General features: G+C 39.5%; 1 protein-coding gene across 1 annotated transcript; it reads right to left on the minus strand.

The window, feature by feature from the left end:
• Nucleotides 1–20,497: 20,497 nt before the first annotated feature.
• On the minus strand, nt 20,498–45,956 carry GPRC5A (G protein-coupled receptor class C group 5 member A). Its single transcript, XM_036761809.1, has 4 exons — nt 45,832–45,956; nt 24,700–25,637; nt 22,068–22,129; nt 20,498–21,560 (listed from the first exon to the last, which is right to left on the minus strand). Exons 2-4 carry the CDS (start codon nt 25,616–25,618, stop codon nt 21,468–21,470), a joined length of 1,074 nt encoding a protein of 357 aa, XP_036617704.1. The 5' UTR covers nt 25,619–25,637; nt 45,832–45,956; the 3' UTR covers nt 20,498–21,467.
• Between the last annotated feature and the right edge of the window lie 26,133 nt (nt 45,957–72,089).

Genomic DNA, 72,089 nt, shown 5'->3' on the forward strand with positions numbered 1-72,089 from the left:
TTCCCTCCTCCTCCCTCTTCTCTTTCAACTTGGGCCCTTCTTCTTCTGCTCCTCTTTCTTTTTCTTCTCCAGTCTTCCTCTCTCAATCTTTCAGGCAGCTAGATGGCACAATGAATAGAGTCCTGGAACTCGAAATCAGGAAAACCCAAGTTTGAAATCTGCCTTGCACACTTACTAGCTGTGTGACCCTGGGTAAGTCATTTAACCTCTATTTGCCTCCATTTCCTCATCTGTAAAATGGGTCATTGTGGAGATCAAATGGAATAATATTCATTAAGCACTTTGTAAACCTTTAGTCCCTACATAAATGCTAGGTGTTGTTAGTTTCCCTTCTTTTTTGAGGCATCTTTGAATCCTTTTCCTTTCCTTCAGTTTGAGGCCTTCTCCTTCTTTGATTTCTTCACCTCTCTCATAATTATAAAACCCTATAAATCTCATTCTCTACTCTTCTTTCTCCCCATTCTTCTTCTTCTTCTTCTTCAAGTCCTTGTCCAATCCAACTCTATTTCACTAAAAATGGAAAACATTACTTTCTAACATTATTTTCTAACAACAGTAGTAGCAATTGGGAAATTCAGAACAATACATCCATTCTGAGCCCCATCTCAAGCACTGGAGACTCATTGAAATTTGTTTTCTCTAATCTGAACTGACTCTGTTAGCCCATTTACTTTAAAACAATCTCTGGAAAATAATACATACTTCAAAATTCTTTTTTTCAACATGATCTCTTGGAGGAAAGGCCCAGAGGTGGCTATTTGGTTTCCATGGTTGAAATTTGTTTTTATTTAATTTTCCAGAGGAGAAATATTTTCTCAAGTTGGAAAAAAAAAGCTTTTGGCAAATAACAGTTTAGATATGATGAAATATGTTCCTCCTGCAATGCAAGGATTGCCTTTCATTCCACCTTGCCTTTATATAACTTTCATCGTATTGAGATATAAATGCTCTTCAATATGAAAACAAGTTCTGCTATTTGACCAGCCAAAAATAGTTGAAATTCTTTGAGGACAAATTGAAATTGGAGATTCCAGAACGGGTGAGTAGGAAATCAAATAGTGGTTTCTAGAAATAAAGGATTAAGTACAGCAATTGCTCTCTTAAAGATCTCCCATGGCCTCTTAATTACAAAAACTAGTGGCTTTTTTCCATCCCTCACCTTCCCTGACCTTCCTATAGCACTTGACATGGTTGATCATCCACTCCTTCTGAATACTCTTTGTGCCTTGGGTTTCTGTGAGAAACATGGCCCCTGGTTCTTTTTCTCTGTCCATTTCACACCTTTTCATTATCATCATTCTCTGGTCCTTTCAGTGTAGACAGTCAAAGTAAATACTAAGTACCTAATATGTACCTGTGCTAAGTGTTGGGGATAGAAATAAGAAAAAAAAGATGGTCCCTGTCCTCAAAGAGCTTACAATGTAATGAAGGAAAATAACACACAAAAGGAAGCTGGGGGTTGGCAGGTACCCCAAGAGATGACAGGCCTAGGAGCCTTCTTTAAATGGAGGTTGTGGGAGGAACTCCTTGCTCCACAATCTGATCAGAAAAGAGTTTATTAAGAATACTGATGAGTGCCAAGACTGATACAATCTGGCAGAATGCAGAGTTCCCTAATGATGAGGGTCCTGGGGGCATTGTGGCATCCAAAGAAGTGCAACTGGGTGGGAAATGAAGACTCTTCCCTAGATACTTTTCTCTCTGTCCTCTATGCTCTTTTTCTTGGGGACTTCACTCATCCTCGTTGGTTTAATTAACAAATCTACGAAAGTGACTCCCAAATTTAGTCATCTAGCCCCAAATTAGGTGGCACAGTGGATAGAATGCTGAGCCTGGAGTCAGAAAGACCTGAGTTCAAATCCAGCCTCTGACTCTTACTAGCTGTGGGACCCTGGGCAAGTCACTAAATCCATTTGCCTCAACTCGTCATCCAGAAAATGGGGATAATAACAACAGCACTTGCCTCACAAAGTTATAGTGGGGATCAAATGAGATGATAATTGTAAAGCACTTGGCATAGTGTTTGGCACATAGTAAGCATGATATAAATGTTAGTTACTATTATTATCACTGTTCTCTCCTTCGAAGTCCAAAAACTCACGTGGTTGTCCCACCAGCCTCTCAAATTTAACACGCGCAAATTCAAATTCAGTAGCTTCCCCAACCCGAGACCTGCTTTTCCTACTAATATCCCCTATCTCTGTTAATGGTATCAGGATTCTCCAAGTCCCTCAAGCTCAAAGTTCTGGCTCTTCCCTCTACCTCACCTCCATATTGAATCACTTAACAAATCCAGTTGATTCCACTTCTATGATATACCTTGCATTCCAATCCCCCTAGGAATGAGTGTCATTCATTAGTCCTTGCCTGACTATTTTATTAGCCTCCAAAGTGACTCATTGGTCTCACTAAATCCAGTCTTTGCTCCCTAATTATGTTTCATACTGCTGAGGAAAGGAGGAAGGAAGGAAGGAAGGAAGGAAGGAAGGAAGGAAGGAAGGAAGGAAGGAAGGAAGGAAGGAAGGAAGGAAGGAAAAAAAAATGGAAAAATGGGAAAATGGGAAAAGGACCCATATGTATAAAAATATTTATAGCAGCTCTTTTGATGGTGGCAAAGAATTGGAAATTGAGGGAATGACCACCAATTGTGGAATGGCTGAACAAATTGTGGTATATGAATGTTATGGAATATTATTGTGCTATAAGAAATAATGAGCAGGCAAACTTCAGAAAAACCTGGAAAGACTTAAATGAACTGATGCTGAGTGAAGTGAGCAGAACCAGGGGAACATTGTACGCAATAACAGCAACATTGTGTGATGACTAACTTTGATAGACTTACCTCTTCTTAGCAGTGCAAGGATCTAATACAACTCCAAAAGACTCATGATGGAAAATGCTGTCCAATCCAGAAAAAGAACTTTGGAGTCTGAATGCAGATGGAAGCAGTATCTGTGCTCTCTCTCTCTCTCTCTCTCTCTCTCTCTCTCTCTCTCTCTGTGGTGTGTTTCTTCCTTCTTGTAGTTCCTCCCATTGGTTCTAATTCTTCTTTACAACATAACTAATGTGAAAATATCTTTAATATGAATGTATATGTAGAGCCTATTATCAGATTGCATGCCATCTTGGGATGGGGGAGGGGAGATAGGGGAAAAAATTTGGAGCTCAAAATCTTATGGAAGTGAATGTTGAAAACTAAAAATTAATGAATATTTTTAAAGAAAGAAATTCTCATTTCTTACAGTATAACAATATTCTGTCTGTCATATTTATACATCATAACTGCCTTAGCCATTCCCCAACTGATGGACACCACTTTAGTTTCTAGTTCTCTACCAATAAAAAAAGAGTTGCTTTCAATATTCTTGTACCTATCGACCTTTTCCTAATAAGCTCATTACTTTTTGACTCCTTGCAACCGTCCTTTGTATTAGGCATCTCTGCTAGAACACTCAGTGTAGTTGAGCCCATGCTGTCATAGAAATTTTACGTTTTCTGACTGTGTCACTTTACTGTGAGTTTTTTTTTCCTCTTTGATTCTATGCCACACTTCTGCCTTCTTTGCAACTACTCCTTACCCTCTCCCTCTCTCATCACCAGCCCTCACACTTTTAACTCAGCTTTAATCTCCTCCCCTGGCTGTCTCTTTACAATTAGTTGTTAGATTACTAAGGTTTTAAAAATTCTACAGAGAAGTTGATGACTCAAATGTTTAAACTTTTACTATGCAGATTTGACCCAACTGTCTTTTCTATTTTGCTGAATGATACAAATCACAGGGTAGTTTTATTATAACCCACAGCAAATCACTTTCAAAGTATAGCATGTCCTATATTATTTCCTTTCATAAAAGGTAGCTTTCCAATAAAGAATTGACTTAGGTAGTATAATCCTTATGTTACAAGTCTGCCTTCTGACATGAAGGGCCCAGGTACATACCTTGGAGGCCTCTTACTTCTCCGGCATGTTCTCTAACTAGGCATCTGGAAACTCCCTCAGAGGAGTCATTGGTCAGCACACAAGTAAGTTCCTAAATTCAAAGCCAACACTTACTAGCTGTGTGACCGTGGGCAAGTCACTTAGCCCTATCTGCCTTAGTTTCCTCATCTGTAAAATGAGCTGGAGAAGGAAATGAGAAACCACTCTAGTATCTCTGCCAAGAAAACCCCAAATGGGGTCATGAAGAGTCAGACATGACTGAAACAACTGAACAATAACAAAGTACACAAGCTCAAAAACCTTCTTTTTATATTGCAAATATATAAATATATTATAAATAACATATTTATATTATAAATAACACGTCCTCTGGGGTTTTGCACCCCAATTTGTGGGTTCTGATGTCCAAAAGTGAGTTTATTATTCCTTCAGGGTCCTTGGGGTAACTCAAAGGGGTTGGATTTCTGGTATTATCTCCCACCCCTTCTCCAGTATGTTTCCCATTGACATTGGTCAGTCAGACTTTAGCTTTTGGGGAAAGGTATTTACTAAGATGGTTTAGTAAGAATAGTTGGTCCAAAACACTTTCCCCCAAAAGCCTGGGGCACACTCTCCCACAAATACACATAGAGACAACAGGAGTCCCTCCGGGTGCTTTTTCCTTCAGGTAGCTATCTTTCTGTTTAAATTTGTCCTCAGTGTGTGTCTCCCTGCCCCTGGGTACATAACCTCTCTTTTCTCAGGTGACCATTTGTTTGCCTTTGGTATGTTTCTCTGCTCCCAACTGATGCCTTGTCTCTAATTGGCCCCTTCTTTCTGGTGACATGGTTAATGGAGAGAGACAGAGATAAAGAGACAGACACATAGAAACAAAGACAGAGACTCTCTCCGCTCCTCCAAGAGGGATTTCCTCTCAGGTGCCTGGACCTGAGGCTATTTGCTGTAGAACTGGTTCACTGATTGACTGCATTCACCACTGACACTGACTACTACTCTAAGTAGCCGAAAAGAAGTGCAGGAACCAGTGACTCAGTGGGAGAAGGGAAACACTCAATCTTCTCAATTAATCACAAAATGTTTCCAATATGGCATCATCTGCCTTCCATTCAGTGGCCAAAAGTCCTATGATCCTTTCAATCTGATTGAGGGCTTATCCGCACATTGTGATGAGGTTATAGAGAAATTCCTTAAATATTGAATTTACTCTGTTGATTGATAGATGAATGGGCTGAATCATGGTTTCTATTCCTTCTGTAATTACATTAATTAGGGTGAAGATAGAAACTCCCGCCCTTACAAATAAAAATTTTATTTACACAGTAAAGAACTCATATCTGAGACCATTAAACATCCCTGCCTCCATTGGGCTGGCCTCCCCTCAAGATGCAGCGCCTTTCTGTTCTACTAAAGATAAGTCAGAACCTGTCAAAGCAGGTAGCCAGCCTTCACTCCCCCACGTCAGAGCTCCGCACCATGTCACTCTCACCAACAGTGCTCTCTCCCTCTGTTGCTTCTCCCTGTCCAAGGTCTACCACGTTACTACTATTTTAACTCTCAATATCTGAAAGGAGGCATGGATCCTTCTCATTGCTGTTACTGCCCTTAGCTCTGCTTCACTGCTCCCCACTGCTCTGCTCTTCTCCAACAGAAGGTCCTAGTTACCTGCTCTCCAAGGACTCCTCCTCAGTATTCAGGTTAACCTGTGGCCACCAGTGGCTCAGTAGATAGTGTGTCAGTTCTTTTAGACCTCCAGGAGCCAGAATGCCTCCAGTCTATTTAGGTCTTCTGTTTTCTATATGCAGGTCCCACAGCCCTGACTCCCACACCAAAGGTACCTGGGGCAACACTTCATTCACTGGGATCACCCAAATGATTCTGTTCTTCAGTACATGGAAGTCAATTCCACCTACTTTCTCCTCACCAGTGCCTCAGTGATTAAAAACTCTTGTTTCTATCATCATTAATCTTTTGGTGTTCAGAGAGGCATACTTATTCCTTTTTTACTTTTGTCTTTCCATCTCCTATTTTTGCCCAGAGAAGTTGGGCTAAATAACATAAATTGCTTCTGGCTTTTCTTAATGATCTATCTAAAAGGGAAGGGGGAAGGTTGGGGCAGTTTTTGTAGGCATCAGTGACTCAGTGGGAGAAGGGAATTCAGGAATCATTCAGACATTAGACATTGCATGAAAAGGGTTAGCCCTGTAAGATTCAACACATTGATTAAAAAAATATTTTGATGCCTTTTGTTTTTATGTCACATTCATTTCTGAGGAAGGAAGGAAAGAAGCAAGGAAGGGAGGGAGGGAGGAAAGAGGGAAGGGAGGAAGGAAAGAAGGAAGGAAAGAAGGAAGGAAGGAAGGAAGGAAAGAGGGAAGGATAGAAGGAAGGAAGGAAAGAGGGAAGGAAGGAAGGAACAAAGGAAGGAAGGAAGGAAAGAGGGAAGGAAGGAAGGAAGGAAGGAAGGAAGGAAGGAAGGAAGGAAGGAAAGGAAGGAAGGAAAGAAGGAAGAAAGGAAAGAAGGAAGGAAGGGATGGAGGAAGAAAGGAAGGTAAGAAGGAAGGAAGGGAGGAGGGAAGGAAGGAAGGAAGGAAAGGAAGGAAGGAAGGAAGGAAATGAAGGAAGGAAGGAAAAGAAGGAAGGAAGGAAGGAAAGGAAAGGAAGGAAGAAAGGAAAGGAGGAAGGAAGGGACGGAGGAAGGAAGGGACGGAGGAAGGAAGGGACAGAGGAAGGAAGGAAGGAAGGAAGGAAGGAAGGAAGGAAGGAAGGAAGGAAGGAAGGAAGGAAGGAAGGGAGGGAGGAGGGAAGGAAGGAAGGAAAGAGAGAAGGGAGGGAGGGAGGAAGGGAGGGAGGGAGGAAGGAAGGAAGGAAGGACATTCAGCAAAACCAACACTTCAACATCTGACAACATTCTCAGTGTTCCATATCCACAGTTCCTCACCTCTCCTATGAAGGCGAGAAGGTGCATTTTCTCATCTTTTCTCCTATGCCAAGCTTGGTCAATATAATTATATAGCATTCAGATTTGTTTTATTGTTTGCTCCATTTATATTCTGATAGTCATTAGCTTGCAATCCATTGATTTTTATGGTTTAAAAATATTGCTTCAAATCAAAGTTAAGAGAAGATCCCAATCTTTGAAATCATTTAATGAAAAGAGCCTACTCCTAGCACCTGAGTCAGCATATTCCTTAGAGAGCTCTAATTCTTTGGAAATTTTTCTTACACATTCCCAGTTCTACCTTCTGGTCCAAGCATAACAATTTGAAATCTTATTCCATATAATGGCTCTTTAAATACCTGAAGGTACATATCATGCCATCTTTTTACCATGTTTTTGGGGTGTGCTGAAGCTGGCTCTCACCAGTTTCTGACAGGTAGTTGTTGAATTTTCAGTGTGTTTATGCCACAGAAATTAGCAAACATCACAAATCAGGGATTGATTTATTGTTTTGTTGATTTCTAGATTTAAGAAAGTGATGGAGAAATGTTAATATTGAAGATTAAACTTGAATGTTGTGTAGATTTTTTTAGCAAGCTGGTTGTGAAATATTTACCAGCACACCTCTGAATAACCTATCTCCATCTCCCAGGTTAACTTTTTGTTGTAAATATGGAGGTGTCCTTGACAGGAATAGACAACTTTGGATGGGTTTGTGGGAAAAGAAAATGTACTCATATCTAAGATCCAGATCATAAGCCACCAATGCCTGCTCATCCTATGTGACTTATTCTGTACCCCCCCATAAAAAATGGAAAGCTGATCAAAAATGATCAGCTGATCACTGATCATTGCCCCCAAGCATGGAGTCCCTCTTTCACCTGCTACAGCCATGATGTGATGTGGTAGAAGGGAAGAAATGGAACTTCAAAGTTGTTTTAATTTGTGTTTCTCTCATTTTTAGTGTTTTAGAGCATTTTAATATGATTATGGATAGCTTGGATTTCTTCTTTTCATAACTGCCTGTTCATACATTGACAATTTATTAATTGAAGTAAACACCATGTCATTGGGGGAGGGAGGGAAGAAGGAAGGAAGGAAGGAAGGAAGGAAGGGAAGGATGGAGGGAGGGAGGAGGGGAGGAAGAAAGCAGTGTCATTGTTTATTGTTCATTGCTGAAATGACATTGAATATTGTGCCAAAGTAACTATGATGAAATAAAATATGACTTTTGTCATCATATTATTATGTAGTAGTGTGTGTTGAAGATCCTTCTTTTGGAGCTGTCATTGTACAATTTTTGGAGAATGAATGTTTGTGTAGTGGGACTTAGTTCTCATCAAAGACTAGCGATTTTGAAGAGTACCATTTGACTGTAATAATGATGTTGAAAGAACTTCATGCTATTATGCAGACATTTTGAAATAACCTCAAGTACTAAATAATATATATAGAATAGAAAACAAAGCAGTGGGTTTACTTTTGAGCTCCCTGACATAGGACTGTGTTCAGAAGAATTCAGAGATGGGCAAGCAATGATATAATTGTTTTGAGTCCTCTCAGCTGGACTATTGCAATAACCTTCCCAATGGTCTTCCTTCCTCAAATCTCTTCCCACTCTAATTCATCCTCCATTCAGCTGCCATACAATTCCTCTAAGGTACAGGTTCAACCATGTGGCCCCTCTACTCAGCAAATCCCAATGGCTCCCTATCATCTCCACAATCATGAGGGTAGGAAAGAGTGGGATATGCTTGGGAATAGCCTAAGTAGTACAGTTTGACTGGAGTGTACAAGAAGGTTGGAATGGATGGTTGAAGCCTGTGGTAGGTGCTATTGTGGGGCAACCACTGGAGATGGGGCTGAGGAGGGCGGTTGGCTCAGTTCATCCAAACACGTCCATGCTCCTGGCATTGCTGTGTCTGTGGTCAAGACTTCTTCCTCCCTCCTTTGCCTTTCATCCCTTTCCCCTGCTCTCCATTCCCCTGCCTTGCCATTGCAGACAACTCCCCCACATGAGTCCAGGATGGTCTTTTTTTTGAGGAGGGGATAAGGGAGATGACTTGGGTTGCCTTGCCACTGGGGTCTTTGAAAAGACCCATACAAATAAGATGTGTCTGAATACCCCTGAGCTTCTATAGCCTATGAAGGACATTTTCTTAACCCAGTAATTGTGGAGCTGGAGAATATGTTTTCTATCCTTTTAACTATGAAATGGATTTTTTGGATCTTTTAAGTAATAAAGTGATTTTTATTGCATTTTAGGGTCAGGCCATAAATGATTCATTGAATGTTAACCCTTGATCCTGAATCATTAGAATGACCTAGTTTAGGCCTGGCCAGGAATACAGTTGGATTTCAGGGAGCCTTGAATACAAAGCTAAAGAATTTGAACTCTTTTTTTTAAAGACAGTGGAAGCAGTATGCTTAAGTTGTAGCTGTCATACTGAGTCTTTCAGTCAACCATTCTACCAAACAACTCAACTCAAATTGACCATACCCTTATTAGTAATGGAAATCTCACAGGATTTGAAGCCAGGAAACCTGGGTTCTAGCCAGGGCATCACTACTAGCCAGTTGTGTGACTTTGAGTTTCATTTTCCTCATCTGTAAAAAAGAAGAGGTTGGGCTAGATGCCTCCTAAGTTCCTCTCCTAGCTCTAGCATTCTGTAATTATGTGATATTTTGGACAGAAGAGTTAGCAAAGATGTTTAAGTTTGCAGAAATCAACACCAGCTACATCCATTTATGCAACAGGAGCCTGTTTTGATAGCTCTGAAAGGACTGGAATATTCTTGAGCCCATTGGCCAGAATAAAGCAAATTACTTTTTGAGGGCAGGAACTGCTTTTTGTCTTTCTTTGCATCCTGAGTGCTTAGCACAGTGCCTGATGCATAATAAATGCTTATTAAACACTTGTTGGCTGACTTGCAGAACAGCCCAGAGGACTACTGTGCTGAAACCATATAAAACTCATCAAGGAGTTTCTGAAAAACAGTCACTTCCCAGAAGGGCAGCTGCTCAGACAGTTGAAAATGTCTCAGAGAACAGCATTTATGTAACTTAAATTTCTATGTAAACAGCAACGTGTGTCTCTGAGGCAATCTCTTTTTCTTTCCCCCATGTTTCAAATCAGTTCATAGATCAATGACTGACCCACTAAATAGGGGTAGAAGCAACAGGAAATAAAAGTCTAGTCAAGCACAGTCCAGTAATGGGGATGGATGTATAGTACCAACCTTTTTTGAGCAAGCTTGGTACTATCTGCTTGGGCCCCCGTAGCAATGTACTTCAGCTGTATCCCATGGATACTAATCAACATTCAGTAACAGCAGAGACAGCTGACATCAATAAAGACATTATATGGGCAGCCAGCTGGGCTTGGAATATCTCTGGGTGTTGCCCAGAATTGCTTTTGCTAAAGGGCATCGAAAGTAAGAAAGGAGGAGAAAAAGAGGAGAAGAGAGAGAGAGGACATGAAACAATCCAGAAGCCTTTTAGCAAGGACAGAATTAAAATTCAGAGTATGAGTAACGCAGTAGATTCTGTCCTTAGCTTTTCAGAGACGAGGTCACAGTCATTTTACATTCCAGTGCCATGCTGTGACTCCTGTGAGTATGACAGTCTTGCAACAATCTCTCAGCCTAAAGGCATGAGACATGATCTGTTTCTCATATGAGAGTACGAAGTGGGAAATAGACTAAAAAAAGTTATTTTCCAATTGTCCATTTAATTCAAAGGGGTTGCCATTTTAATTACCATCTGTCAATCCATTGCTAATACCCCTAAGACCAGCAGATTGCATTCATTCATTTGATTGCAGTCCAGGTTGAGACAGAAATTGATAGAAACGATTTTAATGCCCTCTTTTGCAATATCTATGAAAATATCCAATTGCCTACACCCCAGCCACATCCCTACAATCTACTTTATTGTATAAGAGGTTTTTAAGGCTATTTTTATTGATTTATTTTTTATTTTTAGTTTACAACACTCAGTTTAGTAAGTTTTTGAGTTCCAAATTTTCTCTCCCTCCCCCTCCCGCCTCCCCCCCAATGCAGCATGTAATCCAATATAGGTTCTACATATACCTTCACATTGAACTTATTTACATAATAGTCCAGTTGTAAAGAAGAATTATAACCAATGGAATGAATCATGAGAGAGGAGAAATGAAACCAAAAAAGGAGAAAAAAAGAAGAAAGCAAATAGTTTGCCTCAATCTGCATGCAGACTCCATAATTCTTTCTCTGAATGTGCGTAGCTTTTTCCTTCATGAGTCTTTTGGAGCTATCTTTGAACCTTGCATTGATAAGAAGAGCCAAGTCCATTAAAGTTAGTCCTTACAGATATCACGTGTCTGTAATCATGTATAATGTTCTTCTGGTTCTGCTCCCCTCATTCAGCATCAATTCATATAAATCTTTCCAAGTTATAATGAAGTCCATCTGCTCCTCATTTCTTATAGCAAAATAGTATTCCATTACATTCATATACCACAATTTGTTTAGCCATTCCCCAATTGGTGGGCATCCCCTTTGTTTCCAATTTTTTACTACCACAAAAAGAGCTGCTATAAATATTTTTATACATACTGATCCATTTACTTATTGTACAAAAAGCAAGAGAGTAAGTGTGTAATTATAGCTATGTATATGTACATATCGCTTAAGTCATTGAAAGAGATGGGATATGCAGCTGGATTGATAGGTAAGGTAAATGTCAGATATTTCTCAATGTGGCAAAATAATTTCTGTGATCTGATGTGGGTAAGAATTTAGTGAGGGAATGGATTTGATTCCCCTCAGTTCTGAATCTTCATGTCTCTGGAAATAGCTGAGGTGTAGAGGAGAAAGGACTTGAAGTCAAAAGAACTGAATTCAAGTCTCAGGATCTCTTAATAGCTTTAAGTTCCTGGGCAAGTCACATAACCTCTTTGAAACTCAGTTTCCTTCCATGTAAAATAGAAATAATAATGCATTTATTACCTATTTCACAAAGTTACGGTATTTCTGATCAAGAAGAAGGAACATGAATCTGAAGTGAGAATCTTGGGGAAACTGACTACTTAGTGTTAAAATGAGCAAAGAAAGGGAAAAAAGCCAAGCACAAGCTGACACACATCCCAAATTGTAGGACTCTATATTTCAAAGCATTTAGAGAAAGGATAAATTAGGATATCATGGTGTAAAACTCAACAACAGAAATAAAAGAGAAAAGGAAGAAATTTTAGAGATGCAATCAATAATCAAGCATGGTAGCAACACACCTGTATCTGGGGAAGCTGAGGCTGGTGGATCACTTGAGTTCAGAGTTTTGAGCCAAATGTAGTAGGGCTAAAATTGATTGGGTAGTCACATTAAGTTTAAAAGGTCTGATGTAGTTGCACAAGGAACTCATTAAGAAACTTGGATTTTTAAAAAACCATGTATAGAAAATGCATTCAAGGACAGGTAATGGAATATGAACACAAAAGGGTAAAAAATATTCCAGAAAAATATATAGCTCAAAATAAGCTGGAGCTGGTGATGAAATAAAATAATAAACAGTAAAAGGGTTTTATCTATTTTGAGGAAAGGAGGGGTATTAAATCAAGGCTAGGACTGATTGTTCAAGATGATTGGGATAATGAAGGACATGGGGGAACAGAACTATTCAACTCTTGTTTGGCTTGTTTTCTCTGTCAAAAAGAATGAATATTCTCTAGTACATAGAAAAAATTAAAAATTTAAAAAAACAGAGAATTGACTTTGGAAATGGAAAGGATGGTATAAAATGGTTAGTAGGGAGTTGAAGGCCAAATAAAATGATAATAATAATATGCCTAACTCCCCTTAATGAATTTACGTCATCAGGCCCAAATAGGTACATCCCACAGTACTGAAAGAAATGGCAGATGTGATTGCTGTCAGTGATTGGGAAAAGCTTGTGGAGAATAATAGAAGGGCAAATATCTTGATTTTTAGAAAAGAGGAGAATATTGTCTTCTATCTACAGACCAATGCTTCCTTACCATATCATTAGAAGTATGGAATATGAACATTTAGAAAAGGAATAGTGATCCCTCAGAGCCAGCTTCATCAAGAACAAGTCTGACATAACTAATTTCCTTCTGTAGCAAGATAATGAGGGGTACTTTAAATGGAATTTATCTAGATTTCAACAAATAGCTTCACAAAGTCTCTTTTTTTGTGGATAAAATGAAGAGATGTGGATTTGGTAAATTTGGTTGGGTAGATTCTGAACTAGTTTATTGATCAGACCCAAAGAGTAGTCATTTATGGCTCAATGTCTAACAGAGATGCAACAGATTTAAGATACAGAATGAGATATGCATATTTTTGTATATAGCCAATGAGACAGATTATCTTGCTTAATTATGCATATTCATTACAAAGAATATTTTTTCTGTTCTCCTTTTGTCTATGGAGTGGGGGATGAAGGGAAGAGAAAATAGATTTCTGCTAATTAAAAAAAATTAGAAAATACATGGGAGTAGGGGAAGGAACGTTTCAGATGTAGGATGTTGCATTCACTTTATGAGGTCACTATATTGTTATTTTAATTAATTATTTTACTTTCATATAAGAGCTCTCATGGAGTGAGAGTCATCTGGAAATGTTTGTAATTTAACACATCAACAAAACTCTTTAGAAATGAATGGCACAGCTACACACCAAAAAAAATCAAAAGTGAATATTAACAAAATTATACAGATCGAGTAGGATTCTAATGAAGAGCTAGGAGAAGTCACCCCCAATGTACTCCTTTGTGATGGTGGGAGGTCCATATGTGTTACACATTGTACAGTTTTTTAGATACACTTCCATCAGTTGTGCTAACTTTTTTCCTCTCTAAAAAAATACCATTTGTTATATGGGATTGTTGTCTGGGAGAGGTAAGGGAAGGGATTCTTAGGATAGCTATTATGATTAAAAAAGATTAATAAACATGATCATAAAAACTTATTTTAAAAATGAATGGCACAATGTCAACATGGATGTCTCTAGTGGAGTTCCTCAAGGATCCTTGACCCTGGGCTATTTAATATTTTTATCCATCACTTGATTAAAAATGGATTTATGTAATGCCTGTCAAATTTTCAGATGACACAAAGCCGGAATAGGTACCCTACATTTTAGATTGCTCAAGTCAGGTTTCAAAAAGATCCCTGTAGGCTAAAATCATCTAATGAGATGAAACTTAGAGGAGATAAATGTAGTCTTATGTAAGTTCAAAAAATTACCTAGAGAGGTATGGCTAGGCAATAGTTCCTATGAAAAATATCTGGGTGTTTTAATCAACTGTGAATTCAGCATAGATCAACAGTGAGATGCAGCAGCCAAAAAAATATGATTTAGTCTTAGGCTATGATAAGGGAGATACGTGGTCTAGGATTGATAGTCTGGCCTACTGTACTCCACCCTGATCAGACCACATAGCTATATATGTTGTTTAGTCGTGGGTACCACGTTTTGGTTTTGGTTTGTGTTTTTTTTTTTTGGAGGGGGGAAGGCAGAGCAATTGGAGTTAAGTGACTTGCCCAAGGTCACACAGCTAGTAAGTGTGTTGAGTGTCTGAGGCAGGATTTGAACTCAGGTCTTCCTGATCCCAGGGCCAGTGCTCTACTCACTAGGCCACCTAGCTGCCCGCTGGGTACTGTATTTTGGAAAGTGACACTGGTAGACTGTAGAGTGTCCAGAAGAGAACAATGAAAGATTGGTTGCAGGAATTGGTAGTATTTAGTGTAGATAAGACTTAAAGTAGATATGATAACTATTCAAGTATTTAAAAGATTATCACCTGGAAGTGAAATTAGGCTTCTTCAACTTGGTCCCAGAGGGCAAAACTGCAGAGAAACATTGGGAAGAAGTTGCAAAGAGACAAATGTAAGCTTGAGATAAAGAAAACTTCAGCTACCCCAAAGTGGAGTGGGCTGCCTCAGAGGTAGTGAATTCTCCCTCAGTAGCAGTCTTCAAACGGACTGGATGACTACTCATTGGGAATGTTGAAAAGGAGATTCCTGAATAGGTACTGGTTTGAACAGATAGCCATGGAGTTCCCTTTCTACTCAGATATTCGTATTCTGTGAGCCTTCCCTAACTAGATGCACAAGCATTGGGACGCAAGAAGGGAAAGGTTAACTGGAGATTGACCACACCCTCTGGTGGAGGGGCTGTGTTCTCCCTGCCTCCCCAACAGACAGTTGAGCCTAGAAAAGTGGACCAATGACTGTTGCTAATGATTTAACTCAAGAAAATCTGACTAAGGTTCAAGGACTGCAAATATTCCCTACCGTCTATGGTAGGACCTCCATAATAACTGTTCTGTTGAGTGTACCCTAGATGGTTCAACCACCTCCCAATTTTCATGTACTTCTAGTTCCCTGTTGTTTTCAATTCCAAATAATATTACTGCCATAAACATTTAGATCAGTTTGTATTATTGCTATTGATACACTTTTTAATGCAATTAAACATTTCCCCCCCAAACACACCCCCCCCAAACTCCCAACAAGGTTAATTGCCCCAAAACAGGTAAGGAAAATTGCCTAAAAGTATATGCAAGTAATAGCACACATCATTTTTGTAGTTTAGTGTTAGTTAGCATGAGGGAAGGTAGCATATCTTAACTTTAATTACTTGGTGCCATGAAAGACAGATTACATGTATATAATCAAGATGTGCAGTGTTCCTTGACTGTTTTAGGAAATGCACTCTGTGGAGCAGGGGAGTGTTTCTGACCTATGAGATATCTGATGTGTAAAAACAAAATGACCCCCCAAAAATATTTTAACAAGTTGCTTCAAGCTATGAACTTAATAGGACCTTCATAAACCATATCCAGGAACCAATTAGTCTAGTGTAACACTGGGAAGTGACTGAATGTTTATAATAAAAGTCTGGAACAAGTGGTATATGAATGGAATGGAATACTATTATGCTATAAGAAATGATGAGCAGATGGACTTCAGAAAAATCTGGAAAGACTTACATTAACTGATGCTGAGTGAAATGAGCAGAAACAAGAGAACACTGTACACAGTGACAGCCACATTGTGCAATGACTAAATTTGATAGACCTAGCTCTTCTCAGCAATACAAGGATCTAAGACAACTCCAAGACTCATGATGGAAAATGCTATCCACGTTCAGAAAAAGAAATATGGAGTCTGAATGCAGATCAAAGCATACTATTTGCTTTCTCTTTTTGTTTTGTTTGGTTTTTTCTTGCTCGTGGTTTCTCCCATTCATTCTAATTCTTCTTTACAACATGAATAATGTGAAAATATATTCAATAAGAATGTATATGTAGAGCTTTTATCAGATTGTATGCTTTCTAAGGGAGGGGAGAAGAGAGAGAGGCAGAGAGAATCAAAACTCAAAAGCTTATGAAAGTGAATGTTGAAAACTAAAATTAAATAAATTAATTTAAAGAAAAAAAAAGTCTAACCTTAAACCAGGGGTGTGCTGGAGACAGCTTTTACTAGCTTAGGAGAGCCAGTTAAATTTTACACCTCAGAAATCAGCCAATGTTAGAAACCAGGGCTTGATTAATAGTTTTGTTGATTGTCTACTAAACTCCAGAATGTGATGAAGGAAGCATTCAATTTAAAGGAGTCATGCATACATTTTTTTTTCGGAGAGCTAGTTGTGAAATATTTACCAGCACACTACTGCGTGATGTCTTTCCCTACATAATGACTTTCTTTGATAGCTGCTCACCAGGGGAAATGGAGGTGGGTGGGAGGAAAAGACCATAAAGATGTCTATTCTGCCCTCCTTTGAGCCACACAACAATATCCCATGTGACGTGGGGTGGTGGGGGGTGGCCCTCAGATATGTGAGGCTTCACCACATACAGGATTATAAAAGAAACCAATTATATTGAAATATAGTTATCAGAATATTTTTAAAGACAAATTCAAAGATCCCAGGTTAAGAACCTCTTCTTAATACAACCCCCTATCAGATTCATGAATCTTTTCTGCAACATCCCCGACAAATAGTTATCAAGCCTCTGCTTGAACACCTGCAGTGATGGGGAACTCATTACCTTGAGAGGCTACCCATTCCAATCTTCAGTGGCTCTAGGGGTTAGGTAAGGTGTGGTCTTACAGTAGAACCATTGCTACCTTGTTTGGGGCACTAAGAGCAGTCAAGTGGTAAAATGGATAGAGTGTGGAGGCTGGAATCAGGAAGACCTGCATTCAAATCCAGCCTCAGACATTAGCTGTGTGACCCTGGGCAAGTCACTTAGCCTTGTTTTCCTCATCTGTAAAATGAGCTGGAGGAGGAAAAGGCAAACCACTCCAGCATCTTTGCCAAGAAAACCCCCAATGGGGTCAGGAAAGGTCAGACACAATTAAAACAATTGTACAACTCAAATTAATGTAGCCCAAGGCTGTATTCTCTTTGGCAACAGAATTGATGCCTCAGAATACCAATTTCATTCCCACCTTCAGTTTTTCTTTTGATAAAGGGCAAGCAGTTATTACTGACGCGATACCATTGGTAAAGAGGAAACTCCTCCACCAATGTAGACAGGTATTTGCTCTGCAATTTATAGTCTTAGCAAGTTACCTGGGGTTAAGTGGTAAAGTGACTTACCCAGGATTATGTAGCCAGTAAGTATCAAAGAATCATCTTCTTGACTCAGAGACCAATTCTCTATCCATTAAGCCACACAGTATCTTATTTTCCTTCTGATGAAGAATGAATAAGCAATCAGATACTTACCAGTTAATCTCCTGACTCAGATAGAAATTTAGAAGTCATTCTTCTCCATAAAGTGAGGAAGTAACATTGCCCCACCCCACAGAAATGCCAATGATTAACACTAATTGTTCGGTGCCATGAATTTGTTGACTATTACAATAATTACGAATCAATTCTGCCAAACTGGGAGCTAGGGCTTTGCTCACTCCTTCATTTAAACCTCTGGAACTCATTTTAAGGTCTCCTCCCATTCTTTTCTTGCTGTCACATTTCAATCCAGTGTTCTCCTAAAGTTTCCTGGGTGACAGATCTCACAACCCTACCCACGCTCTTCTAAGATGCCTGTGAGAGCACCAAAAGGTGAGGACCATTACTGCTCGATGGAATGCATGCTGGATAGCAATTTACATATGGCTGTGGTCTTCCACACCAAACCCATATGATAAGCACTGAGCTTCAGAAATCCTTCACTAAATGGACTCTTCATTGAAATGAAGGACTGTCTAGGTGGTGATGAAGGAGATGGTCAGGGAGGCAGCAGGTGGCCTTGGGAAATTCATTCTAAGGAAGATGACATGGAGCAAAAATGTAATGTCAGAAGAGAAGATTCCAGAAGGGCTGCATTAGAGGCTCAAATTTATTCCTAATAGTTGATTAGGTAGGTAAGAAGAGAGCCAGGATGAGGAAAGTTTCCATCTGACTTCTTTTCAGAAGGGCACAAAACACATATCCACTACCTATTAGTAAGTTTAAAACCAATTTGAATGCATGCAAGTCATGCTAAAATTAGCCCTTAGAGTGGCAGCTAAAAAATCTACCTCTCTCATCCAGGTTCCCACCCACAGCACCCATTGTGAGACAAGCCTAAATCTGGTTTAGTACAACAGGTTTAAGGCTTTTTTAAATTATTTAATGCAACAGACATTTGTGAACCATGAAAATCCAATTAGACTCCTTTAATAATTGATGGTTAAATTGATGAAATGAAACATCCCTTCCATAGTGAAGAGTTGTAGACAGCTTATTCTGGAATAACATTTCTGACAAAAGAAATGTTGGGACAACAATCTTCCTCACCCCCACACCAATCCTTTTACAATTGAAACCACCATGGTAGCATGCAAAGCACCAGGTAACGCACCAAGGTTTAAGGCTGAGGAAGGCCGGTAGCCACAACAGGTGCCATAGCCCTCGCAGTGCATCCAAGCTCCCACTACATGACCCAACCACACCTATCCACCAGTCCTGCATCATTATAGTTCTTTTAAGGAGAATTTGGGAAAAGAAAGATTTTAAAATTATGACTCCCTAACACACTGGATGGTTTTAAAACCAAACAAATAAAAATACAGCCTAGATGGATAGGCCTCACAGTAGCTTCTAGGGTGGGTATTATGTCCATGATATGGGCAATGGAATAGATAATTAATTGAATCTGTGTAAATTAAACAAATATTCCCATTATGGGATACACTGCTTTGGGAGTAGCAGCTCTTCCCTCCCCCAAACCACCAGTCTTGCTTCCAAACCAACTCTCATAGCCATCATCTAAGTAAGCAACTCCTGTGGAGAAGGGGCCAGCCTTCCCCACTAACTGCCATCCTCAGAGAAGACAAGCCAGCCTAGCAGAAGCAGCAAGGAACCTTGAGGCAACATGTGCCAGGCAAGTCACACCACCACCAATCTCTCCACCATCTCTCCTCAGACCATGTTGGACACAGCCTAAGACCCTGACCCAAGAGTCTTGGGAGCAGCATTGTTCTGTGAATACAGGCTTCAGTCCTTTACCTGCCTCATTATTTTATTCTTCATTTAAGTAAAGGAGATGAATCTGGAGGCTATGGCCTTCTGAGTTTTGAAAGGTCGAAAGAACAGGAGTCCAGGAATATGTGAGTCCAGGACTTAGAATCTATGTTGGGTTTTGCAGCCTGCCCAGCATTGATACCACAAGGAATGAGGACGTCAGAAACATCAGCAGCTGGGACAAGTACTCAACCAACATTCATACCACCTCTGGACATGAACTTGGGGTGGGAATAGCATATGTAAAAACTATGCTAATTTTGAGCCCTTTCTTTCCACAGAGAGACCAAGGTGATATAAGGGAGAATGTGTCCCCAAAGTGTAGAAGCAAATATTTGTACTTTTGTTCTTGTTATGTCCTCAAAATAAATATCCCTTTCTAAAAGCTAATTTATGTTAAGCAGGCAAATGCAAAATGGGCCATTAGTCACTGGTGGCCAAAAGTGGGGAAATAACTAATGGAAGCTTGAGTCAATGGCATTTAAGAAAGGAGTACCCCTCAGGGTACCTCTAGAATCTTGATGGGAAGATAGAACCAGTCTGGCTCTGAGATCTTGTTCCCATGGAATACTTGCTATGTTAGAATGAGCTTATTAAAACAGTGGTATCCTCATATCCCTTGAAAATACCTTATCGACATAAACAACCCTATTTATAGTAAGAGGATGGTAAAAGAACAACAGAACCTAAAATTATAGCCCAGAAGTACTAAAACAGTGCGCTACCCAGCCCTAACCTCTCTTCTCCCCATCCTTTTTAGCCAGAAACATTAAAGCTATACATTGATAGAAGAACTCCATGTGAGGTTAGGCTAAAGTTTGCTTCCAATTCCCTAAAAAACATCACCATGACTACCCTAGCTTTATACAACCTGGTTACCCAGTTCCCCAGAAAGAAGCATTCTGACCATTTCGCTAGGGAAGATACCCACGCCCCAGATGTGGAGTGGAGAAAGGAAGATACAGCCTTCCTCTGCTGAATTCAGCTCCATCACTCCCTCAAGCCCCTGCCCAAAGTTTGTCAGAAGCTTGTTCTAGCTTCCATGATAGATGGTCCCCACAACTTGCACTGTTCATGGAAGGGGTAGAGAATAAATTACTTCAGTTACTAACTCACCTTTTAATGTTTATTCCATTTGAGAAATGACGAATAACTTATTACATAATGAAAGTCTTCCACATTAGTAAACACCATCCACACATTTACTGAACAGGGAGGTTAAAGGTAATATTATATGTTTTACAGAGGATACACAGTTGGGTTTAGGAATGAGGGTCAATGCCGCAGCTTTGCTTCCAGAACAGAGCAAATTCTTCTGAGAAAAGAGCATCGGGCTTATTCAGGCAAGGGACATCTGGAAGGGGAACGCCAGATAAAGCTTTAGTTTTGGAATTTAATGGGAAACAAATAGGGGGTTGGCCTAGAAAATAATGCCAAGGAAAAGAAGAGGTCAGTCTATTGGACAGATCTGTGGAAATTGCTAAATCTGGAGTGGCAGGGAAAGTCCATTGTGCCCAAAGAGAAAGATAAATGTCAGGGAATTGGTTGGGGGGTGGAGCCCGGGGGTAAGATTAAGGTAGACAAGGATTGGGCCCTCTGTTGTTTTTACTCAGTTTCTTAATCCTGTTCTTTGCAAAGCCCATGGATCACAACAAAAAACATCTAGGCAATCTGTCTTCAGAAGGATGAGTTGAATTCATAAAGCCCAATGAACCAAAGATATGCAATCAGAATGACCGAAGTGGAGGTCACACATATACTGAGATGGGGGCCTCCCTCACCTGATTGGAGCTTCTAATCCTGAGTTGACAAAAACTACTTGTGAAAGAAAATACTTTGGGGTGGAGACCAGGGAAAGAAATATGCAACATTGTCCAGAACATCAACCTGGTTTCCTCCCTTCTTTCCGAGAGTTAGGAGAGTTAGGGCTAGAAGACAGGAAAGTTTCCCCGCACCCCCTACTGTTAGTCCAGTTTCCTTGGCGTTTGGGGGGCTTATTCCATTTCCCTGTAAACCCTAAGCTGGTTCTGCCACCGTTTGCATTCATCTTCTCATTTTACACGGTGGTATCAATTGCCATCTTTCCTTCCACCATAATCATCATAGGGGCTTGAGCGGGTCTTGGGTCGTGGGATTGAGAAATCCTTTTGAGAGTCCCGATTCTGAAAAAAAAAGTCACTATTAAACTAGTTACAATGTTGCTATTAAACTGAGGCAGCTAAGCCATACAATGCACAGAGTAGCAGGCCTGGAGTCAGGAAGATACGACTTCAAATCTGGCCTCAGACATTGACTAGCTGTGTGATGCTGGCCAACTCATTTAATCTCTGTTTGCCTCGGTTTTCTTATCTGTGCCATGGGGGTAGTAATAGCACCTACCTCTCAGGACTGTTGCGAGGATCATAGTTGTGCAGCACTAAGCAGTGCCCGGTACATGGTAGGTGCTATTGTAAAGGTTATTTTCAATAAAACTCATCTCAGATCTTGTTGAAAAAAGCATACATAGAGCCCTACTCTGGGGCTCCCTTTTCCCTAGTTTTCCCTTCCAGGATATCCTGGCTGAAAGCTGAGTCCCATCCGTGCTTCCTAAGCCCAGAGTCCTAATTAGCGTAAGAGATAGTGCTGATGCCCTAATGCCACAGGTGAAGAGAGGAAAGGAAACTATTTACCTGCAGCTGGAAATGAGTAGAGTATGGAGCATAGTGTGTGCTGCTGCCAGGGCTTTCTGGGCCTGAAAGAGAGAAAGAGGAGAAAATTACACATTCCTTTACCAAGTTATGTAAAGTCTCATCATCTGCTGGAGAAAGAAGCCGCTCAAAGCAGTCATTTGGTCTTGGCACTTGGCACTTGGCACTTGGCACTTGGCACTTCCTCCTCCGAGGAAGTCTTCAAAAATGCTTTTCCAGAGTCTTTGAATGTATCTAGCAGCAGGTAGATACAGCCCTGGGACTGGGCTCAGAAAGTCCTGAGGATGAGTCTGGCTTCAGACATGTAGTAGCTGTGTGATCCTGGACAAGTCTCTTGATATCAGTTTGCTTCAGTTTTCACACCGATGAAATGAGGATAATAATAGCACCTACAGCCCATGGCTGCTGTGAGGGCCAAATGAGATAATAATTGTAAAGCATTTAGCACAGTGCCTGGCACATAGTAAGTGCTATATAAATGTTAGCTATTATCATTATCATTATTATCTTGAGAGTGCCAGAAAGCCTCTATGAGTGAATCTCATTCCTGATTTTACCCATTTTTACCTTCCTGGATTAATAGAGGCATTCATAGAATAATTTTACATATATACATGTATATGTATATATATGTATGTGTGTGTGTATATATATGTACATACATACATATTTGTATCTAATGATGACCATCTCTAGGGCAGGGGGGAGAGAGGGAAGTAAAGAAAAAAAGAAATTTACATGATAACTTTGTTGTATATTTAAAAGGAATAGCAGGTTGTATATAATAGATTTGCAGTTTCATGTGCAATCATCTTTTTTATTATACTGTGTTATGGAAATGTTTATTTTATTCCATAAATTAAAAATAAAATAAATTTAAAACAAAAAAGCATATGGTCAAAGTAATCTTTTTGAACTTTTTAACTAAAAACCCTATTCTATGTACACTGGAGGTTCTAAACTTGGGAAAAGCTTCAGGGTTGAAAATACTATAGTACCATGTAGCATTTCATTTAAAAATCTAAGCCATTCCCCAAAACTTACCTGTTTATGGACATCTGGGGACAAAAAAGAGTGAGGATTTAAGAAAGTTCTCCTCCCTCTCTTCCAAGAACCCCTCCCTACACACACACCCTTTTCTTCATTGCCTTTGTCTCATCAGTCTTCCAAGTGACTGTCAGGGAACCACAATAGTCCTGAGAAATAACCCAGGAGGGATTGCTTCTCAGGGCTCTGGTGCTCTAGAGGACAGGCTCACTTGTGACCGAGAACAGATCCATCTAGTTTGCCCTGAAAGGTCTTAACCTCTAGCTCCAAAACCATCCACCCGTGAAGTCAGCTGTGATTTCACCTCACACCCAGGATAGCCCAAAACTTTAGTGCTGCCAAGTACAAGCTCTAGATGTCCTATCAGTATTCATCCTTCTCCTAAGAGTTCAGTGATTGAATTACCTCTTCTTTTTGTTGTCGGTCATGACCTTTGGGGGGAGGAGTGGCGTTTCTCAGCAAGGGTACTAGAGTGGTTTGCCAATTCCTTCTTCAGCCCATTTTACAAATGAGGAACTGAAGCAAACAAGATAAAGTGCCTTGGCCAGGGTCACACACCTAGTAAGTGTCTAAGGTCAGATTTTAACTCAGCAAGATGAGTCTTCCCAACTCCAGACCTTCACTCTATCTACCATGCCACTTAGCTGCCCCTACCTACTGACAAGATTTAGATTATAGTTTCAGGTACCAGCCATGTGACCTTGATTAGTTACTTGAGCTGCCTGTGTTTCCGTTTCCTTGTCTGTAAACTGGGACTAATAATAATTATGCTAACACCTCACAGAATTTTTAGGAGGATGAAATAAGATCTTTCCCCCTCTGTCACAAATGGGATGAAGGAATATGATAGCATAGATGGCAATAAAAACTGAAAAATGCTATATAGCTATGAAGCTTTAAAAATTATAAAAAATATTTTAAAAATTATAAAAATTTAACAATTACAAATTATAAAATAATTTTTTAAATTATTTAAAAATTGATATAAAATATCAAAATGCAATAATAATGTCTGCTTTCTTTATGCTATAAGGTTGTGGTAAAGGTTCTATGAGATCATGTGTTAAAGTGCTATAAAACCTAGAAAGAGTTATTCAAATATGGGGAATTGTAAATGACAGGCAACCATGGAAAGTGGAAACATACTGGATTAAGAGTCAAAATATCTGGGGGTTTTATCTACTTACCAGCTTTGTGACTTTGAACAAGTCATTTGAATTCTCTGTGCCTCAGTTTCCTTTATCTACAAAATGAGAGAGTTGTACTAGATGATATCTAGAACTTAGCTTAAAAAGGCCAAGGTCTACCTCTGCATCCAGAGCCACCTCCAGTCATCCTGATCAACATCTGGTCACTGGGCCCAGATGGTTCTAGAGGATAAAGTGAGGCTGGTGACTTTGCACAGCCCTCCCTCATTTAAATCCAATTCACTTGCAAGTCATGGCATCACCTTTCTGATGTCATGGTCCCCTTCAAGAACGAAGGACAAACAACAACAATCCTTTCATGTTCTCAAATTCTATTAATCTTTTACCACTCCCTGTGTGAGTGAATTCCCATGCATTACCTTGAGTGATTTCCTCTTGCAAGTAGGCTCTGTTCTCCATACCATAGCTCTGCTTCATGAATTGAGGTTTACAAAGGTTGTCTTCCACAGGGTAGTCCCTTGGGTTACGTTGCTTGGTGAGGAGGATAAACTCAGGCAAAATGTACATTAATAGGAAGACCCAGCCATTGGCAACCAAGGCAGTGCTAAGGATGGTATCATCCCAAATTGGTTTGAGGGGTTCATGTAAAAGCAAAGTAATCCACGCTACCCAGATGGCAATGGAGAAAAGCATGGTTACGAAGATGTGTGCGCCATGCCGCTTCCAACCAGTAAAGGAGCCACAAAAGGTGGATAGAGACATGATGAAGGTGAAAGCCATCAAAAAGAGGACATAGATCAGCAGCATCACAAAATCTTCATTGAGCTGGGTCCTTGGCATTTCAGCAAAGACATTAGTATTGGTCCTGTTCATGGTGATGACAACATAATCAATAGCAATGATGTCCTGAACCAAGCTGAAGCCCAAGGCCAAGCCTAGGATTGTCAGTAATGAGAGGGGCTTCTTCCCTCGGACCAACTTGGCCAAGGTGAATGTATGCGTAAGTAAGCAAGAGAAGCAGAGTGCAAAGAGGACTCCAAAGAGAAAGAAACGAGTGGGACCAGTCCTCTCATTGAGTTTGATGATGAAAGCGAAGGTGAGGCCGAAGAGGCCCAACACACCCAGGAGAAAGACAAACTGGGTAGGAAGGACTTTTCTACGATTGGAGTCCTGGATCTTGCAGATGAGAACAAGAAGGGATAACATGAAGGCAACTGAGGTCACAACTCCAGCTGCTGCAAATGCCTCTAGAACAATGCCCCAAGGGCTGTCCATGTCACAAAGGTTATAGTATGTGGAGCTTAGGTTGGTTCCGCATCCTGTAGGAGGAGAAGCCATGATGATTGAAACAGTGGTCCTAGAAAGAAGGAAAAGAAAGAAAAGGGGTAAAACATTAATAGATTCAGTCACAGAAGATTTGGTTAAATATATGAGGATGGTAGAAAGACCAAAGGCTTCCTCTCTCAGATAATAAATTGGACAGATATATTAAAGTAAACCTCATATTTATCTATCTCCATTTAATTAAACTATATATGTATGTATATGCATATATATATATACATATATGCACATATATGTATATAAACTATACATCAGATGTTGTCCTAAAATCAAAGGACTTGTTCTTTAGTCCACTTGGTTCCAAAGTTTTATTTCATGAACTGTTATCTCAGCAAACACCTGGTGTACCAGGAAAGACACAAGAATCAACTGATATCTAAAGCAGTAGCCTCCGGTCAAAAGAAGTAGTCGTCTGGCTACCTTTTCAGCTACTTTTGTTTACCTACACAACCAGGCAGAGTGAATAGAAAACAGGTATCACACTCAGGAAGAGCTGGGTTCAAGTTCTGTCTTTGACATATGCTAGCTATGTGATCTTGGACAAGTCTTTTCATTACAGAACAACTGATGATCCATACTGGCAAAGGGAGCAGCAGTCAGTCAACTAAAAAACATTTATTAAGCATCTCCTATGTGTCAGGTACTGATTTAAGCACTAGAGATACAAAAAGAAGCAAAAAACAGTCCCTGCCCTCATGGAGCTTACAATTCAACGGGAGAGACAACATGCAAACAAATATACACAAAGTAAATGGGAAATAATTAACAAAGGGAAGGCACTGGAATTAAAAGGGACTGGGGAAGGCTTCCAGTAAAAGATGGAGTTTTAGTTGGGACTTAAAGGAGTGTCCTCATTGGGAATGAGGAAATCATAGATTCCCAACCAAAAGAGCAAGGTCTACCCACATCCCCAACTCTTTTAAAGGTGATAAGCATGGTGCCAATTTTGTCATGCCTTCATGTCCTGCACAACCCTTTTTTAAAATAATCACTGTTAATATGGATTAAATCATAAATTACTAAGATGTTTTCAGCAATATATTCTCTAAATTTCGGGAAAACAATTTTATTAATAACTTTCCTGGTACATTTCATTCAGAAAATATTTTTGATTGTTATTTTCTTCAGGAAACAATGAAAGAAATATCTGATTGATTTCCATTCTTCCCAATCATCCTCAACTTTTTTTCCATGTGGCCTTGAGGCAGAGATTCCCTATCCCTGCTCCAGGGCCAGCATTTTATCCACTGCACCACCCAGCTGCTTTTTCCTTACATCAAGCCTAAATCTGCCTTTCTGTAACTGCCACCCATTGTTCCTGGATCTTCCCTCCACGATGAAGCAAAAAGCAACAACTACAACAAAATCTAACCCCTCTTCCGTGTGACAGACAACTTCAACTGTTGGAGACAACAATCATGTCAACCCTCAGTCTTCTCTTCTTCAAGTTAAAACATCCTTAATGCCCCCAACCTAATCTCATCCTGCATGATCTTAAGACCCTTCATCACCCTGGTCAACCCCCTTCTAGACAGTCTGCAAATTATTAACATCTTTTCTAAAAGGCAACACCCAGAGCTGAACATGATGTTACCAAAAATGTTATGAACAGGACAGGGCTATGTAGTCCCAATAAGTATGGAACTGCCTTTGGGGTTCTATTATCTTTTATGGAGCATGTAGGCCACTAAAATACTCAGGCTTGAAAAAGTCTTTGAAAAACCAAGCTATTGTCAAACCACACCTCCTAACTCTCATACTGGTGAGGTCTGTTTTTTAACTTGTATATGACTTTACATTTATCCCAATCAAATTTCATCACAGATTCAGCCCAAAATCTTACCCTGCCAAGATCTTTCTGGATCCTGTCAGCCAGTACATTGGGTATTCCTTCAGCTTTGTGTCATCTGCAAACTTGATAAGCATTCCTTCTAGACTTTTAGACAAGTCTCTGAGAAAAATCTTAAATAACACAAAACTAATCACAGATTCTCATGGCACTCCACTAGAGACCTACTTCCAAGTCAACATCAAGGCATGAATGTTCTTTGCTTTTGGCCATTCAAACAGTTCTTAATCAACCCAAATGTACTTATGTTTAGCCACATCCCTCTATTTTCTTCACAAGAGCATGTTAGATGTCGTCAAATACTCTACTAAAACCTAGGTGAATGTTATCTATAATAATCTCCTTACCTACCTATCAGGTAATATTATCAGAAAGGGAAATGATGTTAGTCAATTATTAAGACTTGCTGACTTTGGTGACTACAGTTTTCTTTTCTTGGGTGTTCACTAACTAATTCGAGACTCCATTCTCTTTCATTTTCTAAAAAATTGGTATCCTAAGATGATAGATTTAGAGTGGAAAGCAACTCTATAGGCCATCTAGTCCAAATATCTCATTTTACAGATGAAGATATTAAGGTATGCAGAGGTAAATTTGAACACAGCTCCTGTGACTATAAATCCATTGCTTTTTCCACTCTACTACACTTTTATTTAATCCAATGGCACCTCCTTGATCATTCAAAGATTTCTAAGAACAGTGGTTCAGCAATCACATCTGCCAAACCTTTCAGTATTCTTGGATGTTGTTGATCTGGGTCTGGTGACTTGAATTCATCAAGAGCAGCTAAGAACTCTCTTACTCGCTACATATTTACTACCAGCTCCCTATTATGGACCATTTTTTTGTTCTGTCCTTTATAGTCCAAAGATAATTTTCTTTTTCTTTTTTTTTAAGGCAATCAGGGTTAAGTGACTTGCCCAGGGTCACACAACTAGTAAGTGTCTGAGGTCAGATCTGAACTCAGGTCCTCCAGACTCCAAAGCTGATGCTCTATCCACTGTGTCCACTCATTCTCTTTCACAGAAAAAAATAAAAACAAGTAAACTAAGAGTTCCATGGCTCCACTTTCTCTCTGTCATCAAGAGAGGAAGTAGCAACATTCACCAAGGGATAATCAAGAAAGAGTACATTGATCCAATTGCACAAGGCTTATTTCCCTCATCTGACTCAGACTATATGAGTCAGTGTTCTGCTTTTTTTTTTAATATATCCCCCAAGAAATTACTTTCATTCCTTCCTAGTTTCCCACTGCCCATGGTGCCAAAATCCTAGTAGATTAAGGACAACAGCAAATGATTAGATTGGGAAAGGGCTGGGAAAGGGGTACAGTTATTCTGGAAAGGATGAGTAATATAACGGCTCATAATGGACCTATCATAGATATTGCTACAAAGCTCCATGGGCAACTTAAAACCAAATTTAATTCAACAAACATTTATTAAGCCTTCACTAAATGCAAGGCCACATGCTATAAAGCAGCTAGAATTCATTTCAGGCCTAATGGCTTCTCCACAGAGTACCATGAGTTACTATCACTTAGCTAGCTACTCATATCTCATTCTTTTGGCATTTTTTACGAAAGCCTCTGTATTTTTGTTAGTATTATTTTAATTTTAAATAACATAATTCTGTTTCTAATTCCTACCTACACAACACACAATACATCATCACATGAATGAACTTTCAGACTTCTTTTTTTTCCTGTTCGCTGTTGAAAATAATTGTTGTAAGGAGGAAATTCTGGCTATAAACCAATAGTACTTACAATTATATGATTCTGAAGCTACATTTCTAATCATCAAAGGATAAGACCTTTTTTCAGGAGCAAATAGTTGGCCCAGGAAAAACATTCTCCAGTTCCTTAGTCTCCAAGCTTCTCATTGGGAATAGTTTAGAGGGGATATTTGTTGGGGTACAAGTTGGACTAGATGACGTCAAAGGTCCCTTCTTATCCTAGGATTGTGTGATTTATATCATAAACGGTCCCTCCCTTCTACCACCAGCATACCAACCCCATGCCCTCAACCAGGAAGTCCTATGCTAATAAGAATCAGGTGAGGGAAGGGGAGTAGCAGGCAGATAGGAAAGGATCATCATGGCTAAAGAAAAGCATTCAGGATTTATGCCTAATGTTAAAGGAACCAGACTGGGAAAGGGATCAGGGAAAGAAGAATTTTCAGATAGAAAAGAATACCAAGCAGGCAGGCAACAAATATTTATTAAGCACTTACTGTATTCTAGGTACTGGGCTAAGCACTGCAGATACAGATACAAGTAAAAAAAGAAAAACAATACCTGCCTTCAAAGAGCTTACAATCTAAAGGAGCTCCATCAGTGAAATAGCTGTGATGGTAAAGCAATAGGGGAGTTCCTAGACAGAACCAAATCCTGGATGAAACAGAAGCTTAAATTAAGAGGCATCAAGGAACAAAGCCAGAACATGGAATCAAATATGAACCTTGTCCTTCACTGATACCAGGAGTTAAGTAGATTGTGCAGGATCCAAAGAGTGGGGGATTTCCTCTATTGATGTGTTTTTCCATTGGTTGTGATCTCAGTCCCAAAATAACATTATAAGCCTAAACGGGTATATAGATCTCTGGCTGGAATGAGTTTTCTAGAGGGTAGGGTTTGTTTTTTTCTCTAGCAATCAGGAATTTGAAAGATATCAAACTAAGATAGTACCTTAAGTCTGAAGGGATATATAGGTCCTTGGGAAACTGGGGTTCACCAAAGAGGGAAGGAGAGGTGTTTATACTACTTATGAACTTGGGTGCAAGTCCTTTGTTTTTTCCCTTGCCAGTAAAGCCTATCTTATATTCAGTGTCTTGCTATCTTGGGTGCTTGCCTGGAAGTTGAGGCCTCTTTTCTTTTATTGTGGAGTCATAGACATTATAGGTAAATTATGTTTCCCAAGGAAAACCCTGAGCTGGGGTAGAATTAGCTAAATTCCGATGTTGGAGGAAGGAGGGAAAAGGGTGATAAACTGCCAAGATTAAATGAACCCCAATCTGTGTAAACCTACAGCTTTAGATTTGGGTCACAAGTCAGAGAAGAGAGAGAGAGAGATGATAGATATAAAATATATATTATATATTCAGATATAAATATATACATACAGGTATGTATATACACATATGCAAACATATATGTGTATATATAACTGATGTATATATAACATCTATATGTAAACATGTATGTATGTGTGAATGTGTGTCTATATAGATATATGTGCATATATGTGTGTATTTTTACATATTTATAGGCAATCTAAATTCTTTCCTAAACTCTAATCCCCAATCACAAGATGCCTGCTTTACATTTCAAAGCCAATGGCCCATAAGCACTTCAAATTCAGAATGTCCAAAGTGGAACTTAATTTCTTTCTCTCTATACACACCCCTCAACTACATATCTCTCTTTCTGGTAAGAACACTACCATCTTCCCAGTCTCCTTTGTAACACTGGAGTCACCTTGGAGTCTTCCTTGTTTCTAACCTCCTACCTATAGCCACTTAGTTGATAGGTTTTTTGAATCTATGCCCACGACTCTCACACGTGTTCTATTCTCTACGCATGGCTAATGCCCTAGTTCAGACCCTCCAGATCCTTGAATTATCGTAAAGTTTCCCTGCTTCCTGATCCAATCCATCCTCTCCCATGTGCCAAAATAATTTTCCTAACTGTTCAAAGACCTTTCTTTAGTGGCTTCCCATTTTTTTTTTGATAAATACAAACTCTTTAATGTGGTATTTAAAATCCATCATGATGTAGTTCCTACTTAGGTTTCCAGTCTTATTTCATACTTATTTCACCCTTCACAAACCATGTTTCAGCCAAACTAAACTTACCGGCTCTTCTCTAAACTCTGCTCCATCCCTCCCTCCTCACACAACTATGTTCATTCTCTACTTCTCATGCCTGGCGTATACTCTCTTCTCATCCCTCTCTCAGAATCCTTATCTTCATTCAACGTTCACCTACCACCTTTGAGAAGACTCTCCTGATCTTCCTGGTTGTTAGAGCTCTCTCCCTCCTTAAATAGCCTTATTATGATATTAATTGTTTATATGTTACACATTTAAGAATGTAAGCTTCTTGAGGGCAGGGATCATTTTTGTCTTAATATCTCCAGTGTCTAGCATAATGCCTTGAACAGTAAATATCTGTTGAACACTGATTGTGAAACCTCTGATTTCTGACTCCAAACCCAGGGTTCTTTCCACTAGACCACTCTAAGTAAAGGAGAAAAAGGAGTCTGAGGTCAGAGAATCTCCCAGACACCATTCACCATCCATGGTAGGCAGAACAATCTAGGAATAATAATAACTCATGTTCATATAGCACTCTAAGGTCTGCAAAGCACTTTATTCACAGTTATTGTGAAAAGTAATCATTATCAGACCTATTTTGTAATGTAGAAAAGGAAATTAAGATTGAGAAAATAAGTGATTTGCCCATGATCACATAGCTGGTAAGTACCTGAAGTGGAATTCAAACCCAGGTCTCCCGACTTCAGGTCCTGCACACCATAAACTACATCCTATGACCTCTACACCCTTTTACCTGTCTACACCATATCTTCCTGTGTCTATATATCATCTACTTTACCTCCACTCCATACACACACACACACACACACACACACGCACGCGTGTCTAATTGGCTAGATTTTATTGACCCTATCTCTCTAAAACAACTCTGCCATACACAGTGGTCAAAAGAAATAGGACAACAAAAGATAAATACTTTGTTCTGATGTCATCTCAAGAGAATGAGAAATAGGAAGGAGGATATAAATGAAGGAAACAAAAGTGAAATACAGATAGTACTAGAGATATGATCACCTTTAATGAACATTCCTGGTATAGTAGTCCCTCTTGTTACCACAGAAGGGGATGAGGAGACAGAATTCCTTCTGTTGAGTGTTGTAGGCAAATGAGACAGGAATCCCCTGTAATTAATTTGTTTATTCATTCACTCACTCAGTCAACAAACATTTTCTGAGTGACTACACGTTAAGAAAAACATATTATAAAATTCCTCTGATAGCCCATAAAAGACCTCTCCCTGAAAAAAAAATCTCTGCTTCTTTCAAATTCAGGTTTTTCATGAACTTAATAATCTGTTCACATACTCCCTCTGAATAGCTATAAGAGAATTTAGGGATTGGTAGTCAGAGGTGGGCAGACCCAGTAACCAAGTCCAATTTAGGGTGCAAGTAGGAAGACCAAACCCAATCTGGTGGAATCACATTCCATGTCAGGTTAGAATTCCATCTCAGTTTTCAACACTCTATTTCTCCCCCTCTTTGAACAATCCTAAGAGTGCAGGAAGAATGTTTCCCTCCTCTTTTCATTCCCATTAAGATAGTTGGTTTGTTGACAGGTAGTATTAACTGTTCCTAGGTAAATAAGGAGAACTAAACTTTGCAGACCTCAAACTGATGGAGACTAAATGGGATTTTCTCCAATTGACCTAATTCTGATGTGAATAGCACAGATTTTCCTAGAAGAGGACCTCATAGGGCATCTTCCTCCCCTAACATCTTTGCCCTTGGTCTCTTGTCCTCCCTTTGGTACCTGCAATGAATGTCTCAACAATTGGTCAGGAGGACAGCAGAAGAGAGATTGGTCTTTGAGGCTGATGGGACATAGGTCCCTGCCACCATTGAGCAGGGAAAAAGAATAAATACTTTCTTTTCTCTGGAAAGTAAGGGAATGACAGCTTACTTTCGGTTCTTATTTGCCCTTCTCCATTGTGGAGAGAGGAAAAAGGACCCTTAGTTGTCTCTGAGGCACTATTTGTAGTAACAACAATAATCATAACCACATTCCTGTAAAAAAGGGGTTTTCCCCTCCCCATCTATACACCTGTTTCCAATTACGGCAAAAAAAATCCTTCTTTCAAAAAAATGTTAACTTATATTAGTCTGGGGCTCATGTATTAAAATGTAGCATCATGGGAGTTGGAATTTGAAGGCATCTTAAAGCCTCGTTTTATAAATGAGGAGAGTGAGGCCCAGAGAGGTTAAGTGATCACACAGCTAATTCATAGCATAGCACAGAGATAGAATTCCAACCCGCTTCTTCTGGCTCCAAATTTGGTGCCTTTTCTATTACTAGAGGCTAAATGTAGAGTCTTAAGTATTTACATATTTTTGAGAGAAAAATCAGACTTTTAATAGTCCAGAGTACCTGCTTAGCTTTAGCATACAAATGTGAATTAAGAATCATCAAAGAAGGCCCCTGTGACAAGAAAAAGTATTAGACCTTGGATCAGGAAACCTGAGCCGAAATACCAGCTTTGATCAGCAGCCAAGGACAAGCCACTCTGATCTTCCTCATCTTCGAAATTGGGATAATAGGACTCATCGTACATACCTCACAAGGTTATTGAGAGAAAAATACTTTGGAAACCTTAAAGTGCCATAGAAATGTGAAATATTATTATGGTTCTCAGATGGGCTTGATGGATGCAGGACAGAATTGTAAAATACTAGAAAGAAAGAAAAAGGATTTTTTTGAAAACTAGGAGGTCTGGTATGAGAGAGAGAGACAGAGAGAGAGAGAGAGACAGAGAAAGAGAGACAGAGACAGACAGACAGAGACAGAGGGAGAGAGACAGAGAGAGAGAAATAGAGAGAGACTTGAAGGCACAAAGGCCCAAGCACCAGATTCATACTCTACATAAAAGATACATCTACTGTGTATGTGTCATCTTGAGACGAGGCCTATGAAATGGTGCCCTGGTCTGAGTTCAGTTAGGTCTCTGATGATCTGATCATCATCCCAGATGATCAACCCATTCTTCCTGCTGTTTGGCATTTAGAGACAGATTTTAGAAGCTCATTGAGTATAAGTTCCTTGAGAGCAGGAAGTATTTTTTGTTTTTTGGTTTTGTAACCTAGGCACCCACCTTAGTGCCTTAATGAGTGATTTTTAATAAATGGTACTTAATAAATATACTTAATAAATGACCATTTTATTGAGAGAAAAAGTTGGCGCTGGGCTTGACCCTCATAGACTACAAGAGAGTAGGAGTCCCACTCAACTGGTCCTTCTTCCATCTTATTAGTAGTAATATGAGAGGACTTCCAACCAAGCCTGAGGCATTTTGCTTGCTGCTGAATTTTCCGAGGGTGCTATGACTCAATTGGTGGAACAAAATGTAATGCTCAAACCAAAGAGAGACCCTGAACTCACCCACCTGAACATAGTCTCCACAGTCTCTAAGAGAGAGGCAAGCTGAAAAACAGGGTACAATTCTCCTCTGGGGAGACCAGGGCCTCTCTCTCTTGGTTTGAATACCTAGTATGCCTCACCCTTACACAAGTCCACCACATCAGATCAGCATTCTTCACCCCAACTGCGAGTCGTATCTGCTTTGCAAAGGCAGCAGCATGCAAGATGCCCCAGGCTCAGTTGGAAGTCGGGTTATGGCTACCTCCATCCTCTGTAGTCTCTGCAATTGAATCCCTATCTCTTTACTACTTCTCACTCTCTCATCCCCATTTAGTTTGGCCATAGCTTCCTCCTTCCATTAGGCCTTCTGGGACTCTGTTCTATCATAACAAATCCCCATTCTTCCTAGACCTTTTCTTCTCACACTTTTTTCCATCTTCTACTCATAGAAGTCTTGCTTCCTCCAGAAGGCACTAAATCCACTGGTGCCATTAAGCCAGCAGGAGTAGGCAGATTCTGTTACTTACTGTTGCTTTCAGACCTTCCCTCTATTCTCTTCAAACAGCATCTTCTCCTCTTTTGAGGTTCTGTTTATCTCTCTGTCTCACCCAACCCAGACCCTAGTTGTGGTAAGCTGTCAACATGCAGGTCTCTCCCCCTCTTTTCTCAAGAATTTTAGTACCTGGCTGAGTCTTCCTTTCCCCTGACCTCATACTTAGAGATCTCAACCTGCATACAGATTGATGCCCCCTCTAACATCTCTAACCCTCCCAATTCACCACAGAATATGAAAATTGGCAGTGACCTCAGAGTGTTCATAGTCCCACCCACATCTGAACAAGCAAAACTTCTACAATATAATCAGTCATACAGAGCTCCGGGGACAGGGAACCCATGATTCATTCTGTTTGGACAACTCTAATCATTAAGATGTTTTTTCTTACATTAAACTGAAATTTACTTCTCTGTATTTTCCACTCATACCTCCTTTTTCTGTCTTCTACAGCCAAGCATAAAAATGTCTAATCCCTCTAACTCATGACAGCCATCCCCACTAAGTCTCCTCTTTTCCAAGCTTAAACACCCCAGTTTCTTCCATTGATCCTCTGACAACATAGTCTCCAGTCCTCTCACCATCCAGATTGCCCTCTTCTGGACATTCTCCAGTCTGTCCATGTCCTTCATATGATGGTGCTCGGAACTAGATTTGGCAATCTCTTTGAAGTCTGAACAAAGCTCCTCAATTTCTATGACCCATTTTCACTCCACTTTAGGCAATTTGAGGGATAGTCATGCCTTATACCCTATCACCACTCATAACTGTGCTATCTCCATGATGCCAAACTCCAAGTTTCCTAACCGTATCATAACCTTCTGTCCTTCCATCTTTCTCCCTACCTAAAGTCTAAGACTTATTCTTCATTCTTTCCTATCCGCCTTCTCAGTTCATCACCTCTGCTCTGGCCTTCCTTTCTCCCTTTTATGCTCCTAAACTCTATCCAAAAAAATCTTAGTGCAGTTTTGAGCTGACAAACCTAAAAAGTTCCTATGGAAATTTTGACCATATTTGACCATTCCAACAGTACCCCAACTCTACCCCTAAATCTGTTCCTCCTTTGTCCTGACTGCTCATGCCTGGCCTATTCCTCAAACCTGGTTTACCTCTGCTTAGAGTTTACCCAAAGTTCACCCCCATTTACCTTTTTTTTACTAGTGCTACTATACTTCAAAAATAATTTTCCTAAGGCATAGATCTGACCATATCACTCCCCTGCTCAAAAACTGATAGATTGTTTCCTTTCGTCTCTCAGATAAAATATAAATTCCTCAGTCTAGCATTTAAAGCTCTCCACGGTCTGGCTGCTGTCTGTGTTTCACACTTATTTCATGCCACTCTCCTCCATGTACTCTATGCTTCTGCCACACTGGCCTGCTAGCAATTTTTCCCACTCAATATTCCACCTCCAGTCACAGTGTTTGCCTCCCACAGACCTGGAATACACTTCGCCCTCATCCCAACCTCTTTTTTTTTATCCCAACCTATTAAAAACCTTCCTTTCCTTCCAGGCTCAGTTCAGCTGCTCCTACACAAAGCCTTTTCTGACCTGTACACATGTTCCACCCGCCCTGCCCCGCCCCCCCCCCCCCCCCCCCCCCCCCCCGCCAAAATGGAATGTGTGCTTCTTGAGAATAAGGTCTGTTGAGTTTTTCGGTTTTGTTGGGTTTTTTTGGCGGGGGTGGGGGGAAGGTTGTTTGTTTTTTGTCATGTCCTCAGCACCTGGCACAATGTGTTACATGCACATGCTAAATACTTAACCAATAATTATTTAGTTGAATTATGGGGAAGAAGGGCAGTGACAAAAAACGATAAAGAAATCTAAAGAAAAATGTACATATAGGGAGGGAAGGTGGGAGCAAAATGTCAGTACTGATTCTAAAAATTGTTTCAGTATTTAACTGACATGTAATGTTGATATAATACGTACTAATATCTGCCAACATCATAGATTAGCATATGACTGCTCACCTGCACTTTTTATGGTAAATTTTTTAAAATTTTGTTTTCATTCTAAAACTTGATAATCACCAAATAAAATGAGCATATCCATTTACAAAGTGGAACAGAGAAAGAGAATTGTACATAAAATCATAATTCACCTTTAAATATGACTTACTTTTCCTTTTAAGTATATAATAATTTTAACATGCAATTTTCAAAGCTAACCTGTTTCTTTTTCCTTCTGTCTTTCTATTCTCTTCTGTGCATTTAAAATACTTCAAAATGACCCTCTTTTCTTTCTTTTTCTTTTTTCTCTTATTGCTGGCCCCCTTTTGCTTGTCCCCACCTTCATTGAAAAGGAAAACAAAAAGTTGTGACAAATAAGCGTACTCAAGACAAATTCTCAAATTGGCCATGTCTGAAAATGGGTTGTCTTACTCTACATTTTGAGTTCATCACCTCACTGTTTTCCTACAACCCCTCCAACATTGTAATATTCTGTCTTTTTATCATCTGATTGGTGTGAAGTAGAACCTCAAAGTTGTTTGAATGTGCATTTATCTAATGATTAAGGACTTGGAACATTTTTTTCATATATTTATTGATATTGATGGAATCCTAATAAAGCTGCTCCCAGCCCCAATATTCTAACTTCCTTATAGGCCTCACTGAACAGCAGGCATGTCCTGATTTAACCACACAATATGGCTTTAACCACACTCAGACTCAATATAGCCACTTCTCGTACCTAGCCACCTCACCCCAAGACTCAATATCCTAACTTCCTCTGTCCTTTAGATGAACTTATGACATAGAGAGGCTTGTTATAATATCATTATCATACATACATATCCCCCCAAAGGAGTTTTTCTTTATGCATTGTGGAGTAATAGCATGTGAAGTTCCACTGAGCTTGGGACCCCTCCCCTATTACCTAATCCCTTAACAAACCCCTCCTTTTTCATATTCATTATTTCTGTTACGTAATTATATCTTTACCCTATAAAAATCTGTCTTGCTTTCATTAAAGTTGCTGGTTCCTCTAGGAACTTAGCCCAGTTCTGAAAGGTATCAATTTCAACAAATGCCTATACTTGGATTAGAGGTGGTCTGACCCTGAATTCTGAGACAGTGCTGCCACAACACACCATGAAACCATAACAATATCACGCATTTTTTTTTCCTTTGAGAAATATCCTTTGACAATTTATCTGTTGAAGAATGGTTCTTGTTCCATGTTACTATGTTTATTCCCTATATTTCTTTTTCTTTCCTTATTATTGTAGTGAGTATTTTTCACCCTATAGGAATGGTGATGAGAATGGTCATCCTTGCTTTAACCTTGATCTTACTGCAAAGAGCTCTCATCTTTCTCTACTACATATAATGACAGTTCTTCATTTTATATAGATGCTGTCTGCCATATTAAGAAAAGTTCATTCATGCTTATGTTTTTAGCATTGTTATCATTTTTAATATGAGTATTGAATTTTGTTCAAAGCTTTTGCTGCATCTTTTGAAATAATCATGTGCCTCATTATTTTTGTTGTTAATATGATCTATTACATTTATAATTTTCCTTATGTCACCCTTATGGTCCTCAAATAAATCCAACATGGTCATTGTGTATAACTATATTAATATGCTATTATAGCCTCATTGTTAATATTTTATTTAATGCTTTTGCATTGATATTTATTAGGGAATATTGTTCTATACTATTCTTTCCTTGTTTTGTCTCTCCAAGATTTAGGTATCAAAATTACAGTTAAATCATAGGAGTAGTTATTTTCCTCTTTTTGCAAATGGTTTATATAATACTGGAATTAATTGTTCCTTGAATATTTGACAAGATTCAATTGTAAATCAATCCAGTGCAATGTAATTAATATTTATCAGGTGTTTACATCATGCCAGGCACTGCTCTAAGCTCTGTGGATACAATAAACAAAAAGAAAGATAGTCTCTGCCCTCAATGAGTTTACAAGCCAAAGGGTGAAACAACACACAAAAGGAGGTAGGAAAGTGGAGGTAAGAGGGAGGCCGAGGGGAGAATGGGACATCAAAGGATGTCCACGAAGTTGAAACCAGGCAGGGCAGTAAATCAAGGTGGAGTAATCTAACAGTCCAGTTTCTGTCCTCTATATATACAAGCATTGGGAGGAGTGTGGTACTCCGCTCTCCAGCCCTCCAAACAGAAGGGAGAGAAAGCTGAGGGAGATGGAGTCTATCAAGGCTTGAGTTAGCAGCATGGTGGAGTTTAAGAATGGATGAGCTGTCAGACATCTAGCTCTGGTTTGATTGCTTTTTTTTCTCTCTTTGGGAGTTTATTCATGAATTGTTCAATTTCTGTTTCTGAAATTATGTCACTTAAATTGTCTATTTCTTCTGTTAATCTGGGCATCGTTTTGTTTGTTTGTTTGTTTTTTAACATTCACCCATTTCACCTAAGTGATCAGTTTTGTTGACACATAATTGGGATATTTTCTGATATTTCCTTTATATCACTTTCTACTATTGTGAATTCTTTTTTTCATTTTTAATGTTGATAATTTGATCTTCCTCTCCTCTATTTTAAAAATCAAACTAATTATATACTTTATCCATTTTTAATTCTTTCATTTTCATTTATCAATTTAATTTTTGTGTTCAATTTTGTTAATTTCTTCTTTGGTCTTCAAAAATTTTAACTTAATTTTTAAGCTAGAGATTTTTGATATGTTTGTTTTCTAGGGTTTTTTTAATTTGCATAAACAATTTATTGATCCATTCTTTTCCTCTTTTGTTGAGGAAAGCATTTAGAGATATACATTTTTCCCTCAAGGCTGCTTTGGCTGGGTCCAAAAAGTTTTGGCATGTTGTCCACTGTTGTCATTTTCTTTGATGAAACTTTCTGTTGTTTTTTTTTTATGATTGGTTCTTTGATCCAACAAATCTTTAGGATTAAATTATTTAATCTCTAATTTTTAATCCTTTCTTCAAAGGCTGTTATTCATAGTATTTCTGCTTTTCTGCATTTGTTTCTGACCAAAATTCTATTATATCTAAGTTTCCGAAGATTCTATCTTTAACTTTTTCTTGTTTATCTCCATCGGAGTCTAGATTTGAAAGTAGTAAACTGAAGCCTCCAATAGTTTTATTGTCTATTTTTCCACCTATTGTGATTAACTTTTCCTTTAAATACTATGTCATTTGGTACATAAATATTAAGACTTGGTATTGATTCATTATCTATGGTGCGGTACTTATAGTTTAGTTTTTATAGTGTAGTTTCTCCATTTATCTCTTTTAATCAAGCCTATTTTTATTGTTGCCTCCTCTGAAATCATGATTGCTACCCCACATTTTATATTAAACTAAAGCATCATTTTCTGCCTCGTGTGTACTCCACTCATTGCTGTCCCTATGATTTTAGTAACCATAAATAATGGGGTGAAAGTATTTTGAAGTACAGTACCACACACACTCATAGCAATTTCTGAAAATATATCCAGGGGTCATTTAGAAGGTAATGGGATACTCTACTCCAGATATTGGTACTATCTCTATGGAAATTGGGAATCCAAAGATGGGAAGTATCCAGAGAAAATCCTACAAGAATCCAGCCTATCAAATATTCATCGACACAAAAGTTAACCCAGAAAGACAACTAACAAAAAAGTCTGAATAATACAACAGGATTGAGTTTCCTTATATATCACTAGTAAGAAATGCCTAGTAAAAGCCACCAAAAGATCAAATATCTCTCCCAGACAATTGCCACCCTCATCAGAACTCAAACAAACTAATACAGACTTTATTATTCGGAAGGGTAAAAAGTAAGCATTAGGAGAAAAATCAGTGATGAAAGCCTTCCAGCTAATTCATGCTCAACATTAGCTTCCATCCAGCTTCAATTTCGTTTTATACCTCTGAAATTGCCATTGTGCCCTTAGTTAATGAAGTGATTGACAAAGAAAATCATTAGTTGCAATTAGCAGTGAAAAGAATAGGAAAATGCAACACAGAGTTGAATACAGATTAAAAGGCTATCAAATGATCATTAATTATTTTTCTGCTGAGTTTTAATAATTGCTCTTCTAAATTTGATATCCTGCATTGAGATCTAACCATGGTAATGAAGTTTTACTCAATGGAGAATAATGATAAAGGGAACGAAGGAAACAAGTATTTATCAAGCCCTTACACTGTGCTAAGCACTTTACAAATATTATTTCATTTAATCTGCACAACCACTCTGGAAGATAGGTGCCCTTAGTAGTCCAATTAAGGAAACTAAGGCAAATAGAGGTAAGTGACTTGCCCAGGGTCACACAGATTTGAACTCTGGACTTCCTGATTCCAGGCCCAGTGCTTTGTGCACTGTGCCACTGTAATGGTATTCAGGGCAGGATTTTTAGCTGTTCTTCCCTTAAGTGCCTTTGCTTTCTGGCCTTGAGTCTGGCCTTGCTTTCAATGGGGCAGGTAAAGTGGGATCTTTTTTGTCTTGGAACATTTCTAAGACAATTGGGAGTCATTGACTGGAAACAATGTATGCTTGGTACTAGTGATGAACTAACTTTCCCACACCCTAAACGGTGAACCTTGAGCCCTCAGGGCCCTGAACAGGGTATATGTACTGGATTAGGCGTACTGTCATTGAAAGGGTGACAAGACTCCGGGCAAGCCATTGCAGCCGCCCCTCTCCCCCACCCCCCACCCCCAGCTTTGTAACCCAGAAGTTGGTGCTTCTCTGGTAACTATGAATTGTGATTTGATCAGACGAGGTCTGTCCGTCGACATTTGTAATTTCTGTTTATATTTGTCCTGAAGTTTAGGGGGCCGATCTATTCCCCTTGAACTTAGTGGATGCTATATGTATGTTTAATTAAACTGAGATTATTAACCCCTTAAAGTTGCTTTCCTTAGAAAAGCAGATCAAAGGACCTGTGTTGGCAGCCCTTCTGTGTGTTCTTGTTGTTGGCCTTACACAACCACAGTAGCTGCTAGCAGCATTGTTGTTACAGCCACCTAGCCCCCTCTTGAAAGAAAAAAAAATAGCTAGCATTTATATAACATTTTAAGGTTTGCAAAGTGTTTTACAAATGCAATCTCCTTTTATCTTTACAACCACTCTGGGAGGTAGGTGCTATTCTTGTTGCCACTTTACAGGTGAGGAAACTGAGGCAGAGAACAGTTAAGTAACTTGCCCAAGATCCTATATAGCTAGTTAGTATCTGGGGCTGGATGTGAACTTCCATCTTTCAAACTCAAGGCCCAATTCTCTATCCAATGTACCCCCAGCTCCCAGAGGACTAGACCATGCCAGAAAGCCACTAGGCTTGAATCTGACTCTACGACTTACTGTCTGTGTGACAGACATTTCTCTGGGCCTCAGTTTCTTCATATGCAAAATAAGTGGGGTTGGACTAGATGAACTCAAATTTCATATTGCTATGAGCAAGTAGCCTCCAGAGACCTGTGGAGATGTGATCATGTCTAGGGTCATTCTTGCATTACCCATCATCCCCCCAGTCCCCCTCCTATACACTGTGACTATTCGGCAAATACTTTGTAAAGCACCATTGTCTTTAGAGCTAGCACATCCTATATATAGCTACCTTCCCCCAGCACTGTGATACTGCCTCTATTCCCTACATGTGAATTCAGAGGGGACCATCCATCAAGCCAAAATTCCACAATGAGAACTCAAAGACCACTCCACTTCTCCTTCACACCTAGAAGTCAGAAGGATTGGACCTTCTTGCATTCTCATACTAGGATTCCTCAAAATGAGGAACAAATAGGCCAGCGAGCATCCTGTGGAAAGCAGAGGGTAAGAAGTCGATTCCTGGGGCAGCTAAGTGGCACAGTCAGTAGAGCACTGGCCTTGAAGCCAGGAGGACCTAAGTTCAAATCCGGCCTCAGACACTTGACACACTTACTAGCTGTGTGACATTGGGCAAGTCACTTAACCCCAATTGCCCTGCCTTCCCCCCTCCAAAAAAAATTATGAGAAAAAATTTATAAGAAGTAGATTCCTGCAACTGTACCTCTTCTCAAAGACAAACCACTGCCAGAAAAAATCGCCAAGAAAATTCAGCAGCAATAAGTCTCAAGCTATGCCCTGGATTGCCAGGAAATTCAGATTTTATGAGTTGCTAAGTAAGACAATACAAATCTGAGGTGACTATGAAATATTTGTTCAGTAGTTCCATAAAGTGTTGAAAACATGTTAATGCATGTTTATGAGTCGTTTTTCCTTTAAGCAATTCTTTTATGGTTGAGGAAATAAATAGCTCTCCTATATCTGACATCTACTACTTTGTCTGCTGAGTAACTTTTCTAGAAAGGATGCTTTTAATCCTTCTGAGGGTAGACTCTAGACATAAGCCATACCTAAGCTTTGTTAAAAGAGATTTTCCCAGAAGCTCCATTCTAGGGTGGGAATATAGTAAGTGATAGAGTAGGAGGAAAAAAATCTGACTTCCCTCTCTTTGGGGCCATGCTTACCCCGGGATTAAATCCAGTGTGTGTGTGAGTCTAGATCTGGGGTCCTTTTCATCTTGGGAGTCTGCACCTTGGGCCACAGGTGACAATAAAATCATCATATTTGAATATTAGAGCTGAAAGTGTCCATCATCTACTCCGGGGGTGTAAAACTCCTATAGAAAGGGACCCCTATAGTATACATAGTGACTTAGAAAACCACAAATTAACACTATCTATATTACATTGTATTTTAAACTTATTTTGTTAAACATTTCCCAAATACATTTTAATCTAGTTTGGCCTCAGCTTAACTTGCCACACTTTCATCTAATGCAATCTTCTATTTTCTACATAAGAAAAAACAAGCATAGTGAGCCCAAGTGAATTACCTAAAATTACAGAGATAATCGAAGCACCCAGATGGCTCAGTGGAGAGAGTGCTAGGCCTGGAGTTGGGAAGAGTCAAGTTCAAATCCAGCCTCAGACACTCACTGGCTGTTTGATCTGGGTTGTCTTAATACGCTGGAGAAGAAAATGGCAAACTACTCTAGTATCTTTGCCAAGAAAACCTCATGGACAAGTGCGGTCCACAGGGTAATGAAGAGTCAGACAAGACTGAACAAAAACAGAGATAATGGTTTAGAAGAGAAACTAGAACCTAGTTTCTTGACTCACAGGCTGGGGCTTTTTCCACTAAACCACACTGAACTATAGTTTGTGCTACTCTTCCTTGGCCAGGTCCCCTCTTTGGATGCTGAGGAACTCTGTGGGTTTACACACCCTTGGGAGGGTCTCTTTTATGTACCCAAGGTATCACCTTGTGTCCCTTGCCTCTCTCTACCACAGAGGGCTACAGCCAGCACACACCTGGAGGGTGGGGCTCTCCTTGTAGCTTCAGCAAGCTAATCCTCTACTGAGTAGAATCTATTCTGACTCCTTCTCATAGGCCTCAACCCTTCAAGCACTCCTCAAAAGGGAATTTGGAGTGATGAGAATATTCCCCTCAACAAATTACTACTCACTGTTATATGTAGCACTTTGAAGCCTTCAAAAGTTCCACCCCAGGAGTTGCCTTATACTAGTCATTTGCAGAGAAAGATAGCCTGTCAAAACATAGAACTGGACAGGTTCTGTACAAGTCACCTAGTCCATTCCTTTGACATGAAACAGACTCCCTTTAACATGAACTTTTCCTTAGGGATGCTTACAGCTTAATTTAATTAGATGGTAAAAGCAACTAATCAAAGCATTTCCATCCATTAGCAAATAATCAGTTCATTGTAATCACTGTTTAGATAGTTATAACAGAATGGAACATGAACTAGAACAACACGTGTTATCTACAGCTAAATTTGTTTGCTCCCTTCTCCCCAGCCCCAGCCTGATTGTGATCTCTAAGCAAAGATTGCCCTGACTTCTACCAGCCAATGGAATCAGAAGCAAGAGATGAGGAGTCAACAGTACAATAGTCCACTTTCATATCAGAGTATTTATATTAGCAGAATTGGATATCTACCCTCTGGGATCTCTCTCTCAAACTACAGATAATCAGGATGAAAAAAAGGGTATTAAGACCTTAATTTTTTCTAAGATGAAAGATATTGCCTCTTCACCTTGAGCAGAGTGAAGATTATAGTTAACTGGAGAACTTATCGGGAAGAGAAGAAAGAAAAAAGCTAAGCGTGAAGAAAGCAATGGCACCAGGGACCAGCCACCACTATTCCACCCCTCCATTCCCACCAGAAACTCACCCCTTCCCAGGAAGCTAAGAGCTTGAAATCTCTAAAAATGGCAACAACAAAAAATGACCTTGTCAATTGCTTACCTCTACCTTGACCAAAGTTATGCTCTTGGGGTATAGGTTTCTTCCAACTTTTTCTCCATACTCAACTGCGTGGCCTGAGTCTGAGCAGGAATCAGTACCCTTGTTACGTTTTGTTTTTTACTCTAGGTCTAAGTCTTGAAAGTCCAGCCAAAAAAAAAAAGTATCTAAGATGAAATCAGTCAAAGAAATTCTTTTCTAGAAAGGTTTTTCAGGCAGCCAGACTTATCACATTACAGGGATTTCTCCCCTCGTTTTCGCAGCCCCTCCCATGGCCCCAGTCTTAGCATCCTGATACTGTGTCTCAAGCCCCAGACTATTATTTAACTCAGAAGTTCCAGGGTGGTACTGGCCCCGCCGTGAGCTTGACTTACTTACCCTTGCCTCGGGAAAGCAGCTTTAAGTTTGGGGGCAGTGAACGTGACTGCTATTTCCAGAAACGTTTGCCTCTAGCTTTGTGCTCTGGGGCAGCAATCCCGCACTTGACCCCAGCAACAGTTATAAATGTAGCTCAAGTCAGAAAGGGGCGGGGAGGGGAGGGAGCGACAGGGATAAGGGGTGGGAGAAAGGTCGGGCGCGGGGTGGCGGGGGGGGGGGGGGGGGGTGTTACCGCCTACTCCAGTTCCACTGTACTTCATGCTATTATGAAAATAAAGTCCTGGTGCCAGAGAATGAACTCAAAACTTCCTGACGTAAGCTGAACAGTCACCCCCGAAAGGGTGGGGATGGAACCTTATTCTTTCCCAGCCCAGCTGAATCAAGTGCGATTCATCAGGCTGGCTCCCTTCCTCTGAGGGCCGGTCACTGAACAGGAGGTGAAAGAGTGAGGTCGTGGAGGGAGCCGTGCAGAGAGCAATTCTCTTTATCTGCTCACTAGGCGAGGAGGGAAACAGTAACACCCTCCAGGGTCAGTCCCAGCCAGTGAGGCCAACGCTGCATACTTCCCCTGGCTGTAGCGTTCATTGTCCCCCAGGGACACTGACCCTGGCAGATGCTGAACAAACATAACGCGCAAGTTGTCACCCAAGCCTCTGCTGCTGTTCAAGGATCCAAAGGGGTAGAGGTGTTTAGCGTGAAAGGAAAAGCTGCTCCTTGGGGCATCTAGTTAGTCTTATAGATCCGGGGGGAGGGGGGAGGTCTTCTGACTTTTAGGTGGGGGAGAAGTGAGAAATTTGAAATTATGCTTCAGTCGGTCTTTCTGAACTGGAAACCACAAGACTGAAAATGTCTGCCCTCAGAGCTTACTCCTCCCACATGTACAGTCTCTCTTGGCATAGAGAGGTTGGCAGCTCCCACTTTTCCCTCTAGCCTGGACCATCCTTTCTCCTCTCTAGCTCCCCTCCACCTGCATTTGGATGGAAGCCAGGGGAATTCTGGCTTCTTTCTTTATTCTCCCAAAGTGAACAAGGACAATCTTATCAATGAGGTGCTTGGATTACCCTCCAATTCAATTCAGTCAGACAAATATTTAAGTAGTTTCTGTACACCCAGGCATCATGCTAGATTCTGGGGACATAAAGACAAAAACAAAACTGTCACTGCCCTTGAAGAGCTTACCTTGTACTGTCTGGACAGAATATGAACACAGGCAAATACAACAGAGCATTTCCTCATCTGTCAAATGAGCTGGAGAAAGAAATGGCAAACCACTCCAGTATCTTTGCTAAGAAAACCCCAAGTGGGGTCACAAAGAGTCAGACACAACTGAAATGACTGAACAACAAGATCTGGTTAGATGACCAGATACAAACAATATTGATTAATGGATTCATGTCTCTGGTGGAATTCCAAAGGGTTTTGTCTCTATTTTCTGTTTGACATTTTTTTTCTCCACAATTTGGTTGAGGGGTAAAGCTAAGATGGCAGAGTGAAAGGAGGGACTCACCTAAGCTCTCCCACAAACTCCTTCAAATACCTCTAAAAAATGAATCTGAACAAATTCTAGAGCAGCAGAATCCACAGAGACAGAGTGTGGCAGATTTCCAATCCAAGACAACCTAGAGGGTGGACAGAAAGGATCTGTTGCACCAGACTGGGAAAGGAGCACAGTCTAGTGTGTGGGCTGCACCAGTATAGACTCCACCATAGCAAAGCCAGAGCAGACCCCAGAGGACTGAATCACTGACAACAGTGGCAGTTTCCAGACCTCTCACTGCAACACAGGGGTCAGTCACAACTGGGTGAGGGAGAAGCTCAGTTCTGTGCAGGGCCTGAGGCAGCAGCTACTCCTGGGGCTATCAGCCCACAGACTGAATGTTTGAAAGTCACCTATTTAAACTTCTGGGAGCCACGATGGGGGAGTAAGTAGCTCTCACTCTCCCTTGTTAACCTTGAAAAACCCAGAGAATATTCCCCCAAGAAAAATCCTAGAATAGCGGAGCCTGCAGAAGGACCAGTAGGGTAGTCTTTTAGCTCTAGATCAGGAGACTAGGGGGATTAAGGGGAAAGCTCCCTCTTGCTGTAGCTGAAGGAGACCAGTACAGGACAGGAGGTATCTCAGCAAGCCAGTAGCAAGCCCCACCTCAGCAGACCAGCAGAAGATCCTGAGCCCCAGGGTGGAGGAGCAGGCAAGTGCCAACACCAGGCACACACCACTTCCAGCTCAGCACCAGGTAAAATACCAGACTTCTACAACATCCAACTGTAAGCACCTGAGGCCCTAGCACAGAAAACCAGGCCCCTAGCCCCCAGCACGGGAAGTTTGGGACAGTGCCTGCTGGGCCCCAGAAGCAGAAATCAAATTTAAAAGGCAGAAAAAAAAAGCAGACGACATGAGCAAGAATAAAAAAAAATCAATGACCATAGAGAAATATTTTGGCGACAGGGAAGATCAAAACACAAATTCAGAAGAGGACAACATGGTCAATATACCCACATATGAAACCTCAAAGGGGAATATGAGCTGGTCTCAAGCCCAAAAAGCCTTCTTGGAAGAGCTCAAGAAGGATTTTAAAAGTTAAATAAGAGAGGTAGAAGAAAAAATTTAAAATACAATTGACAAAATGGAAAGTAAAAAGTACACAGAAGAAAACAACTCTTTAAAAAGTACAATTGGCCAAATGCAAAAGGAGGTTCAAAAGCTAACTGAAGAAAACAATTTGTTAAAAAATAGAATTGGGTATCTGTAAGCTAATGACTCTCTGAGACATGAAGAATCAGTCAAACAAAATCAAAAGAATGAAAAAACAGGAGAAAACATAAAATACCGCACTGGAAAAACAACTGACCTGGAAAATAGAACCAAGAAAGACAATTAAGAATTATTGGTCTACCTGAGAACCATGATGAAAGAAAAAAACTGGACAGCATCTTTCAAGAAATCCTCAAGGAAAACTGCCCTGAGGTCCTAGAACCAGAGGGAAAAATTGTCATCATCATTTGGTTGAAAGATGGGATGGGATTGGACCTTTCATTTATAAAGAAAATTCTCCCTACCAAAGCAAGTCAGCACCTTCTCTGCAATTTATAGTCTTAGGGAGTTGCCTAGGGGCACTAAGTTAAGTCACTTGCCTGGCGTTATACAGGGAATATATGTCAGAGGTACGGTTTGAGACAGGTCCTACGTTGGCTCCAAAGGCCAGCTCTTTAGCCACTGGTTTGCTGCCTGTCCACTTGGTTGAAGGCTCCCAATAATGTCCTATGCTGATGTCTTGTGGTGGTATGGAAGGGACCATGTTTTCTAAAAGACCAAACTACCAAAGACTTCAAGTAGGGATTCTAATGAAGGAAATGTTGTCTAACTGAAGACAAGCCTAGAAAAGTTCAGAATGATTTGCAATTAACTTGGCTACAGGATGCTGAATTTTTCAGCCAGAGGAACTCCTAAAGAACATCTACTATATTTGTATAGGGGTTTTAATTGAATACATTAGAGGAAATATTCACACCAAGAAAATCACAAGTCACTGAAGCATTGAAGCATAGCAACCCTCTCTGCAATATTCCCCCAGAATTTGTTTGCACAGATTGAGTCCCCCCAAGGGGCAAGTACTGTTCCAGTTTCAAGTACTCTATGACTATATCTCATGAGCCTCCACTTACCTTTAAGAATCAGCCAGTAGATGCATTTAGCTCAAAGCAGAAGCATTTACCAACAGGGCATTGTTAAGAATATAGCTGCAAAACACTCTCCCCAAAGCCTGAAATATACTCTTTACAAATACACCCAACATCAGTAGGAAGAGTGGGCACATACCTGGCATACACTAGTAGTGATCCACATATTCAGAGACCATATGGACCCAAGGCGACTTATTTCTGGCACTGCAAGGCCTCAATGCTCTTTCTCTTCCTGAGTTGTCCTTGCACTGCCCTTCCTGGGTGCCATGTCCCTGATGGGCAGGTTAATCAGCTGGGATCCCCCAGATCTTCTCCTCTTGGCAGGAAAGCAGACAACAGGCATTTACTAAGCACTTACTACATGCCAGGCAATGGGCTGTGTTGGGGATGCAAATTCAAGCAAAAAGACAGCCCCTTCCTTCAAGGAGCTTACCTTCTAATCAGAGAAAACAACACATAATAGGGAGACAAAGGGAGTTGGGAGGACAGAAGGTAATTCACAGAGGGGCATGATGGTAAAGTCCAGAGGGTCACAGTTGGGAGGGGAATGAAGAAAGTATGGCTAACCTGGGCCCCTCTCCAAAATGGAGGCCCCAGAAGGAATAAAAGGAGGTGAGAATGGGGGAAGGGAGAAGCAGTTATTTCAAGACTAGAAGGTCCCAGGCACTAAAGGAAGTAAGGAGTCAGCTGAGACATGGTGATGACATCCAGAAAGCTAGTTTGATTCCTAACGGTCAGGGCTAGTTTTCTCCTGAATCTATATATGGCTCTTGTCTCAGTTGCCAGGGGTCACTCTCCTTGTTGCTGCTGATACTGACTATCTCTGCTTCCTTCTGTGTCTGGTGTCTCCTACTAAGCAAGAAACTCCACTGCAAAATGCTATAGTGGACAGAGGGTGAGGAGGAAGAGAGAGAAATCCTCTTCTTCCTTTGGTAAAACAGCTAAATGAAAGGCAGTCCCCTCTCAGGAGCTGAGTTCTTTCTCCATAATTAACTGACCCTAATTTTACAGGAAGTACCCCTTCCAATAATAGTTCTCCTGCCTCTAGTGCCTCTAGAGTTAGCAAACTAGGCTTTTAAAGGCCATCAAGAATGTGAACAATCTTCAGTTAAGTAAACTGACCTTTAGCACAGAAAACTCCTTCACATCTATTAAGGGATTGACAGTGCATAGACATGTCTGCCCTTTAACACACAAACATTTCATCATCTCTGTTACCTGTTCATTATCAAGCTTGGATGATATAGAAGTCAAATGGTCAGAGCTGTTCTGACCAACTTTGTCCCACCTCCCCAAAGTATTGGATCAAAGAATAGATAGATGGCTTGCTTATCAAATCTATGAATACCATGAAGCTGGGAGGTTATAGTTAACCCAATTCATAACAGAGTTGAGATCCAAAAGATAGTGGGCTAAATTTCCTAGTATTAAATTTAACAATAATAACATAAAGCTACATATTTGAATGCAGACACACTCAAAACCAACAGCACAAGTAGAGGTTTCAAAGAGATGTTGCTAGACAATAGTTCATGTGGGAAGAAAAACAAATCCTGGGTTTGCTTCTGTTTTTTAAGTGGTTTGAAAATTCATTGTGAGACACAGTGTAGGTTAATGAGCTGTACTCAGAGCCAGGAAGAATTCAAGTCTCGCCTGGGCAAGTCAATGAATCTCTCAGTGTCCAGGACAGCTCTCTAAGACCCTAAGTTTCAGTCTCAGGTCTAGGCTCTGCCTTGTCCCTGACCTCAGAGTGTTACACTAAAGCATAAATGCCATACGATCTTAGATCCAAGTCTGTGAGGAGCGTCAGTATCCATTAAGTCTAACCCACTTATTTTACACATAGGAAACTAAAAGCTAGAGAGTTTAAACAATATGCCCAAGATCGCCCAGGTAACAAATGTCAGAGGTTACTCCTCTGACTCCGGAGCCAGCATATCCTTGTGATTGTCTCTTTTTTCAACTCAGAAAAACCACAAGTGGATGACACATAAAAGAATTAGGATTAGCCAGGAGCACTAGGGCCAAACCCTATTCAAAATTGTGAGCATAAATTTTTCACTGCTGCCCTGATGCCCTTACCCACAGAAGCTCATGAAACTCATTGACATTTATCTGCACAGATTCTTATCCCCTTGTGGCTAAGCTATAAGCCCCTCCCAAAGTGACAATACGCTTATTCTATAAACCCTAGTGTACTTAATTTATGGGAAACTTTCAGGGGCTAGCCTTTCCGGTTCTTTTCCCAGGTAGCATTGTAACAGCTGCTTTTTAGAGACAATGGCCCCATTGTTTGGACCTGTGAGGAAATAAGTCCCCCTCTTCTCTTCTGAATAATTTACTCTTCCCTTCCCCAACTCCTTATGTGTCCTTTTTTCCTTCTTCTTACTCAACATTCCTCTGCCTGTCCCTCTCCTCACTTTTCAACTCATCAGAAGAGGTAAAGTCTGGTGGAGAGGGGAAGGAGTGTAGGGAGAGAGATGTGGAGAGTCAGGAAGAAGAAGAAGAAATGAAGTACCGAAAGAGAGACATAGGGAGAAACAAACGGTAGTGCCTGTGGTTGGTCTCTCACCTGCCAAAGAGGCCAATGAACCTTGAAAATCACCGGTCTAATGATCCGAAAGATGATGGAAAGAGTTTGTGAGAGGCAAGGAAATCTAGGTTTTAGTCACCACTACACCATGCTTTAGGTAAATTGTTTTGATAATGAAATCCTATATCACAGAGTTGGTGGGTAATCAGGAAACTTAGCAAAGAGAGAAACTGCCCAAGTTCCTTATTTCTCTACCTCTTGAAGGGTGTCTAATTATGCATCCTCCCACCTCCAGAGTCATTACTTACAGTAAGTAATGTTCAGGATCATCCTGTAAAGTTATCATGTAGGTTAAAATTGTATCTTGTTCTGGTTCCCCTGACCACTACCACCCCCCTCTATAGTGAGTAGAGTAAGTTTGTACATAACCAGTATAAAGTAACAGTAGCAGGAAGTAAGAGTGCAGCAAGCTAGAACAGTGGATAGAGGAGACCCAGCCTGGATTCAGGAAGACCTGAGTTCGAATCTAGCCTCAGACACTTACTAGCTGTGTAACCCTGGGCAAGTCACTTAACCCTGTTTGCCTCTGTTTCCTCATCTATAAAATGAGCTGGAGATGGAAATGGTAAACCACCCCAGCATCTTTGCCAAGAAAACCCCAAAAAGGGGACACAAAGAGTCGGACACTACTGAAAATGACTAAACAACAAGATTGCAAAAGGGAGCCTCAAACTCACATAGAGACTACCCCAAAGCTCAAAGGAACATAATTTACAAACTTTAGCATATGTTATGTGGTAATACATGCTAAATCAGAAGAATCATCTAGGCTTTGCATCAAGGCCTTTTGCTCCCATGATATCTAAATTTCAGATAAGTGCCAGACACCCATAGTAAGACCAGCAGAACATCAAATATTACTAACAAATTTAAAGTTTTACTGACAACTTTAAGATAATTTGGATTTGTTAATGAATTAATCCCAAAGTGACAAAGACAAAAGTCTGTCCACCAAAAACAAACAAAAATAAAACCCACAAAAATAAGAGCCCAAACTCCTGTCTCTGCCAGAGCACTCTTCCATCTCCAGCCTGGGTCTGTGCGGCTGAGTGCCCTCAACTCTAATATGAGTTACTCTATCCTCTCCATCCTCTTCCCCACACCGCTTGCCTTCCTTCATTCACCACCTGATTCCTTAGTCTCACACTGTCTGCCTCTGGACCCTTTTCACCTCTTGTGTCTGTGCTTTCTGTGACTGTTCACCCCCATACCTTCTTTGCCTTGTTAAAGTGTGCTTGCAACCTTACTTCATGCTGGCATCGTGGTCTTTCCTGGTCAGTACCCAAATAACTGGGTGTGCCTGCTGCCATTTCATAACATCATAAATTAATTAGCACTTCATCATGGGAAATAACTTGCCATCTGGCTCTGTTGGGGACACCCCCCTGTACCAAGACCCTCCTTTTCTAGGATTGAGCCCAAATCTTTTGGTCATAGATCCATGTTGCAGTTCTAATTTATTTGACAACTCTCCTCCTGGATCAACTGTTACATGACTTCATTCATCTTTCTCTGCCTTAATTTATCTTTTAATATATTTGATTTATTTTGTTAAGTATTTCCCAGTTAGATGGAAAAAAATTAACAATCATTTTTTAAAGTTTAAGTTCCAAATTTCCTCCCATCTCCTCGAGAAGGCAAACAACTTGATATCAGTTATACATGTGAAGTCAGACAAAACGTATTTCCATATTAGTCATGTTACAGAAAACATAGACAAAAATAACCAAGAAAAATAAAGAAAGGTGTGTGTGTGTGTGTGTGTGTGTGTGTGTTTAATATACTTCAATCTACATTCAGAGTTCATCAGTTCTCTCTCTCTGGAGGTGGATAGCATTTTTCATCCTGGGTCCTTTGGAATTACCTTGTGTCATTGTCTTGATCAGAGTAACTATCTTTTGCAGTTGATCATCCTTACAGTATTGCTGCTACTATGTACATTGTTCACCTGTTCTGCTCATTTCACTTTGCGTAAGTTTATATGGTTTTATATGGTTATATATCAATTTATATGGTATATATGTGTGTATGTGTATCAGTTTAGATGGTTTATATATCAGGGTTTTTTCTGAAACATACTGTTCATCATTTCTTATAGAATAATAGTATTCCATCACAATCACATAACACAACTCATCCAACTACTCCCCAGTGGATGGACATCATCTCCATTTCCAACTCTGCCACCAGAAAAAGAGCTGCTATAAATATTTTTGTACAAATAGGTCATTTTCCCTTTTTCTTGATCTTGGACACAGACCTAATAGTGGTATTTCTTAGACAGAGGGTATGAACAGTTTTATAGGCCTTTGGGCATAGTTCCAAATTATTCTCCAGAATGATTAGACTAGTTCACAACTCCACCAACAATGCATTAATGTTTCCACATCCCCTCCAACATTTGTCATTTTCCTTTTCTGTCATGTTATCCAATCTGATAGGTGTGAGGTGGTACCTTAGAGTTGTTTTAATTTGCATTTCTCTAATGAATAGTGATTTAGAGCATTTTATATGACTATAAACAGATTTCATTTCTTCTGAAAATTGCCTCATATCTTTTGACCATTTATCAATTGGGGAATGTCTGCTTCAATTTCTTTAGCAGCAAAAAGAGGTAATATTGCCTACACCTCTTATTTTCTACTAATGATAGGCAATATGGCAGAATAAATGGATGGATGAATGAATGGATAAATAGATGGATGAAAAGACAATGATTAAGCTATTACTTTATGCCAAGCACTGTGACAAACCTGAAATGCAAATACAATCTGTGCCCCCAGGGAACTTACATTCCAAGATGAGAAAAGATGTATGGGGAGTTATAGCCACAGGGATGGTGAGTGGAGTAAGGCAATTGAATTATTCACTCTTTCCAGAAGAAATAGTAGCAATGACTCAATCATTATTCCCAGAACGAAAGGTGGAAAGTACAAGGAATATGTCTGATGGCATTGCAAGAAATGATAAGGTTGGGTGGCCACCGTCTAGAGGTAAAGAGCTTTCACCAGAAAGTATGACTATGGAGAGAGAATGGCACTTAGGGTCAAGATATTTGGGTTTTAGTTTCACACTTTTTAGCTGTCACCTCAGGCAAGTTTCTTTATTTCATTTCTTTCCGTCTCAGTATTCTCATCTGTAAAATGGAGCAACAATATTGGCATTATCTACTTTAAAGTGTTGCTATGAGATCAAATAAAGTAACACGTAAATGTAATCTTATCAGTGAGAAAGTGTAGACAACTATAGCCTAATGCAACTGGTTAAATGGAATGTTGGAGACAAAACACAAAACACACTGGTAGTAAACAGTTAACCTTCAAGTTACCTTGGCCCCACCTTTGATTAAGTTCAACTTGTGCGCCATTACTTTGATTCAGGGGAAAGAAGTGGGAGAGTAAATATAGATATATAAATATATATCTACTGAGAGATGACACTTGAAACTCTGGAATGCAGTCTGCAGAGAAAGAGAATGTGCACTTGTAATTGGCTGAGTCCCAACTATGGTTATTTCATTCTTTCTGTTTGTCAGTCCATTTTTATTTTACTTCCTTTAATATTTATTCATTTTCATTTATAAAATAAAACTTTCCATTTTACTTGCATTGATAAGTATAGGTACCTAAATGTATGAGTAAGAGCAATCTTTTATTTTTAAACTTTGTTTTTTTGTATAGCAATAATATTTTGCAATTATTGCTGGCTTTGATTAGAAGGTTGTAATCAATGTACATGTTGTATATATTTTTTGGTTCTGCTTTTTTCACTTACTTTCCCATAGGATCATGTACTTAGAGAGAGACCTTCTAGGTCATTTAGACCAATTCCTTCCTTTTAAAATTGAACAAAATGATCACCAGACAAATTAAATGACTTGTCCAAGGTCACACAGAGTCAAGAATTGAAGCTAGGTCCTCTGACTCCAAATCCAGCACTCTTTCTTCTGCACAATGTATAAAATACAGTGCTAATTTGCATATAAAAAACTGCTAAAAAACTATAGGAATGGAAGTTTTTTCTTAACATGACCATTTGTCATAGTTCACACACACACACACACACACACACACACACACACACACACACACAAATAGTATTCACTGATTGGGAATGGCTAAATAAATGATGATATATAGACTTATTGTTATTTTAATGAATTAATTAATATTTTAGATTTTTTTCAGTTTTAATTTTCTAATATAGTAAAATATCAATAAATAGAGCCCACAGCTTAAAAAGGTCTCTGAGGACTGTGAAAAATTTTAAAAGTGTAAAGGCATCTTAAAACCAAAATATTTGAGAACCCACTGATCTAATCTACTCTAGTGATCTATTTTCTTAAAATCTAGAACTATATAATGTTGATAATTACTACTTTACAATATAACTTTAAATCTAGGAGTACTAGTTCCTCCTCCTTTTTCTTTTTAGTAATTTCTACTGATTTTTTTTTTACTTTTTGTTCTTTCACTGGAAATTTGTTATTATTTTGTGTAATTCTATGACATATATTACTGGTATTTGGATTGATATAGCATTAAGTATATTGATTAATTAAGAAAGTAGTGTCATCTTAGCTGTATTAATTCATTCTGACAGCAATCAGTGAAAATCTTTCCAATTGTTTAGTCCTTCCTTTCTACTAAAATTACCTTACAGCTAACTTTATATGTGCTATATAGTCACAAATTAATTCCCAAATATTTAACAGTATCATTCTAATTTTTAAAAGTATTTTTATTTCTACCGCCTTTTCCTGATTTTTACTGGTAATATGTACTACATATACATGTATGCATGTATATATGTATATACATGTATATGATTTTTGTAGATTTTGTTATATCCTGCTATTTTGCTGATTTATCATTTTGCTTAATGTTTTTATTGATTCCCTTGGATTTTCTCAATAAACCATCATAGGGTCCTCAAACTGAGATTTTTTTAAACCTCCTATTTACTAATGCTTATTTCTTTAATTTCTTTTTCTTGGACTGCTGCTATACACATTATAAACATCAGGCCAGGCATTAAAACGGAGAGATAGATGCTTTCCAATACTGCGGTATTGGATGTTCAATACTATGGTAAGCATAGGAGCCAACTCAAAAAGTCTGTGTGACTGATAATATCCTCAAGATATTCGCAGGGGGTTGTGTTTACAGAGATTAATGTACCAGTTGCATCAAGTCTCAGGACTTTTTAAAACCTCCTAGTACAGGATCATAAGCACTTGGAAGGGTCTGGCCTTGTTATTCAGTTGTTTCAGTTGTGCCCAACTCTTTGTGACCCCATTTGGGGTTTTCTTGGCAAAAATACTGGCATGGTTTGCTGTTTCCTTATCCAGCTCATTTTGCACATGAGAAAACTAATGCAAACAGAGGTTAAGTGGTCAGAGTAACACAGCTCTTAAGTGTCTGAGGCCTGGTTTGAATTCTGGCCTTTCTGACTCCAGGCCTGGTGCTCTATCCACTGGGCCGCCTAGCTGCCATGGTAGCTGGCCTTACCATCTACGAAAGAAAACCAAGTGGATGAAGAAGGCCTTTTGCCCAGAGTATGATCTACAGTTAGCTGGAAAACCTATAGAACTTGCCATCAGTATGTATAACTGGGCCCTACAGTACAGATGGACAAGTTGGGCCCACATTAAAACAGGAGGAGACCAGGTTGTATCGACTTCAGAATATTGCAAAGCTCATTTAATGACCTCAAACTTCAACTGGAAACAAAGGCTCATCTTTTTTAATATCAGTATTCTACCAGGGTTGTTGTATGACTACAAGACATCAGACACAAAGATCTCCACTCAAAATGAAAATAAATATCTTGCTAAAGTTAATGGAGAGGAGCACGGTGGGTGTTAGGAGACTGTAATATGGAACAAATAAGGAACTTTGAAAAATAGAAGTAAAGCATGCCAATAAGGAAATTATATAATAGAAAAGAAATTGGGCTAATCTTCAAGCACTCCACTGATATCCTCATGATGTCATCAGGAAGTAAAGAAGGCCCAGCATGTTGGATGAAACCTACATGGCAAGTCTGTGGAAGAACACAGTCAATGGTAATCCACCCAATAAAAAACGAAATGAGTAAAGAATGCATATTGCTCAAATGGTGGCATTTATTTGTAGGAGATTTTAACTGTCTTCTATCAGAATTGGACAAGTCTACAATAATTACAAACACAAAGGAAATTATGGATTTGAAAAGAATGTTGGAAAAATTAATATATACTAATTGAATCAATATTTTTAACAATAGCACCTATATTTCCCAACTGATGCTACGTGGCTGTGAGTCATGGAACCAGAATTCCAGAATAATATAAATCACACAGGGTAATGTAAGGATGCTTGCCAGGTGTGACTAAGATGTAATATATCACCTGTGATACCCATGTGACCATGGCCAACTTGTTGAAGCTCTCTGGACTTCAGTTGTCTTATCTATAAAATGAGGGATTTTGATTAGTTGAACTCTAAGGTCACATATAGCTCCCTAGTAGTGAAAGTACTAGAAAGAAAGAGACAGCATTAAGGAAAAAGAAACTGGCAGGTATGTTGAGAAGGTGAGAGATAGATGGACAGATTCTGTGTTGCACTGACCAGGATGAAATAATAAAATAATTGGGTATTGATTAGGTCTTCTTTTAGGAATTATATGGGAAAGTATGACTAATAACCACACAGGATGAGAAAGCATAGATATTTTTTTAATCTACACAAGCAGAAGGGAAACCCATAACAATGAGAACATGAATACAATGAAAGATAACAAGCTTCCACTTTTAAAGTGGAAATATCACTGAAAAGGCTAAAACATTGAGCTAAATGCCAGTTATTCACATCTTGGTGTAAATTAGTTCAGTTAGTTCCTTTTCTCCTAACTGTATTTTGAGCTCTACCAACTGAGAATGGTAGTTTTAATGAGGGGAGATGAAGAAAGGGTAATTCTGGCCCTCAAGGCCCTAGACAAAGCCTAGGAGAATGGCAAAATGGGGAGTGCGAGAAGAAAGAGGGAGTCAGAGGATAATACAAGCTAATAATTGCCAGAGAATAAGGGAGCTGATACTGGAAAAGAGATTCTTATTAGGGTATAGGTAATAGCCAATATGCTACTATGACCCTTCCAGCTCTAAAATTCTGTGAGTATGTGACTATCAGAAGATGGGAGAAAACTGAACAATTTTGCAGTTTTCCCTGAGAATAGCCACAGCACAGAGAAAGTAGTAGACCTGCCTCTTGATACAGACATTCATTACATTCTTTCTTATTCTCCTAAGTGACTGGTGCTGATGGAATCCCTCTCTGAGTTGTTTTCTTTGAACTCATATTAACTCTTTCCCATCAAGTGGAGCCCCAACACAGCCATGGCAGGTTCTGCTTCTTGGTAAGTATTATTATCCCCATTTTATGCATGAGGACACAAGCTCAGAGAAATGAAGTGGCTTGTTTGTAGTCCCACAGTTTATAAATGGCACAGCCTGGCAGAACTGGCACTTAGATCTTCAAACTCCAAACCCAATGCTCTTTCCACAATACTGCCCCCTCCCTAAAATTCTATTTTGAAAAAAAACTGAACAATATGCTCTCCTTGTCTCTTTAGGGGAGGCAGTACAGTCTAATGGAATAGAAACAAAACTATACAATCACAGAGCATTAGAACTAGAAGAGATCTTAGATACTCTCTAGTACAACCCTTCTCATTTAGAAAAAGGAGAAAATAAGAACATCTGGATGTAGTTTCTATATTTATCATTGGATCTTCTTATGTGACAATCTGTTGTGCTTTACCTTTCTTATCTATAAGAAGAGCTAATATTATTTCTATCCTTTTGAATCATCATTCAATAAGCATTAATTAAGCACCTACTGTGTATCAAACACTGTCCTAGGTGGAGTGGGGTATGTAAAAATACAAGAAATGCTCCTGTCCTTAAGGAGAAGAGTTGGGATAGAGGGTCCATAGATAAGATGCAAAGACCTGCATCCATCATCTATAGTATGGAAGGCAGGTATCAAACTGAAATTGAAGAAGTTATACAGATTAGAATATGTCAAAAACATGCAGAGTAAGTGAGCTCTTCCCAGGCGGAGCAAGATATCTCAGTTCAACCAAGAAAGAAGTCTTAGTCTTACCCAAGGACAAATTTCCCAAAGTCTATAGGGAGGCAAGCTAGAAATCAAAGACATGTTGAGGGAGTGGCTTCTCTGTAGGTCTGTTTTTCAAGCAGCTGCTTCAGCTGCCTTCATGGCTGTTGGAACAAATTGTTTTTATCTGCCCATTCCACCAGGGAAAGTCTTCACATGCTTGAGGTAGACATCCCCCTAACTCACTGAAGGATTTGAGGCTTGTCAGTTACCTCGAGCCTGGTTTTGCCCATCTGCCAAGATGGTTTACCGGGCTGTGGCCACTACACATACTACAACTTCTTGGAGCCACAGGTGAGAGTTAGATGAAGGTGGACACCAAAGGTGGATGAGCAAACCCTGAAAAGGGCTTGGCAAGCCCTCATGCCAGAGGTGTTTTGGTCCTCTCTGAACATCCAGGTGCTGTGAAGGGCTTAGAGTTTGGTCAGATATCAAAGATGCCAACGTCATCCATTGCTTCCTAGTCATCTTGACTTTTGTCTTGCCATTGGACTTTGATGACTCTGGAAGAGAAGAGTGAGGCTGACAACTTTGTGCAACTCTGCCTCACTTAAATCCAATTCACAAGCAATTAAGATATCACCCCTTGATGTCACTGGTCCTCTTTGAAAACAAAGGATGAACAACAACAAGAATAACAGTTTCCCAAAATAAATTCTCTCTCCTTGGGTTTCTTCTTAAAGAGAAATTGAAAACCACATGTCCTCTCTTGAAACAGAAAAGAAAGAAGAGTGTCTCTCTTCTCCCAAGCTCCTGTGCCAACTCTGCCCCTCACATCAACATGTCGTATTGAGTCAACATCCTCTCCACAGATGAGTCTTATGCAACTGAACCAGCTTGAACCCTGGGTTCCACATCTCTCCATTGACCTGTAGTGCCTACAACTTGAATCAAGAGTGTAGTACACCAAGACTTACAACTATCTCAATATCCCCATATTACTAGGAGAACATTTCTGTCAGAAAGAGGAATCTTTAAGGCATAAATGAAATGGAATTATCAAAAGCATTAAACAACTTACCAAAAGTAATCCAGCATGGTCTGTTACTCCAATTCAATTCTAGGACCAAATCATTGTACATTTACAATGTCTATCCCAGCTTTATGATGCATATAGCCATAAAACTGTATGAACAGCTATAAAATAATTAGTCACTTATAGCTATAAAATTGTATTGATAAGCACTCAAAACATGAGCCTTTTCTCTTCCTGAGTGACTCTTTACTGAGTCATTCAGTAGTCTTGAGGAGAAGGGCAGAAGTACTACAAGACTCGGGAAAATTAAATATTGTCATGGCTTCTAAAATAGGCAAGAGAATGGAGTATGTACCCTATAGGCATTGAGCTTGACTGGTCACTAGAAAAATTCTATAACTTACTATTAAAGTGATCATTCATGAGCATCTAGAAACAAAAAAGCAGCAGGGGCCGCTAGGTGGAGCAGTGGATAGAGTGCTGCACTTAAAGTCATGAGGACCTGAGTTCAAATCCAGCCTCAGACACTTATGAGCTATGTGACTCTGGGTAAGTCATTTAGCCCTGATTGCTTCCTTCACCCACCCCCAGAAAAGAAGCAGTGAACAAAAATTGACTTCATAACTAAAAGGTCATGTGAGATAGTTTGACGGATGCCCTAGACTAGTCAAGTAGGGGAATACTGAAGATATTTTAGGAAAGTATTGACCTTCTCTCATGCTAATTTTTTATGAACAAGACAGAGAAATGTGAGTTTTGCTATGTTCCAATGAATTTGGAACTGGATGAAGAGGTGGACCCAAACTGTCATCATGAAAAGTCCAGTGTTGCCTTTTTAAAATCAATGACTTAGAAAAAGGTATAAATGGCATATTTATCAAATTTTCAGATGGCAAAAAGCAGGGAGGAATAGATAAAACATTGGATGACAGGCTTAGAAGGCAAAAAGTTCATTAGAGGCTACAAAGTTGGGTCAAATGAAGGCACTTCGTAGGGATGTATGTTGTGGCCAAGAGCCTCAGACTCAGTTTATATGGACTGTACTTTGTCTTGGGAGTCTGTCTCCAGAATCATATCTTTGGCTCATTTGCCACCACCCAGGTTCCCCTGGGAACCTCAGAATATAACTATTGTATGAGTTTACACGGATATGGGTTTAAGGGCCCCTTCAAACACTGAAGCTGACACCAGCAGATACAGGACTGTCTTGATTTCATGCTATAGAAAATGTAAAACAATCCAGTAGACTTATAGTAGCCCATAAACAGTTGATAAAATATTTTTCCCTTTCTGGTGAGTCCCACTTTTCACCCCAGGGATCTATATAGTTCTCCATATGCATAGCACCACCTTGTGATTTGGATTCCCAAAGAAGGGAAACAAAATTTGGCCTGGTTACTAAAGAGTTAATCCCTCATATTTCTTTGAGTGACACTTTTTGCCTCAGAGATTTATGTCATACCCTAATTACTTGGACTTCTCCAAAAAGGAAATAAACTTGGGGTTGCTACAGAGGTAACCCCTTTCCCATTAGTCCTGTACCATCCAAATAACTCAAGATAATAACAGAGGGCAAAGTCCAGTTTTTCTCTTCTGCATCATGACTCAATCTGTTACTGCTTCTACAATTCTGGGGCCCGGTTCTTTTCTTCTCTCTAGTTGGCTGCATCTGAACTCTTGCTAATCCCCTACTGCCTCTACGTGCTGCTACCTCTCAAGTCAAAAGGTTCTGCCACTTTCTTTCCAAAGATGGGTCCACAAATTGCATTTCTCTCTCTCTCTGTAAAGCTAGATCCCACAAATTTCAACATTACTCCAGAAGGCTGGGTCCAGGTTCAATCACCGCTCCATTGCTATTTTTAGCTGCTGCCACCCCTTGAGTCACATGGGTGAAAGCATCTACAACTGCATTGTACCCTCTTCTCTGGTCATCTACTGCTCCCTGAGGCTAAGGATACATAGCTTCACTTCCCCTGTCCACTCTTACCTTTGCTCCAGTTCTCTCTCTCTCTCTCTCTCTCTCTCTCTCTCTCTCTCTCTCTCTCTCTCTCTCTTTCTCTCTCTCTCTCTCTCTTTCTCCCTCTCTCTCTTTCTCTCTCTCTCTTTTTCTCTCTCTCTGACTGGCAAGTTGGTCTTCCTATTTTTATAGGCCAAGATAAAGAGGTGACTCCAATCCACAGGACCCCAAGCCAATCAAATCATCCACAATACGGAGATTAAGCCGTTCCATGATTTCTACCTCTCAAGTTTATACAATCAAAATTCTTCACATCTACTCAATTGCTCCACAGGTACTATTACTCTTTCTATATGAATCTATTCTCATCATATCTCAATCTGGAACCACCACATTTGAACTTTTAAGACCAGTAGGACCTCCCCCCATCCCATTAACACCACCACCAACACAGAGAGAGAGAGAGAGAGAGAGAGAGAGAGAGAGAGAGAGAGAGAGAGAGAGAGAGAACTTATAGATATGATTATTGGATATGGTAGCTACTAAGAGAGATAAAAAAGAAACGGGGAGGAGAATCTAAAAAAGAAATAGGATGAGTACTGAAAATAATAACAATTCACATTTATATATTCATGATTATAAATTTCCAGGGCAATTCAGAAAAGGGGGAGATCACTATGAGCTAGAGATTAAAAATGGACTAAATATTCTGATGGGAAAGTATTGCCTTAAAGATAATGTAGCAGGAAAGAAGGGACTTTTTTGAACAGGGAAGAAAACATGTGAAATTCTTCCTTCCCACCTTCTTAGAAGAATGAACAAGTTTGGGTGGATTATTTTTATTGAGGGAAGGAGCTAAAGTACCTGTTCATTTCTTCCAAGGAGGATTGTTATTATGGAACAAAGACAGGCAATTACCACAATAACTGGTTTCCTGGTTTGGCTGGGTGTGGAAGAGCTTTGGTGTAGAGGAATCTTGCTCCTAGAATTCCTAGGAATTTGTGTGGTTTATAAGAATCAATCAAATACACTGTCTCCTGTCAAGACCAGAAAGATAACATTATGACACAACCACATTTTCTCATAAATTTCAGGAAATATCAGAGCTAGATGGAATCCTAGAGACCATCTAGTCTAAATTTCTTATTTTATAGTTGAGGAAACTAAAGGTTAATTGAAGGTGCTGTTTTTCTCAAATGTAAGATGGCAAGTTAGGATATGGATTAAAATCCAGTTTTCCTGACTCTTTGGCCAGAGCTCTTTCTATGGCATTACATGGGTCTGGCTAGCCATCTGACTAGGTCTCCACCTTTCTCTTAGACAGCTCCATCTCTATCCTTCTGTGAAGGTAGCAATTGTGCTCACGTATGGTGTTTAAATTACTTCCATGTATACTAGTAGTCGTTTATGTCTTCTTGGTCACCTTGGTAAAAGCACCATCCAGTTGGAAAGGCTATAGAGCAAAACAGGAACACTCATACATTTTTTTATGGAACTATGAATTGGTCCAGCCATTCTGAAAAATAATCTGGAATGATGCAAGAAAAGTGACCAAATGTTCTTAGCAATCTCACCACTGGGCAGCTATGCCCAAGGCAGCTCCAAGAGAAATATTGGTCATATCACAATGCTCGTAGCAGCACTTTTTGGGTAGAAAGGCAGACTGAAGTAAGTAGCAACAGAAGAACAATACACCCTAAGACTACAATAATGTAAATGAAAAGAATAGTAAAAGGATGCTAAACTCTGAGTTATTGCAGTAATTGATCTTTGTCCCAGAGAACAGATGATAAAACACATCTATTGCTTCTCATCAAGGATCACATGGGCAGAATATTGCATACATGCTATTGTCAGATATGGTTCCTGTATCAATTGTTTTTGCTTAACTTGCGTGTATTTTCTTTTTTTTGGTGGGGGGAGGATGTTTTATTTTGTTTGTTTTTTGTTACAAGAGAGGTTCCAAGCTTCAATTGAGTGGTGAAGGGAAGAAAAATATTTTATAAAATGATTGTGGTAGAAAAATATTTTATATTATATTATTCCTCCCTTCACCACTCAATTGAAACTTGAACCTTCTCTTGTAACAAAATATGTGTATATATTTGTGATAGACAGATAGATAGATAGGTAGATAGATAGATAGATAGATAGATACAGATAATGAAATGGCTGTGGTATAAAAACAAAAGTGGGCAGGTAGGTGGCACAGTGGATAGAGAACTGGGATTAGAGTCAGGAAGATCGGAGTTCAGATCTGGTCTCAGACTCTTACTAGTTGTGTGATCCTGGAAAAGTCACTTAACCTTCAGTTTGCCTCAGTTTCCTCATCTGTAAAACAAGCTAGAGAAGCAAACGGCAAACAACTCCAGTATCATTACTAAGAAAACCCCAAATAAGGTCATGAAGAGTCAGACACAACTGAAAACAACAACAAATAAAAACAAAAGGTATCAATAAATCTTATTTTAAAATAAATAACTAAAAGCGACATCCAACATCTTTTCAGTTCTTTCAGAATCTCCACTCTGTGAAAGGCAGCATTAGAGAGAGCGCTAAATATGGAGTCAGGAAGACAAAAGGCTGAATTTCCTTCTCAGATATTTACAAGCTTTGTGACCCTGGGCAAGTCACTTGATTTCTCTGTGTGTCAGTTTCCTCATCTATAAAATAAGGATATTGAACTAAATAGTCTCTATCGTCCCTTCCAGCTCTAAATCTATGAACCTATCATCCTGTGATCTTGAAAACTGATCCCAAAGAGGCTTTAAAATGGTGACATCCCAATCAGCACTGGTTTCTTCTGTATATATTTGGTCAGGTCTTGCCACTTTTCCTGACTTCAACAATTCAACAAGAATTTATGAAACTTACATAATTTACGAAGCACTGTGCTAGGCTCTAGGGAAACAAAGAATGTTCTTACCTTCAAACATCTAACATCATCTGGAAGAACACAACATGTACACAACTAAGTTAACACCTCTTTCAAAAACTTCTCCTATGGAGGCTACAGGTAATGTTACAGTAGCTGTAAGAGCCAAATGGAATATACTGGATTTGGCATTTGGGGCCAGCAACTTAAAGAAACTGAATAAAGAGAGTTATTGGAGATTGTGTGGGAGAAACTATGGAGAAGACAGAAAAAGAGTGTGAGGGAAAATTTGTTTCTTGGAAGAACTATATTAACTGTTATCTTATGAAGAAATATAATAAAAAGAATATTATATAGAATTAGCATGGGAAGAGATTGCTAAAGGTGATGACTTGAGAAAAGCTGAAGATATAATTTTAAAGCCATGGCTGAAGGCAAGTCGAAGAAGACAGAGAGAATGCTAAAGAGACTCCTCCAAGCAGATCCAGAAATTTGTTGTTGTTGTCTGTTCTTTGTTCTCAAAGAGGACCAAGGACATCAGGAGGGTGATGTCTCGACTTGCAAATTAATTGAATTTCAGTGAGGCAGGGCTATGCAAAGTCATCAGCTTCACTCTCTCCTCCAGAGTCATTGGAGTCCAGTGGCAAGACACAGGTCAGGATACCTGGCAATGGCCCCTGATGCAGTGAGAGACCTTGGTCTGTTTAAGCTAAGGTCTTTCCCAGTCTCAGTTTGTCTGAGGCAATGCCCATTCTAGATCTAGTCCAAATCCTGATGGGGAAATAAGAAAAAGTCACGGTGAGTCATTTTGTTCAGGCCAGGTCGGTGTAGGGATAAGGAAAAGTCTGCAGACTCTGGGGACAGGGTTGACCAGCAGAATGCTGTAAGGGGAATCTATGCACCAGGTCAAGATGAGATCTCAGACCCATACTGGGCAATCCCACTACCATACTGGGGCACCATAATGGGAACCAGTGTCAAAGGGCAGTTTTGTCACCAACTACCCAGTTCTGGGTCAGAGATCCAGGGCAGACTGACAAGCCTTCTCAGACTCTAAACCTTGGCACCCTGATTTCTGGACCAAGACACTGGCACAGTTTGGCCAGACCTTAATCTGCAGGGAGGAAGACAGGCAGAGCCTCCTTTCCAGTATCCAAGATAAGGGAAATTCTGCTCTACACCCTGGAGCAAGCTCTCAAGAAATCCCGAACAAGAAACAGGGAGTCCTTGTGAGGATTGACTCTGTTGAGTTTGCGGGGTTGAGGGAGGACAAGAAAACATAAAGGAAGAGAGCTCTTAGAAGTTATGACTGAATTCAAAAGAGAAGAAAGTTGGGAGCTCTTGACTAAGATTTGATTGGGAACTAAAGGTTAAAAATCTGTATATTTTCAGTAAACTCAGTCTATCTAACATCAAGCAAGTGTTTAAACTGTAGAAGAGAAGTAAAGGGGTCTGTATGAAAATTGTATGATCACTTTAAGAGGTTCAGTGGTCCGCTTAGAATGTGATTAAAAATTGTTGGTCATTTTAACCTTTAAGTTTAAGGTAAAAAGCAGTTGGAGAAGAAGCCTGGTGAGTATAATATTTTTTTTCATTTATTTGAAATGTTTAAGGTAGTTTGGGTCAAGATTAGAAAAGAAAGATTGAAATTGGAGATATGGAGAGTAAAATATTTCAGTAAAGATTGGGAAAGAAAGAGAGATAGAAGCTGGAAATAAGAGATTTGGGTGGGCTGAGTCCACGTGGCTCTAGGTCCACGTACTCTTGACCACCCTCTCGCCCCCACTCCACCTTAGAAGACTGGGTGTGTCAATCAGGAGCTGAAGCTAAAAGAAACTTGTAACCTGATTGGAAAATAGGGCCGATTAGTTAGTGATGAAAGGTTTTATTGAATCTGGGTATTGACTATGAGAAAGATTTTGATTTGTGTAATCATTAAGCTTTCCCCATATAAGGTATGACTGAATTTTATTTCCACAGAGACTATATAAAAATATGAAGTCTTACTGTTGGCTAGTGGCAGAAAATTAAACTGCATTCCAAAGCAGTTGAGCAAGCTGGCCACCTGCAATTAGCATACCTAAAAGGCAGGCTCTTTGTTCTGAAAAGGGATGCCAGGCCCAGAGTAATTCACCTAAGGCTGAGATCTTTATTATGGATAATCCTGTGCTCCTCTTCAACTCACCTTTGTCAATCCTCCTCAGCAAGTGAAAGGGATCCCCCTCTAATGCTGAGGCAGACAAAGGGAGGGGAAACTAAAAAGATTTTAGCTTGGTCGTTTTGCTTGAAAGGGAAGTGGCCCACCTCCTTCAAATTCCTTAGGCCCTTTGTTAATTCAAACCTTTTTGTAAAAACTCTGAAGAGTTGGAGTCAGGGATTGGAATGCCTAAAGTGGAGTTTGGTGAAAGCTGATCAATGAGGGTCAGGGCACCAAATTCAAATCTGAATGGTTCATAAAAGCAAATAATGATATGAAATAAAGTTTTCTTTTTTTCTAAGTTCATTCATGGCCAGGCAAATATTCCTAATACCTGGGCCAGAAGCAACAGTTGGCTAGGAGGAGCTGAACAGTGCAAATAAATAAATAAAATGTATTTAAGGTATTAATGTATTAATATATAAATACCAGAAGTAATAAGATCAATAATTTCAATATATGATAATCTGAAAATGTAATTGGAGTCAACTTATTTCTAAATTGTATTTTTAGAGTTCTCTTAGGCTGTAAAATTTGAGAGACCCTTGTGAGGTCTGAATTTTGTTATATATGAATTGATCTTTTAAAAAAAGGGTGTGATAAAAATATGATAGTTTTAAACTGTTATATTTGGTTATGCAAGTTTCCAAATATATAAAAATGTTAAAAGCATTAAATTTATTTGATTCAAACATACATTTGTATGGTTTAAATGTTGTTAAGAATTGTAAAAAATGATGAATGGGGTAAAAAGCTGTTATTGTTCAGTTAAAGTTGCTTTGCTATCACTTAATAGCATTTGTGAGATTATTAATTAAGACTTTGTGAGAATCTCCTATTGTAATTGTTATGTACAAGAGGTTTTGTGAATAGAAAATTTGGAAACTTCGTGATATCTAGAAATTCTGTAATAACAAAGAATTGAGCTGTTATAATACTTTGAAAAATATAGGGGTGTGATTTTCAAGCCTGTATCATCTAAAGATATATTTATGTATGTCAGTCTGGAGGTTTATGGACTAATTTGTGATGGCACTTTGGGAATTTGTGAATGAATTTCAATGTTTAAAGGTTATTTTGCTTTAAGAAGGAGAGAGACACATCTCATTTTAGAGCTGCCTAAATAATTTTTCTTCATGAAAGTTTAGCGACAATCCCTGTTTATATCAGTATATTTTGTAAAATCTTTTGTATAATTTTCAGAAAGCCTGCTGAATTTCCATTTGTAAGCTAATTGGTTGCAGTCCAAACCTACTGTGAATTTTCCAAATTTCTGGGTGAGAACCTTATACTTGGGGAATTAATGCTTATCTATAGAAGCTTTGGGGGAGGGTGGTTAAAGCATGTGTTTAAGTACCCTAAGAAAGGCCCATTCGATGTCTTATTCTAGATTTTTGAGTGAGGAGTTTTGAAACCGAAGTCTGTGCATTCCTTACTCCTCTGTCCCATCCCCCCCCCCCCTTAGTTTAGATAAGAAGAAAAGAGTTTTACCTTTGCCCACCTGGCAGAAGGGAAGGAAGGGGGAGGGACAGCAGTTACTCAGATTTGAGTTTTTATTGAAAGAAAGAGAACAGTAGGGGTCAGAAGCCTCCGAACCTGACTTCTTAAAGTCAGCAGAACTGATAAGATTAGATTTGAGATGGGGTTTGGTTTGGCAGTTTTCATTGGTAAAGCTTGCCATCTGATGGAAAAGAATGCACCCTCAGGGGAGATGATATGGCAGGTCTCTGTAATCAGAAATAAGCAGGTAGTGACAACAGGGAAGGTATCTGCCAGAATCAGTTACCATTGTGAAAGAAGTTGGTTTTATGGGAAAAATGGAAAATTGGATAAATGCAAATATGGGAAATCTTGTTGTTTTAATCAAATGACTGGTTACATTGGTACTCTCATATAGTCAAATGAAAGATAGTGTTGTTCTGGATATTGGTAGGAGTAGTTTGGACAGGGGGAAGAGAGGTTTGTGAAGTGAAGGTACCAATGTAAGGTTGAATCATTATCCCATAGACTAAGGCTGGGATTTAAAGTTATGTTGTATCTATGTGGGATAGGGTCCTTAGATGTTTTAAAGTGATATAAGAGCAATTAGGTATTAATACAAATAGTGTAATTAATTACTGGAACTAAATCAGAGACATCTTCAGTTTAGGGAAAATAATTTCAATGTAAGTCTCTTTAAGAGAGATAAGTTGTAGAATATTTTCGTGCTGATGGGAAAAGTTAAATGTGGATTTGAATTTATTCCATCATCTAAAACATAAAGTTATATGGTTCAATTCTTTCAGATCAGGCATAATTAGAGAAGAATAGAAAAATAGAGAAGAAAATGATGCAAATGTGTTAGAGCAATAACTTATGATCTTGATGGGAAGATTTTATGAACAAGGGAGTAAATGCATGCAAGCTATTTAGAGCTAGCTTTAAGAATGTTCCTTAAGCAATGTGAGATCATAGTCATATCTTAAACTGATCATTGGAACTTGGCATTCAAAGACTTAATGGGACTATTAACTGACTGTTTTTCTGAGTCTAACTCCAGGTGTAAGTATCAAGCAAGGCTGACCGAAGATGTCAGCAGCCCTGTGGGAGGGCAGACATGAGCTGGAGGTATGATTTCTTGGCAAAGTTGAGAGGGCAACTGTTCAGCATGTGCTGAGGTGAGACCCTCTTGACTCGATCCCCTTAACTGAAACCTGGCAGACTAGGCCTGGCTCAATGCAGCTTGCAGTTTGATACAACTTCTGCCAGGAGTTGACAGGAAGCTGAGGAAAATATCGTCCCCTTACTATAAGACCCTACTCTCTTGGTGGTGAATTTCTATAATCAGAAAGTTTTGTAAGTACAGTAACAAATCTATTAAAATAATTGATTGTGGAACATCTTAGATTACTATAGGGCTGGAACTAGCATTCCTGTATAAGTTAGGGTAGTTTTTAAGGGCCTTGTATAGGGTCTTGTATAAATTAGGTTTTTTCTTGGTAATGGTATGAAGACAATTAGGTCAAGGGCTTGTGAGAATATTATTTTGTTATTTGGTTAATATCAAGCTTGTCTAAAGCTTTGTTACAATTAGTAATGTTAAAAGAAGAATGGATTGTGGTTTATTTTGTAAATGCCGTCAAAGAAACGTGGCATGACTAAAAGTTTGTTATGTTATATGTACTGTGTTAAGAATTGGTTATCTAATGTGTTTATGTATGTATTGGAGTCTGCTGTTAATTCATTAGTGAAATATCATCCTCCTGGTGAGGAAATTAATAATGAGTTAATGTAAAGTATGAGAAACTGGGTTCTGATGGGAATTTCTTAAACATGACAACTGGCTAAGGTTCCAATTTTGAATTTGTAAAAATGATTAGGGTATAAGGATTAGAAATGGTAACTTAAAATTGTGCTAAGGTAACCTTTGTAGGAGAATGGAAAGAAAGCCGGTTCCTACAAGAAGGCAATAAGAAGATACTGGAGATGGCTGGAACAAATACCAAGGATCGGAAGGCTTCACTGATGGATGTTCCCTGCCAGACAGCCTTATGGGAAGAGACTTTTGAATCTTAAAGGGACAACTGCATTATTGTTTTCTCTAGGGTCTCTGTATCTGTATATACAAAGGGGACTGCCCCCTTTGATTTGTCAATGAGTCGATCAATCCTTCCCATATTTACTTAAAGGGGTGATGGTTAAGGGGAAAAATTCAGATGAGAAAGAGTAAGGGAGTATTAAAAATGTGGAAACAAAAATTTGAATAAAAGAAGAGGGTGAAAATTGTAAGAAATGGGAGGAGGAGTTTTGTTTCCACAGAATTGAAGGTGTACCTTCCCCCACC

The sequence above is a fragment of the Trichosurus vulpecula genome, chromosome 5 (genome assembly GCF_011100635.1).
Source record: "Trichosurus vulpecula isolate mTriVul1 chromosome 5, mTriVul1.pri, whole genome shotgun sequence".
Taxonomy (NCBI): Eukaryota; Metazoa; Chordata; class Mammalia; order Diprotodontia; family Phalangeridae; genus Trichosurus; species Trichosurus vulpecula.

Excerpts from the sequence above, each read along its gene's own strand:
- GPRC5A (XM_036761809.1), bottom strand. The coding sequence starts at position 25,618 with ATGGCTTCTCCTCCTACAGGATGCGGAACCAACCTAAGCTCCACATAC. Across the intron at positions 22,130-24,699 it reads GCAAGAGGAAATCACTCAAG|GCCCAGAAAGCCCTGGCAGC; the intron begins GTAATGCATGGG and ends TCTCTCTTTCAG. Across the intron at positions 21,561-22,067 it reads CTACTCATTTCCAGCTGCAG|AATCGGGACTCTCAAAAGGA; the intron begins GTAAATAGTTTC and ends TTTTTTTTTCAG.